A 56,879-nucleotide genomic window follows, 5' to 3' on the forward strand; every position below is an offset into this window, starting at 1 on the left:
GCTCAAATAAATAAATCGCTTCAACAAGGAATATTCCCCACTATGCTAAAAATAGCCAAGGTCTACCCGAAACATAAAAGTGGATCAACGAAGATGACTTAATTGAACTACAGACCGATCTTGAACCTTTTCAAAAATCTACGAGGAAAATTGTCTTAGATAGGCTATTATCCTACCTAGAACAAAACAAAACTAATGACCAACCAGCAACATGGATTCCTAAAGGGACGGTCAACAACTACTGCTCTAATACAGTTAACGGAGTACATCATTGACCAACTCGACAACGGACATGCAGTCACTAGCCTGTTTCTTGACTTCAGTAAGGCATTCGACTGCCTTAACCATGACCATCTCCTTAACAAAATGAATAAGTCCCTAGGGATAAATGGGAAGACGGGAGAATGGTTTCCATAGTTACCTAAGTGACAGAAAGCAAATAGTTGAAATTGAGCATGAAGAACAAAACAAGCGAAAAAAATCTATTCTGACATGACAAGCATTGCCAGAGGAGTACCACAAGGGTCAGTACTGGGGCCGGTACTATTTCTCCTCCTAACAAACGATCTTCCAGACTACCTAAAGGAATACTGTGAAACAACAATGTATGCAGATGACACAGTCCTCCACCATAGCAAATAAATCCATTCAAACCCTGAAAAGAACTACTGACACTGCTTTTAGTTACACAAAACAATATTGCCTAAGAAATGACCTTGCCCTTAATGAGAGAAAAAAACAATACAGCTAATTTTCACCACCACAAAAAACAAAGAATTACCTCTACCAATCCCTGGAAACTGCAGCTCAGGATACAGTCAAATACCTGGGCATTACAATGGATTCAAAGCTCACATAGAAAGCACACATAGAATTACTTTGTAAAAAACTCTCTTCAAGCACATATGTAATAAGAAGGGTAAAACACACAAGCAATCTGGAAACTGCAAAGATAGCCTATTACGCACTATTTGAATCTCATCTCAGGTACGGAATTGTGACCTGGGGCGGAACATCTGCTACCAACCTGCAAAGAATCCTAAAACTTCAAAAAAGGGCAATAAGATGTCTAGCAGGCCTAAACTACCTCGAAAGCTGTCGTGATGCCTTCAAGGAAATCAAGATCCTGACGGCCCCCAGCGCTCTACATGCAAGAGGCAATCATGCATGCTGTTCTCACCAATCAAACCCGACAAAGAGACATACACAACCAAAATACACGCCATGCTTCAGATTTTGCTCTGCGCCGCCTCACCATCTAACACTCTTTACAAGCAAGCCTTCCTATAAGGGAGCCTTGCTCTACAATCAACTACCAGTCCACCTCAGAGAAAAACCAGAACGCCACCTCAAGAAACATCTCACAGTCTGGCTCCAGGAGCAACCTTTCTACTCTATTCAAGAATTTTTAAATCCTGTAACTCTCAACTATTAACATTCTTTAACTATCTCATGTATTGACGCATTGTACTGTTTCTCTATGAATATGTGAAATAAAGAAAATTGTCTATTGTCTATTGTCTATTGATTACAACTCAATATTCCGATCCCATCTTCATGCAAATCCAGCCATGTCTTGCACAGCAGTTTGAGGACAGTAAAAAAAAACAGTAGCAGTCGTGGGGACTGCCGATAGAAGTGAAAACGGAACTATTAAGTTGAGAGTAATTAAAACTAAATGCAAAAATTATATGAAATTTTTTATGTTTTATTATTTATTAGTTACATATGATGGGTTAAACAAATCATAAACAAAATTATAAATACAAATTGGTTGAAAAAATAATTAATATACAATTATCTTAACAATATCTTAATAAAAACAATAAATTAACATATTTCATAAAATCTAAAAATTATTATAACATTTTTTTAATTTTCCAATTTTAAAATCCACGAAAAAATATTATCAAATAACTAGAAATCTATTTTACCACGCTAGTAAGATAAATCTTATACCGTAATAATACTCATTTCATGATGAAGAGGTTAAATATTAATAAACATAGAATACAAGTGAGTAAACACCGAGTGAACAACAGTGAGTTGAACACCATTGTAAATAATGCAGTTATTGCTACGGATAAAGTATATAATTGCAATAACAATTAAACCCACAATATTTTTTAAAACTAATAAATTAGTTAAATTAACTTGGTTCTTTCGTAAAGGTATTTTTTATTGCACAATAAACTAATTTATTGAGTTAATACGGTATCAGTGAGCCAATGCGCCAACTACAGTTCCGGCAGAAACGTTCACTCATCACTTCATAACTTCATACGCTACTACAGGCTAAACTAAACTTCCAATAAAAAAATGATAAATTACAAAAAAAATATTCATCTATTTTCACACAACTTTCTCGCTGACAAATTTTGTCTGACCAAAAAATAAAAAAAATAAAATCCTCGCTTACTACTTTTTTCTTGTCATTGTAAACGCTATGTAAAATGTAAACAATAATCAAAATTATTTTGAAATTTTTTTATATTTAAAAATGTTAATAACCAATAGGGATTGCCAATATTAAGAGCTTAATTTGACGCATCTTACAGAATTGTACGACATTGGCTTCACTTTTAAATCGCGAGAGGAAGCCCGTAAAGGTCACTGATTTTCGCAGTCTGTTTTCATACTCCGCCGGGACAGTTTTAAACACAGCGAGACTGACTTTTTCATGCAGGTTAGTAGTCCGCGGCCAAGTCCACGGTTTAAAAAACACAGCGAGACTGGACTTTTTAATGCACGTTAGTATCATTAGCATGTCGGTGACGCGAACCGAGGATTTTACCCTCTACCAAAACGCTCAACGCGCCTAAAGAAGTTTTCACTTCAAAAATATGATGTAAATTATAGATTAAAGCTAATAACTAAGCAAACACAAATTTCTTTACAGCGGTTTATCTCGTAGGGAAGACACAGTCGAACATGTCTGCTCCCAGTGCTACACACACCACCAAGTCCACTGCAAATCCCACACCCATGACGTAGCGTGGCTTGTCACGTGGCAACTGGGTAGTAGACAGGTGGACCATGCGCCAGAAGTCATCCTTAGCCTCTCCTCCACTGCCATTGTAACATTAACATACACTCAGGTGCTGACATAAAGTAATCAAGCTAGGTAAAAACTGTGATCATGTAAGCACAAAATTTAAACTCTGAGGCATCATATCAGTTGCTTATTTTTGTTTGGTGTTCAATTATTGTACATCAATTTAAATTATATATGTTTAATGCTTAATTTTTTATGATGTCACTAAAGGAAAGGAAAATTCTTTCTTTTATCAATATACAGTGCACATTATTTCCATTCCACAAGTCCAGAAAAATAAAACATTGAACTGACTTAAATACCTTTTAAAAACACTGTTAGGTTAATAATGTTACAATTACAACTAAACACAATGTGAATTGTACACAGCATATACAAAAAATCATATAACATAGCTCGTATGAAAAAAATTAAAAACATTTGTTTTCTTATTTTTATCACCATTTTAATATGATTAAATTTAATCAGAAGTAAAATATGTGGTGTATATACAAATATTTGGGTAAAAATAATATATTGTAAGCATATATAAACTTTTGCCATTTGGAAATACTACTGAAGTGTTGGCTTCAAGAGAAACTAGTCTATTACCAATCAACAGAACAACAAGTAGTATGATGTGATAACACATATCTTCCAACAAACACACAAATTAGCACCCTAATTCGGGACTATCATTGAAGGTGACTTGCCTTTTGTATGTGTATAAGTACTTACAGCATTAGTTATTTATTATCGGTTTATGCAAAATAAATAAAATTTGCATGAAATGCTTATCTGTTAAAATATTTATAACTACACTTTTAACCGACTCACATCTTAAAATATGTAAGTTAAAAATTAAAAGAAATTGTAAGAATACTAGCCAATAAGAAAAAAATCTAAAAAATTAAACTAATTATATTTTGATGTAAAATTAATTATATTACATGCATTATGCACCTTTTAAGCTTCCAGTAAGTTGTTTTAGTGTTAATTTTAACTATAAGGCTATTTCCTAACTCTTTTTTTAATACACCAAGAAGTTATAAATTGCAACAGAATGTTTAAATTTAGATTACAAAACTCAGTTGATATTTAAATTTTGTTCGCCTTTCATAACTGTTTATATTTTTTGGTTTGACAATTTGACATGGGTCGAATAAAGATATGTTATCTTTCTAAATTTTAAATGTAGCCCCAAGCTAGTGGTGCCAGCTGATGCGTCAAATGGAGTTCAAATTATTTGCAGACAATCACTTTGTAAGTGTCATTTGTCGTACGTTGAATATTTTGTGTTTCTAAAATTCAAGTTTTGAAACCTCAAATGATGAAGTTCTAAATAAATTTGGGACGTAGCTATTTTTTTTTATGGGTACAGGTTTAAGTGTAAATGTTGAGGTATAAAATTAAAATGAGTGTTGACATATTTGTTGCTTAAAATAGAATGCATGGACTAATAATAATTAAAATTGTCTTATGAATGGTAGTTTAATAGAAATTGTCCAAATTCTGGGTTATCGACTCAATTAAAAAATTACACTAGGTACTTGATGAATGTAATATAGTCCAGACTTATAAATAGTATATTTGAACTTGAATTAAAAATTATATTCTTTCAAATATAAAGTATATGCAATATTCAAAAAGTCTCCAGGATAAGATTTTAACATTTAATTTAAACTGAAACATTTGTTTTTTTTGTGAAAGATTATTGATATCGAAGATTACTTAACCCCTTTCTTTCTTTAAAGGCATCCTTAATTTAACAATTTGTAATCATACATCCAATTATTCCTCCGCACATTGCCTTGCATGACTTAGCACAAAATACTGATATTGTACAGATATAGTGTCAACAAAGTCAAGTTAAAATGGGACTGGCTTTTTTTCAAAAGAGAAGAGCAATTGCAGTACTTTGTGCTCAACAACATGTAGGTAGAAACAATTATAACCTGCTTTCTCCTTTACTATCAACATTTTCTTTGCAAATGGTTTCGGTACATAGAGATTTTAGTTACATTTTGTAACAATTGTTCTTATGATAGAACTTACCAAACATTTATGTGTACATTCATCAAACACAACCCTTAGAGCCCAAAATCACCCCTGTGTAATAGTTTATAAATAATGTGGCTTGTGGAAACAATAACTGTCCCAAACAAGTTGAAACTTGGTACGAAAATTGGTTTTTTTTAAATATCTTGGCTAAGTTTGTTGGCTATTTCGTTTTTGCAGCCACTTAAACTTTACAAAAATTCACATCTATATTATTTAAGAACAGAGAGAAAAAACTAAAAGTATTCTGGTTAAAACATTTACGAAACATGTAATTAACAATTCTTATAAATATCTTGACTAACTTCATTGGCCGGCTCGGTACATCATGTTGTTACATTATAATAGGATTTAAACTAAAAAAACTCACTACTCTATTAAAAATCTACAGAAAAAAACAGTGTTCTGAGATGCTTATTAATTTTACTAAATATTTTGTAGTTAACATTTTTGTTATTTATTTATGTATTTACTTAAAATTCACATTTATACAGTTGTTTTTGTGGGGTTATTACATTTGTAACATTAAAGTCTTCTGATTCACAGTGTTGAAACATTTGACCACATAATTAAATTCTTGAAATATTTTGGCCGTGCTATGGAAAGCCATTTTCAACCAACAGATGTTAAACCAAAACTCTTTGTAGATTTTGATATATTAGTCCACAGTGGTGTTGACATCTGTCAAGAATTTAATTATGAAAGCAAAGCAATGGAAGATTTAAATTTAAGTTATGGCAAATGTCGCCTAATCCTAAGAACTAAGATTATTCAATTTCATTTTAAATATTTTTCTTTATTGTGTTAAACAAGGTTAGGCCTAAATGATAGTAAATTATGCATAAACTAAACTGCTCACCTTAACCCACCAATGGCAAAACCTCTGACATTCCGTTGCATCTGTTGTTTTGCGCTCTCAACCCGCAGTTGTTTATCCAACACTCCCTGCACGATCGGGAAAAATGTTCTGTGATTCTGGATTCTCGTGGGCTGCCAAACATCTGTCTAGCCACCTTGTTGTTCTGACATTAAACATTTGTTAGTTTTTGGAAATCATTTACTCTCTAAAAGATAAATTACAGATAAAAATCTAAAATCGTACAAATCTAGTCTTTAATCCCACATACAAGTAAGTACAAACAACATAATAAAAATGTATTAACAATATTATATTTAAGTGCTTATTTGTTTAAGTAATAATAATAAAAAAACAAGAGAAATTACGAGTGTTATGCCCAAAATACTAGAGTTTCCTGTCGTTATCTTATGTCTGTGTTAAAATCCATGTCAAAAACCCACAAGAAATACAGAAACCTAAATCACTAGATATTAATCACTTTTGTATCAAAAAACACATACAAATAGGTACAAATTAATAATTTAAAAATAAGTGAATAAAAGTCTATTGAAAAATTTATATTTCCATTAAAGACATTAGTGATAGCTTTGACTGTATTAGCTACAAAACAGATAACCCATTCACTTGCTCTGATGATGGGGTAGGCAAGGTAAAAGTAAGTCCTCGGAATATTTATATTTTCACGTGCTCAGGCTGCTACAAGGTGAACTTATGATCTTTCCTACTCACTCTGACGATGGGGTAGCAAGGTTAAAGTGAGTGCTCTGACTGCTTTCTGTGCTATAACAGGCTCAGCCAGGGAATATTTATATTTTCACGTGCTCAGGCTGCTATGAGGTGAACTTATGATCTTTCCTAATCACTCTGATGATGGTAGCAAGGTTAAAGTGAGTGTTTGGACTGCTTTCTGTGCTATGACAGGCTCAGCTAGCGAATATTTATATTTTCACATGCCCAGGTTGCCGTGAAATGAACTTATTATATCTTCCACTCACTCTGATGATGGTAGCAAGGTTAAAGTGAGTGCTCGGACTGCTTTCTGTGCTATGACAGGCTCAGCTAGCGAATATTTATATTTTCACGTGCCCAGGTTACTATGAAATGAATTTATTATCTCTTCCACTCACTCTGATGATGCACTTGTTTTAATAGGCTACAAAATTTATCACCTCAAACATATACTCTGATTTTTTTAAAGATTTAAAATAATTTATTGTTCTGTAATTAGGACAAATTGAATAAACTATTAGATCTTTACATTTCTCGGTTTAAATTAGATGTAAATACTCTGAAGTATTGAAACCTATTTAATTAGATCATATTCACTAATAGTTTAATTTATCAATAGTTTATTAAAGGCTACTTAGTCTCTCTATTTGTAACACTTATCTCTTAATGCTACTCATGTCTACTATTGAGGCTAATTAACTCAATGATATTTTGCTGCACAACTAGGTATGCTGAACTCAATCTTAAAGCAATTTCAACTCTTTTTAAGCCTACTAATTAGACATATTTTTCTATTTTGTAAACTTCTTGTAATTTTTTATTTTTTATGAATTTTTAAATAATTAGAATTTATTCATTGTTTGTGATAGATATACCGGCCTGCCTTATACAGTGTATATATTATCTTGTTTAGTGTTAATTTTCTTTATTGTGTTTTATTGTATTAACCCTTTCCGGGCCAGGCGGTAATATATTGCCGCCATAGATCGCGTCTAAAAAGTGCCAGGTGGCAATATATTGCCATCGGTGACATACGCGAAAAGCGCCAGGCGGCAATATATAGTTGCCTTGATATTCGTTGTTTTCTTAAATAAATACGACGTCAAATGATTAAAGTTTTATGTTTTTTTATTCCCTGGTATATTTTTAGATAATTAATATGATATCATTTTTATATTGGAGGTCTATGCATTTTTATTTCGTAATTGTCACGTGACATTATCAGCTGACTCGATCTATTGTTGTTAATTCTTTATGCTTTAGTGTAATCATACTATTGTATGCTGGATTCTTCTTCATTATTTTATTTTGTGGTTGTAAATATTAGTAGTGTTAGTAGTTACGTGCTTAGCTATTGTGTGTAGTAGTTACAATAACTGACAATTTGCGATCTCACGGGAGTAAAATTGTAAGTTGCATATTTGTAAATAGAAAAAGTGTAAATAAATTTCAAATAAAATTGTGTAAATATTTCTTGGTAAATAGTGTTTTTAACTGTATTGAAACTGTTTATGGATCCTACAATCATCTGTTTACCGGTAGGTCCATAATGTGAATATTTATTTTAAGTTTCTTGCAGTCTAAGAGTCAGTTGCTTTATCACTTGTTGTGAAGTACAATTATGCATATTTATACAAAATATGTCATAAAAAATTTATTTATGAGAGAAAATAACACAAAATTTTGTATGGTTGTTCCTTTTTAAATGTACAATATAATAAAATAGGTTCCCACATTAAAATTATTTTTCCTTTTTGAGTTATTTACAAAAAAAATAAAAAAATAAAATTTTTTTTATGTAATCTATTAAAACATTATTTTTTTTTAATTACTTAAAACTACATATATATATATATCTATATTTTGTAGATAGTATACATCTATACGAATAATTTGGTGCAACTTTTAGGTCATTCTCTAATTTTTATGAAAAGTTATAAATTTTTATCTAAGAGACTGCAAAATCGCCAATTTAGCCTGGCACCTTTGACTAGTCACAAGCGGATATGATATGTGAAAAAATTTTGCAACATCTCATATTTGGTCCTGGCCCTGAAAGGGTTATAAGCCGTTGAACATGCCTCATGAACTAAAACTGTAATCTTATCATAAGTCGAATGACTCTATCAAAGCATGGCTTACTAAAATTAGCAAAGTTATATCGAAAATTGAAGTATCACCTCACCCACTCTTACTCAAGTTCAATTTTGCACTCTCTAGACCTACAATTCGGAAATCTCTAAGAGGCACAGTGACTTTGAGGCCATGTACGCAAGACTTTTAGGATTGAATAAAACTGCAGACGTGCAGCAGCACTCTCGCAGGATGTGGATTATATTAATGATGTATACATGCAAACCTCGAGCGTTAGCGAAGTTCTCATAGAGCCTATTGCTTAATCTCCTTCTCTACTCATACACGTTCATGAGCTGCCTGTCACATTTAGTTCTAATGTAAAAACTCCCTAAATCAGACTTAAAACACTTACAGATCCCCACAACAATGGATCTAGTTTATTAATTGACAACTCTACTATCCACCGGAGCTCTAGTTCACAATGTAACTAAGTTTCAGTATCTCTTGTCTGCACAAGCCTCTCAGTTAAGACGGTCAAGCCGCTCAGATAAGACGGATCGACAAGCGATAGTGCTCCGGCCTAATCTATACAGCGTTTTAAGTTCGCGTTGAGCTCGTGTGTTTTTCATTATAAATTTGTGCTTCTGTTTTGTGTTTTGTGGGTTTTTATCTTGGCAGTTTGGTCAATCTAAATTTTACTTATTTCAAATTTAAAATACCTTTTCTATATATATTAAAAATGGCCAATTGTGATGTTTGTACAAAGTCTATTACTTCGAAACAACTCAAGCTTGTATGTAATGTTTGTTCCAAAGAGTTTCATGGAACCTGCATGCGGATGAACAAGGCTGATCTCGACTGCATCACCGCCGATGGACTAACTTGGAGGTGTCAGCCGTGTAGTGAAACACGAAGAAAGAGCTTGAGGTTTGACTCCGCAGCTCAGAAAGGGAAACTTTCACTCGAAGATATAATGAAAAAAATCGAGGAAATAGCTGAAGGCCAAAAAACCCAAGAAAAAAATTTTAACAAATCCTATGAATTCTTAACTGAAAAAATTGAAGAAAATACAAAAATTATGAAGCAGCAAAATTTGTCTATGGAAAAATGCTTAAAAATAATTGATGAATTGATGCAAGAAAACAAAAGTTTAAATAAGAAGGTCGCTGATCTTGAACAGAGGATTGATGATATGGAACAATACTCCAGGGCAAATACCATAGAAATACAGGGAATTCCGGTGCAGCCAAACGAAGACGTCGTCAGCGTTGTGAAGGAAGTGGGAAAAAGCTCTGGACTTAACCGTTACGGACTCCATGATTGACGCCTGTCATCGTCTTGGTAGCAAAGTCGGTCACAGCGGCCCCCCGCCTGGCATCATTGTCAAGTTTGTTAGGCGCATGGACAAGGAGGAGTTCATGAGGAAGCGTCGTGTCAAGCGAAACCTATCTACCAGACACATGAACATGCCCATGGACCAAATGGTGTACGTCAATGAGGCCCTGACACCGGCGAGGAGGCGGCTACTGGGGGCGGCGCGGCAGATCAAGAAGGAAAAGAACTTCAAGCACCTCTGGGTGAGGGGCGGCAAAATCTTCTTAAGGAAAGACGATGGAACCAATGTAATTCAGGTGACTTGCCAAGCTGACTTAAGTAAACTGTAATTTTTATTTGCCTAAAAACGAAAGAAGTATACTTATAATTTTTATTTATCTTTGTATATAATTTTTTGTTTATATATATTTTTACATTACTATATGTGGAACAAATATTTATTTTGGCTATATATTTATTCATATGTATTTGCATAACACTTAACAAATATTTTATATAGAAATATGAATTATTTTTATCTTATAATAAAGTATAATGCAATCATATTAAAAGATTGTGTAGATTTTTGTAAATAAATAATAAAATTTTCATTTAACTGCTTAATTGAACAGTATGATAATGTGCAAGGATTTATGACATGTATATTTTGATACAGTTATAGATAAGTGTTTGTGAAATACTTAATTATTACTTTATAGATTTTATGTAGCAATTATACCTATGAGTTTTGTTTTAATTTAATTTTTCTTAAAATGTATAGATAAAAATGTCTTTTTTTATTGTTTTCTTCAGTTAATGAACGATAAAATTTTAGTTGTTCATCAAAATGTTAGAAGTATGAGACAGAATTTTGATATTTTCATTTCTGAATTGCAGGCAAATTGTATCTTTCCTGATATTATCATCTTATCAGAAACATGGATAAGTACAAACGAAGTTGAATTTTATAAAATACCAAATTATAATTTAATAACTCAATGTAATGATAATTATAGAGCTGGAGGTGTGGCGGTTTATATTAACGATTTAATCAACAATGTAAATTGTATCCAATTTGAGTTACAATCGGCAGATGCGTTATTGATATCTTTTGTTTTTTGTAAAGAAACATTTTATTTACTTGCTGTATATAGGTTTGTGTTTAATGCAGCTGATATTTTCATCGATGAGTTGAGGAACCAATTTAATAAGTCAAATTGTAATTTTAAAAATATTGCAAACTTTTTACTTATTGGAGACATTAATATAAATTTATTGGACAATGTCTGTGCGTCTGTAGATAGTTATAAAACTCTGATGGCTGTAAACGGGTTTGAGAGTTTAATACGGGAGCCAACATGAATTACAGAACAGTCTGAAAGTTGCATCGATCATGCTTATATGAGAGTATCCAGTAAGAACAGGATTATTGTAGACGCGTCTGTGATGCACGCGGACATCACAGACCACTCCATGGTCTGTGTGAGCGTGCAGGTGTGCGGTGCGCGGGGAGAGGGTGGCAAGCCTTTGCTGTCCTTGCCCCGCTACCGCACTGATTACACTCGGCTCGATCAGCTGTTGGATAGCGCAGACTGGTCTCTTGTCTATAATCAGGCAAATGCGTCTTTGGCGTTTGATGAGTTTGTGGGAACTTTACAAAGTTTCTTAATACAAAGTAGAGTGGAATTACGACAGATAAATCAATATAAATTAAAGAAACCGTGGATTACTAATTTTATTTGTTCAAAAATTAAGAGAAGGAACCATATTTTTAAACTGGTTAAGAACCACCCAAACAATACCAAATTGAAACTATATTACTTAAAATTTAGAAATAGACTTCATACATACATAAAAGAACAAAAAAATAATTTTTATAAACGAAAGTTTGAAAATTGCAATAGAAATTCCAAGGGCACTTGGAAAGTTTTGAAAGAAGTGACTGGTCAAGCTAAACAAATAAAACAGACTATAACACTAGACATAAATCACACATTGATTTCTGATCCATTTTCTGTTGCAAACTATTTTAATGATTACTTTTTAAATATAGTGAGTAAACTAAACTTAAACGATCCTCAATTAAAAAAATTTTCCTCTACTGCATTATAAAAATTCCTTTACAAAAGTATACCAAGTAAATTCAATTTTTATTGATTCAGTTCTACCACATGAGCTGGTGAGCGTTATTAAATCACTTAAAAATAATACTTCACCGGGTCTGGATGGAATTAGTTCCTTCACGATTAAGAATATCTATCCCAAAATCATGGATGTCTTGTTGTACATAATTAATTTGAGTTTCAACAGTGGAGTCTTTCCAACGCAGTTAAAAAATGCAGTAGTAATACCAATATTTAAAAAAGGTTCTGATTTGAACAGCAGTAATTATTGTCCTATATCTTTGCTTTCATGCTTCTCAAAGATTTTTGAAAAACTAATGAAACAAAAATTGTTAAAATTTTTTGAAATGACTGATTTTTTTAGTAATAATCAATTTGGATTTAGATCTGGTATGAATACAGAGAGTGCACTGTTGCATTTCAAGACAGATGTGAATGAGGGTAAATGTATTAGTGGTCTTTTCCTCGATATAACAAAAGCTTTTGACACTGTGAATCATAAAATTTTATTGGATAAATTACATCAATGTGGAGTGCGTGGAATTGCATACAAATGGTTTCAGAGTTACTTGGAAGATAGGAAGCAATGTGTAAGAGTTAATTCTGTATTAAGTAACTCTGGAATAATAAAGCAAGGTGTACCCCAAGGATCTGTCCTGGGAGCAATATTATTCATTGTCTACATAAATGACTTATGCAATGGTAGTTTACAAGGAAAAATAACTTCTTTTGCTGACGACACAGCTCTCTGCTATTCAGAATCTAGTTGGAACAGTATAAGGTCCAGTATGGAAAATGATTTGGAAGCACTTCAGTGGTGGTTTACTATGAATCACATGCTGCTGAGTGTAGAAAAAACTAAATATATAAATTTCAGCCTCAAAAAAGATATTAACTTCGAAAATCAAGTTTATTACAAATGTGCTAAGTGTCTAGATGTTCAAACTGTATGTATTGGGAATAGTTGTGCTGTAGTTGATAGAGTAACGCATATAAAGTATTTAGGAATTTTTGTTGATAGCGAGGTTAATTGGAAAATTCACATAAATCATTTAAAAAACAAAATTAATAATATTTTAAGGTATTTTTATTTTCTTAGGAAGTTATGTAATGAAAGAGTTATGCGTATGCTATATTTTTCATTGATACAGAGCAGAATTGATTATGGAATTATCTTTTGGGGCAGTACATACGATACTTATCTGAATGCAATATATGTTCAACAAAAACATGCAGTAAGGTTAATATTAAATAAAGGAAAGACAGTCCATTCGCGTCCGCTTTTTTTTGGATTTGAACATTTTACCATTGAAATATATTTTTGTGTTTATAAAGTTCTGAAAATTTTCTTTTGCAAGAGTGGTAATATGCCAAAAAAAAAAAAATAGAATATAAGCAAAAATTAAGATCCGGGAATCAATTTACAGTTCCTAAACCAAATTCTACATTTTTTACAAGAACATTAAATTTTATAGCACCAAGAATTTTTAACAAATTACCAAGCAATATTAAAGAATTATTGAATATTGACACATTTTTGAAAAGACTTAAAGAGTGGCTGCTAACTTTGGAACACATTGACTTTCTGATTCAAATTCAGCAATAACATTTATGTTTGTATACCATAAATATTTTCCATCTTTTTCGCTTAGATGCTCTTTTACATACAGTAAACTAAAAAAAAAAATATATATATATATATTTTCTATTATTTTTGTTTCAATAATTTATCATGCAACAAAGAAAAGAAGCACTGATAGTAAGAAGAAAATTGGCCGAAAAAGTTTAAATAAAATATTCATTCTTTCACAATCTGGACGCTGTAAAACAAGTTTAATGTTTAATATTTGGAACCTCCGAACAGGCCACGTGCCTTGGAGGCCCTAAATTTTCTCTTCTGATATTTATATAATCTAGTATATTTACAAGTTTTTTTTATAACAATATTATATGTAAGGAGACTGAAAAAATTTATGTTAAGTTATTTTTTAAGTTACGTTATGTTTATTTTTTTTTAAATCTAAAACATGTTCATTTAGTACATATAGTCAGTCTTGGCAAGTATAACTATATTGTTTATGATTTTTAATCATGTAAGTTCTTCATATATTTTATGTATGTTTTTGTGGCAGAAAGAGAAAATAAATACATTTATTTATTAGTTTAGTGAAATCTCTAAATCTCACTGCCCCTTACTACTTGATAGTATAACTTATTGTGTGAATGCTATCATAACTCTAGATGCCTCACTACCCTACATCTGAATCACGTACTAGACCACACTAGAGTGTCAGATGGAGCTATTATGCCAATGCACATTTTATTAACTCGTTTTACAAACATACCAAAGGTCTTAAAGCCCTGCAGTGTGATATTACTGTAAACAACACTCTCCTTTCTGCACATCTCTTGCAAAAACTTGATCACAGGTTCATCATAAACCTTGAAAACTCTCGGCCCACACTTACTAAGTGAATGTGATGATGTTCACACTCTCCACTCTTCTCAGGAAATTATACAGTTACTAAACACTGAATGCTCTTGAGTTGAAAATGCTAATTTTCACTCAATACCTCATAAAAACAAAGGTTCCTGTTCTAGGCCCAAACCGCTCTCACCCCACAAGGTCCATTTCTCTCCTAGAGACGTGACAATGCTCACCAATTCCGCCCCTCGGAGCTCTCGCTAGACGGAAATCTCTGGTAGCCCCTCCTGCTTTGTTTGTAAACAACCGGGTCACTGTGTATTCACCTGTTCTGTATTCATTTAACATACACCTCGTGAACGTCACAATACAGTGAAGGCCCATAACTGTTGTGTTTCATGCACAGGTACACGCTTTATATCTGAATATAACTCTAAGGCCTCTTACACCACATGTCAGAGAAGACATCTCACTTTACACCTAATGACCCTCAAGGTCTACGGTCTCCCTTTCAGACATCATGGCGTGCATCTCTCAGAGTAAAGACCCTCCTTATTGTTCTAAAAGTAGTCACCATAACGCTGAACTTGTTACGATCACCACCTCTAACGGAAAAACTCAGGTTTTTCATGTTCTCCTTGACCCTGGCAGCATGTCAAACTTTCAGCGACCACACTGCTCAGCTGTTAGCCATGCGTTGTTTGTAATTACACTTGAATGATGTCGGTCTCTCTCAAAGTTCTGTCCATTTATTATAATTAATTATTATTAATCCCTCCCTTCCATCTGCGCGTTTTGCTCTGTTATTAGTTTATTCTACTCGTTAATCTCTAAAATATTAATTGGCAATGGAGCCGAATTCGTATGCTTTAATTTTCATTTTAATTGTACTCTGTAAATTATACACGGTCCTCCTAGTCAGGATCTATTTGTTTTGAGTTTTAATAATCTGTAACTTAAACAAAAGGGTTTTTATAAATCTTACAACACAAAAAAACTGTTTTAATACATTTATTGCAGTAGGTGCATAGTGTGCGTGCTGTGCAGTTAGATTACAAGATCATTCAGTATAGAGGCCCAGTAAACGTGTTAACTTGTCTTTGTTTCAAAAGTAAGGAAATATAGGTTTGCAGTGATGACATTCAATTTTCAAAAGTATGTTTTCTACTTTTCCCAAACATTTTAAGACATTTTAACTGACAATATTATGGGCAAACTATTTTTTAGACAGTTAGTCATTAGGTTACTTAGATATTAAATTATAATGCAATATTGGATGCAACCACTTAACCCTAGATTGGTAAGGTTCCAAAAACTTCCATTATCGGTACAGCTTTGCCTGGGAGACTACTTTAAGACATAAATATTTGTAACAATTTTTTTTCACAAAAATGAGCTTTATTGTTTACAAAACTTTTAAATGTAATACTGGGCACATTTTTTTATTAACTTACGCTAGATTGTGTATTCCGTGCACAATTGTCCTAAATGCTTTCAACACATAACTCAAGAACAGCAGTGGGTTGTCATCTGGTGTTTTTTTAAGGATGGAAGCTGTATATTTTTCGTCCTTACTGCTGGTCTGGGTTGAATGAGCTGCTAGTTCTACTGAATTCTCGCAATGGTTTACCGAAGAGGTTTGCTCAAGCTGGGCATTTGCAAACGATGTTACATTCAAAGCCGACGACGCTCACAGTTGAGTTCCTTGCAATTTATCTTCTTGTAAGAGGACCTCTCTTTCGGATGCCTTTTTATGCACATAGGTCGTGTGGGAATTAATCAAAACGATATTAATCATTCTATAAAAGTTGCAGAGAATTCAGCACCTTATTTTTCTGTTTGTCCAATTCAACCCTTCTTTTGTAGAGTTGTAACAATAAATTATTTCTGGATTTTTTGCTTTTCTAATTCAGAAATCAGAAATTCTTTATTGTCAGACAGTACAACACTGAAAAATAGCGTCAACAATAATATGTAATAGTTAATTAATTACATTAAGTGATTTTCAGAATAGCCTAATAAAATTAAATATAAAAATGTCAGATTAATTAAAATAGCATTAAAGTTTTTGTCAATGCTAAAATAAAATAAACTAAAGCTTACATAGGTGGCTAGTCTTAACATAAAGCTTAATATAAGCTAGTCTGACCAGAGCACTTGACAAAGTCCCTGACACTGTAATAAGCCCGCTGTACCAAATGCCGCTTGACCTCCCTCTCAAAAGAAGGACTTGTTTTTGTTTTCATAGAGTCTGTGAGTGCATTATATAGTTTAATGCCGCTGATTAATAAATGTCTTTTCAAAAAACTTGTTTTATGGGCAGGCATGGTAATCATATTGGAGTGACGTAGATTGTGACGATGTTGGGAATTTTTAGATTTGAAAAGGTAGAGGTTTTTGTGAACAAATGTCACGCAGTACAAGATATAAATTGATGGGAATGTTAGAACTTTTGCCTCCCTAAAAAGCGACCTACAAGAAGTTCTACACGGTTTCCCAAAAACCGCTCTCAACGCCCTTTTCTGGAGTTTAAAAACGAATTTTGTATGTACACTTTCACATCCCCAAATGACTACAGCATATGTGAGAAAGGGGTAGATAAGCCCATAGTAAGCAGCCAAGGTCACTCTGGTATCAGCAAACTTTGATAGGTTTCTTATGACAAAAATCCCCGAGCTTAGTTTCCTACAGACGAGCTCAATATGATCGAGGAAGCTTAATTTATTGTCAATCTGAACGCCTAGAAACTTTAGCGACTTACCAGATGAAATCTCTTCATCCCCCAAACGGAATGTAATTTGCTCCAAATCCTGAGAACTTCTGATAGAAAAATTGATCATTTGCGTTTTCTCGTTATTTACTACGAGCTCGTTATGCTGAAACCACTGGGATATTTTTTGTGTTTCTTCAGAAGTCAGAGTCATGAGGTCCAAGTGGTTTGGGGCTTTCACTGTGAGGGATGTATCGTCTGCAAAAAGACAAATTTTGGCATTGGGACCAGAAATGCAGTTTGGGAGGTCATTCACAAACAAGAGGAACAGGATTGGTCCCAGTACTGAACCCTGCGGGATTCCTCTTGTTACCTCACATGGTTTTGACGAGGCTGTTCTTTGACAGCTATAGCTGTCCAAAAAAGGAAGCTGAACTGATTGCGTCCTCCCACGTAGGTAAGATGAAATCCAACAGTACGATACACCTCTAATGCCAAGTAGGTGGAGTTTTTTTTAGCAAAATTTTGTGATTAACCATATCAAAGACCTTGGTCAAGTCGAAAAACAATCCCATAGCTGAATTGCCCGAGTCCAGAGCCTGTGCCAAAAATGAAATAACAGAGTCAACTGCGTCAGTGGTTGATTTTCCTTTAATGAAACCAAACTGACTTGCAGAAAGAACTCCATTTCTCACCAGAAAAGACAACAATCTATCCAGAAATATTCTCTCAAATATCTTAGAAAAAGTTGTAACCAGCGAAATAGGTCTGAAGTTACTACAAACGTTCCACGCTCCTCTCTTGTACAGAGGGTGGACTATAGCGTGTTTTTGTGAATTAGGAAATTCACCCACTGAAAAAGATAAATTAATCAAATAAGCGAGTGGGGAAGAAATTAAATCATGGATCTGCCTGAAAAGCTTAGACGATAGTCCATCACTTCCACAAGAAGGCTTAGGTTTTAAAGCAAGAATCACACGCGATACTTCTTGCTCTGTGGTGGGGGACAAGAACAACGACTTGGTTACAGATTGCAGTGTAGTAGTTTGTGTTGACTCGCATGTCGACTGAGGCCATGAGAAATATTTCCACTGGTGTCATGGTATTGACCAATAGTCGAGAAGAAGTTGTTAAACATGTTGGCAACCCTGACATGATCCCTAACTTCATTGTCATCAGAATCAAGCAAAGTGGGGAGAACAGTATTTTTTTTTCTGGAAGGCTTGGTGTCATTAATGAGAGTCCAAATGGTTTTTGTCTTATTTGCTGATTCAGAGATCCTACTCAGGAGTTGATCCGACTTAGACTTCTTTATTGCACTTTTATAGGAACGCCTTAATTTTCTATATGCTAATCTGGAGGGACGTGAAGATTCTAAGTCCTTCGTAAAGGAATACCAAAACTGTAGCTGATCCTTGAGTCTTAGAATTTCGAGACTCTTTGTGACGATCTTTTTAGAAGAATTAAGAGGGTGTATTCTTGTCTTTGTCAGAGGAAAAGTTGCTTCAAAGTAGTAAGAAATTAGATTTGTAAATTCATTAAATCTATCATTGAAGTCCCCTGATTTAAACACACTCCTCCATGTTTCATTTTTTGGAAAATGCCTGAATGTTTGGATATTGCAGGATGTTATCCTTCGCATCATTCTAAACTTAGGCAAAGGTATGGTCTTAGCTGGGAGGACGATTACAGCTTCCTGGTCATGATCATCTGATAACGCAGTTATCACCAAATTGCTATTTATCAAGCTAGGATCAATGTTAGTAAAGATATTGTCGATTGCAGTTTTTGAACCCTTAAACTCCCTGGTGTAAGAGGTTATGGTAAGTCTAAGACCAAATGTTTTCATGATATAAATGAAATGTCTACTGGATGCTTGATTACTCAATAGATCTATGTTGAAGTCTCCAACAACAACAAGTCTATGACTCCGCCGAACAACTCTATCAAGACAGTCACCAAACAAACGGAAGAATTCTTCACAGTTATATCCAGGAATTCTGTAGACAGCAATAATTATAATACTCTCACCGTTCCAAAGCTTAACTTTTGCAGCAGATAATTGACAAGAACTCTCTGAACAAAACTGGGATACATCAACACGTTCACAAACCACATTACTATTTGCCAGGATACTCCACCCTTTTGCCGAGATTGGCAACAAAAGGCCGACACATTGTTATACTCCAAAAGAGAGAAGGACTCGAACTGTATTTCCGATAGATTGTGCTCAGATAAACAAATTATTTCAGGGTGGTCACTCTCTAGGTGTATTTCTAGGAGGTCTTTGTTTGTTCGAATCCCACAGATGTTCTGGTGGAAAATAAGTGAAAGCTCCCTTATTGTAACTGACACCTGTCGCAGAGAGGGGAAGACTAATGTCATTTTCTCTTGCTCCTTAACCTGTCCCGTTAATTGATAATGGATTGATCGTGAAAAGTGAATAAAAGTAATACAAAAAAAGCACTAACACACAACTGAAAACATTTAATTTAAAAAGAACACTATATCGTTTTGTTAACGTAATTAAAACACACAAATTACTGTTTGATCACTAAAATGTACAATGAAACAAGTAAGTATTCGTGAACAGGTCTAAGCAATATATGCATAAAGGTTATGTACCCTGTAAGGGTTTGTCGGAGTGACTACACCACAGAACGTGCTGAAACAATAGCGATAGCACCTATACCCTCCACTCACGCACCGGATCAGGGTCAACCAAGTCATCACTGACAAGAGATTTCAAATAATAAATAACCGTTGCCGCGGTTCACACAAACTGCTGTTTTGTGTTGTCATTAAGATGACACCTTACCAATCCAGGGTTAATACTATTCTCAGTAGTACACAGTAAACTATAACATCCTGAATTTACCTGTAAGTAGCCTCCTCTACTCTAGGTCCTGTTGATGTAGTTTTGATTACATCATCTAGCTGCATTATGATGTCTGCACCGATTGCATTCTGTATTTTAATTGAATGCTCCGGGCTTAGCATTAGTGTTTCTCCATCTGCCACAAAATAAAATCAATTACTTCATCTTCTTTATTTTTAATTGTTTTATATGAGCAAATCTTTTAAGGTTTTAAGAGTAAACTAGTAAAAATTAAAAAATTTGAATTTTATTTTTTACATGAAAAAATTCACTGTTTTCCTCAAAAATATGGTTCATAACATGTAATAGTATACAATTTATTTATTTTATGGTTTAATTTAAATATATGCTTATGTTGTATTTCAGCGCTGAATCAACACTAGGAGGTAATGCGGCTTTTTGACATGTAGTATAGTCATATATAATATATCATATTACCCTATTTCATACCTTCCTTTTTGGTTTCTTACTATAATAAAACAACTCCTTGAATTTATGTTCTTGAGTACAATTCTAATGAGCCTTCTCACAGGCCTTAAAATATACCCGACCTTCATATATGTACAGTAAGTAATATCACAACAAACCCAAGGATTAAGTTTCAACCTTGTGTCTGGTTACCAGCCCCAGAGTTCTTGGACCACATAGCTATCCTGGCATTGTATCTTGTTGTCTTAAAAATCCAAGGGTCGAGATCCAAAATTGTGTATGGTGACCAGTCTCAGTGTTCTGGGACCACATAACTGTTTAGATATTGTATCTTGTTCTGATACAAGTCAAATCAAGTTTTAAACTTGTGCCTGGTGACCAGCCTCTGTTCTTAGATTACATAGCTATCCTGACATTTTATCTTGTGTTAAAAATCCAAGGATCAAGTTTCAAGCCTGTGCTTGTTGACCAGCCCCTGTTCTTAGACTACATAGCTATCCTGACATTGTATCTTGTGTTAAAAATCCAAGGATCAAGTTTCAAGCCTGTGCTTGTTGACCAGCCCCTGTTCTTAGACTACATAGCTATCCTGACATTGTATCTTGTTGTGTTAAAAATGCAAGGATCAAGTTTCAAGCCTGTGCTTGTTGACCGGCCCCTGTTCTTGGACTACATAGCTATCCTGACATTTTATCTTGTGTTTAAAAATCCAAGGATCAAGTTTCAAGCCTGTGCTTGTTGACCAGCCCCTGTTCTTAGACTACATAGCTATCCTGACATTGTATCTTGTTGTGTTAAAAATGCAAGGATCAAGTTTCAAGCCTGTGCTTGTTGACCGGCCCCTGTTCTTAGACTACATAGCTATCCTGACATTGTATCTTGTTGTGTTAAAAATCAAAACGAGCAGAAACACTCCAAGCAATAGTTGTCTCGAGTCAATGTATTTCAAGTCAAAATGCCACCACTAATAAATTAGCACCAAGTGCCCTACAAGTTTTTAAAAAAAGACTGATAAAATTATGGAACATAATTCACTACACAGACAAATTACCTTTGTCAAAAGGAGACTTGAATTTAACACCTTCTTCTGTGATTTCAGCAAGTGTCAAGAGCGAAACCATCTGGAACCCTCCGGAGTCGGTGAGCAAAGCTCGGTCCCAACCCATGAACTTGTGAAGTCCTCCAGCTTTCTTGATCAGTTCTGGACCCTACACAATGTTAATAGTATTGAGGAGTTTATAACAAAATCTCTTTTACATCTTCAAATAATATTTTAGGAAAACAAGTATTGGGGAAAAGTAGTTGTGATCATATTAATAACACATAAAACAATTATAAAAAGTTAAAAATTAAATTACAATAGTCATAATTTTACTAAAAACTTAAGATTTAGCTATAAGAATGTGGATTCAGAATGCCTTCTACTTATAGTTAAGCTAGGTTATTAGATAATTAAAACCATTTTTGAGATATTCAAAGACAGCCACGCCTTTGTCAGATTGAAAATATATCACCCCTGCAGTAATAACTTGCGTGCCTATTTTTAAAACCAGAATGAAATAAAACTACCTTGTTGGGGTTCTTGATTCAATTTAAATTTAAATCAGTCAGTACCGTACCAAAGTCATCAAATTTAATTTGCAAATATTTATTTAATAAATATGACATGGTAGATTACAAAAGCACTATTCTGTTGAAAGATAGTTAATTTTTTAATTTTTTTAAAGAAGTAAATGGTATTAGATCTTATTAAAAGTCTGACAAAATGAAACAGAGGAACAATATTGTTATTATTCAAGTGATTGCTTTGTGGTGCTAGAACTCTGCAAGATATAAAAACATTATTATTGTTATATTAGCAATACATCATCATTGGATAGGTACCTTTTATACAGTGAAAAATTATGTACAGAATGAAGTTCAATGTACCAGAATGTAATAAAAGCCAGTTTCACATCAAGGAAACCAACTATAAAAATTAAATTTTCATTGATGAAGTGCTTTTTTAGAAGTATTGAAAATCTATGATTTTTTCAATGTTGAAATGTTTTTGCTACACCCAAGCTGGTACTCATGGGACAACTATAATAATAAATTAAAAATAAATAATTAAATACTTATTTGTTACTTAAATAATTATTTAAGTAACAGTTTTTCAACAGCTTTGAGATAATCAATAAAAGACTTACATGCCTACGAGACATCTTTTAGATGTTTGCCTTTGGTACTACTAAACTCAGAGCCACTTTCCACTATCTTAAAAAATATTCCAGCCATAATGTAGTACTGAAAATAAATGTAATATGACAAGAATATCTTTCTAAGGTAGTTCTACCAGCGCATTTCCTGTTTTAAATCATAACCTACAACCTTTTACGCATAGTTCTTTATGTATTGTATTTTTTTAATTCAGAAGTAGTAAAAATAACAATAACAGAGACATCTATAAGACTTTCAGTTATAAAATACCTTGCATTCGTTATTTTGAGAGTATGGGAAAAAATGTTAGAAAACTTTATAGAAATATTTTAAAAGCAGAGCTAATTTTTAAATTGATCATTCTTTACCTATTGTTATCTTCACTTAACAATGGTGGTACAAGCTTTTTAGGTTTTGTTCTTTAAAATAAATTATGGAATGAGTAACATATTACTCCTTGAATTATTTCTTATTGAATAATTACTATGCAAGATTTTTGTAGTTTGATTATATATTCTTTAGTATTCTTGTAAGTCTCCCAAATTTGGATTTTTCTGCATGCTTATTTTGTATACATACTACAATACACATTTCCTTCTAAGGTTATTGTTTATGAGTAAGATTTAAAAGGATAACAGGATTTCAGGCATTTATCAACAATGTATATTATAAAAATAGAAAATTATATGTCAAAGTCGTTGTAAAACTTAACAACATATATCTGAAAGTCCAAAGCGCACAGAAGAAACACAAATCATATTCTGCACAATACAACAAGTGCTGCACACACCAGAAAAGGTAGTAGATTGGAGAAACAAATCAATATTTACACTTTCCTTGGCTTGGTGACACGTTATCTAAAAATATAAACAAGATGGTAATGGTTGGGATGAGAAAAGAAGCAGTCTTCAGCCACAAAAAATAAATACAAAAACTTCACAAACCAAAACAGTATTATGCAGATTTTGCTAAAATTTGTGAAAAAATGCCTTTAGTCTAGTCCTAAGCAATATCCTGAACTATTGAATTATGTTGATGATTGATTTTCCAGTCAGACAGCGTTTTTGAGGGGGTTTGTAAATTTATTTTGTTATTTACCAGCTCCCTGAAGACATTTAATGCTTACTCTTTAAGAAGGGTAGCTTTCTTAGAGCTTGTAAACTAAAAGTCAATATCATTGGAAAATAATGATGAGATATTATTGATATTTCCTGAACATTTCATTTCCAGCAACAAAATAAGCATGATCAGGTATTTTGTTAGTCATTATATGGTGGTCTAGTATAACTATTCATCTGTAGATAATCATGTTAACGGATTTTCAGAGATCGGTAACCTAAATACCAATATTTGGTGTTTTGTTATATTTATGACCTAAATTGTCATAGTACCTTTTCTTTTGTTGTTAGATTACTGCCAGGGTAATCATCTAAATAAAAGTTAAGATGATAATTTAAAAACTTTATTTTTATACTATTCTATAATTAGATACTTAATTACAGTACACTTGTATCTATCTTGTATAAAAATCTGGTCTTACTCGGGCCACAAGTTTTAGAGTTATGAATTTTCAAAATTACATTTTTGTTGAAAAGCACCATAAACTAGTATTTTTTTCATTGTTACCCGTATAAAAACTAGAAGTTACTGCTAGTAAACAGTTTTATATGTAAAAACGCAGAAATAAACAAACTAAATTATAATATAACTCCCTATATAATTATTATATAATAATTATATAAACTAACTCCTAGTTAGTTTAAGGTCAACTGTCAAACTCGGACATCCACAGGGGCAGAAATGGGATTACAACCTTTAGAATAACTATATTTTGTTTGTTAACTCCTTAATGTTCAAAAATGATCAAATTTGACACACACATCTTATGCTCCAAGCAGACAAATAAACGATTTGTCATGAAAATCACCCACACAAAGGGGTTGAAATGGGGTTACAACCCCTAGAACTTTATTTTTTATTTTGATAATAATAATAAATGTATTTATTTTCTCATTCAACCACAAAACATACATAAAATATATGAAGAACTTACATAATTAAAAATCATAAATAATATAGTTATACTTGCCAAGACTGACTATATGCACTAAATGAAAACTTAAACATGTACTTAGATTTAAAAAATAACAATATAACTGCTACCACAAAATCGAAAGTAGGTCTCAATGACCAGAAGTAGTCACTTTTTGACCAAAGTAGACATTTTAGACCAACTTCCTTGACTGCCAAATGCTACTATAGCGCCAGAAATACCTAAGACCGGATGAACATTATTTTAAATGTAAGTATTCACTTTTTGACTGAGGAAAACTTTTTAGACCTGTGTATTTATATATTTTCTTTAATGGGACCACAACGCTAATGCAACTATGCCTCACACACACTTCAGATCAGAAGTTAATAACAATGAGCGGAAATAATCGCCTTTTTACCAGAGTTGACTTTTCAGACAAAAGTTAATTATTATTAACTTTATCTGAGCAACAATGGAAACACTACTACAGCACCGGATGTAGATTATAATGAATGGGAATATACCCTTTTTGAATGAATAAGACTTTTCAAACCAACAAATATATTTCCTTGATCTTGATCAGGGCATCAATGCAAACGTTACTAGGGTACCGGGAATAACTTAGACCGGGTGAAGATTACAAGGGTTGGAAGTACACACTTTTTTACTATAATAGTGTAAAGACCATGTAAATATATTTGAAGTGGAAACAAGGAAAACTCTACTACACCATGTATGTGTAAGATCAGTTATACAATTGTAAACACTTATTTTGTTGTAAAAGAACACTGTGTAAATACTTTAGTACACTTACAGGACGAGTACCCAAATGGTAAGTGTTTCCCAAGATGATCTGACAATCTAGTGCTTTCAGCTGTTCAGGTAAAAGTCCTTTCAAAGTACCCTGTTTCAAACAAGCACATTAGACCTAAATATTGACAACTTAGTAACTATTAAAAATACTAAAAAATTAATTTATTAGATCTACATATACATTACAAATTTATTATAAAATATGAAAATCAAAATTAATGAAGAAGCTGAATCCTGTTTCAAAAATACTGTCACAATGAGAGAAATAAAATTAAAATGATGATTGTAAATTAAGAGTAAGGTAAAATTGTGCCAATTCAGACAATTTCAAGCTCAAAGAATAGTTATTATGCCATTTTAATTTAAATATTTATTATGTCAACCATTTTAAAATGAAAAAGAAACATTTTATATTTTTTCATAAATGACAACAAAATATAGTAGAGTATATGAATAGTTCAAAATTTTAGTGTGAAGGGTATTAATAGATAATAAAATAAATTTTTAATATAAAAAATATAGGAATACAGACAGACAAAAACAAAGTTTTTCACAACAACTTAATAGAAAATATTTACTTTATTTTATTATGATTTACTTATTTAAAATTCTTGACGAGGTTTTTTACCAACATTCTGTACATATACAACATGTTTCATTGATATAAAAATTGAGTGTAAATAACTGGGTTGTATAAAATTATATGAAACTTGAGTTTTCCTTATACTAAATAACCACAGTTTTACAACTTATATTCATGTTATGAATATTAAATAAATTTTATCTTTATTAAAATATTTAGCATAGTTTCAAGACCCTAGTTTAAAATTAGGGCCAAATTTTTGCTTTCGATGATTCAAAGTATATAGGGTAAACATATAGTCTTGACTCTCGTTCCAAAACTGTTCTTGCTAAATGTATGGATAGAAGACACATGACCCAAGTTTTTCAGAGGATACATTTTCTTTACCATAATTAATTAGCTTGCTATGATTTAAAAGATTAGAAGCAATCAATACAATTCATATACTATAAAGCCACATTGCTCATAGTTGTGAAAATGAAAGGCACTATGTTATTGCCTTCTTCATTTACTCTAGCAAACATGTATATGAAATATATTTATATGCAATAATTAACAATCATAGTTTACCTGAGTTCCAACTGGCATAAAAACAGGAGTTTCAACTTCATAATGAGGAAGTCCCATTACAGCTGTTCTAGCCATGGACAAGTTACAACACGCTAAAATATTAAATGTTAATGCAGAAGACACAGTTCCACTAGTTGATGGTAAGGCCATGACACAAAAATTAAATAGTGCAGTAAATTCTTTAAGTTTCGTTATATTAGTATTTGTCTTCCTTTCAAAGGCACTTAATGTTTGAGTAATCGGTATACTATTCCTCAAATTAAAGCGATGTCTTACTGGTCTTGTGTTGTCTTCAAGATTGTGATGTTTCCTCTGAGTGTTTAGAACCTGCAAAAATTACCAATTACTAGTTAATATTGTGTAAGTCCATACTATCCAAAGTATTTTGTTCATCTTGGTAAGTTAAAAATACCCTTGTGATGTAAAGGACTGCCATATTATTATAATCCAGACTACATTCAAACGCCAGCTTGATGTACGCAGACTACACACCACTCATAATCAGCAACACAGCAGATGAAATTCTTAAAAATGCCCCAACAGCTTAAAAAGCAGCCTTCAGATATTGCTAAACAATTTATTAGTCGTGAATCCATCCAAGACAGTCCAGATAAATTTTAATAAGAATAAAGAGGAGATTATGAACATACCTAACATCCTTATGAACCCGATGTAATATTTCTAGGTGTGAAACTGTAAAATAAACTATCTTGGAATGAGCACAAAACTAATTATGCAAGAAGGTGAGCACATGAGTATGCCATTGAATGCATAAAATAGAATATGCATTTTAAGGAACATCCAGCATTTATTAATTTTTACAGTACATTGTTACAAAAATTTATTACAGTATTAGCATAAAATATTGTTTTTTCAGCTGCTTTAGCCTCTTCAGAGAAACTTTCTGTTAATGGGCAAGGCACAAATGACAGAAGAAGTAGATTTGTCCCAAATACTGTTAATATGCCATGTTTACAAATCAATATAAAATAAAATCTAGTTCAAACTAGAAATGTATGTGGGCTACTGTTAATTTCAAAATTCTATTAGAAATTGGGTAATATTAACTGATATATCTAATTTGTACATCTTTATAAATTGGAATTGGCTAGTTTCTTTATCTTAATCACTCCACAACTACAAATTGAGAGTATAATCATTGGTTATACGTAGCAATTAAGACAACATGAATCATGGAACTAGTTGATTGGCATTTGACATAGCACACAGAAATTTATTGTAAACTATGGTTATGACAGAATAGTTTTGATTTGTGAATGAAATACTAGCTAAAAATAATTTACTAATTTTAGATCTACAAAGTTTAAATGACTAGATGTCAACTAAATTTAATAGCCATTAAGTACAAGAATGGTAGGAGCAGACTTTAATAAAATAGTACTTTGTAAAATCCAAAGACTTTAGGACAAATTATCGTACATTTTTACTTTAGCCACTTCACAATATTTGTTGTTTTTCAAAAGGAAAATCGTTAAAAAGTAAATTAAAAATACAACTAAAATCAATTAAATTTTGGAATGGCCTACAATTAAAAAAAGTTGTAATAGGAACTAGTAATTGAAAGTTCTGACAGAAATGCCTCCAGCCATCACGCTGGTGGCGTCAAACGAAAATCATTTCTCAACAAGATAGTACCGATGAGTAAAATATAAAACTCTAAAAGGCTGATCACTAATGCTTGGAGAGCGAAAAATATTATAAACTCACCTGACCATATTATTCTACGTAGCAAAGCAATGGCCGACAATAGAAGTGCACAAAGAATTTAAATTCCCATTACAAAGTAAACTAAAACAACATAATGTGTATTCTGTCCATTCTTACACAATAATAAATAGACTATACTTTAAATTAAGAAGTGTAAACCAACTGTAACACTTATTGTTTTTTATTTGTACTATACAATTTCAAATTCAGAGAATTCATCTTCAAGTGCTAGGTTAAGGTAAATAAAATAAACATAAAACACACAGTTGAACTAAATTAGCATGTGTTAAAATTACCTCAGGGGCTAAATTTCATACTTAATTTATATGTAATTAAGTAAGATTGTTTAAATTCTATCAAATGATAAATTTGTTCTTAAAACATCTTTGCCATTTAATAGTATGTATTTTAACAATTAATTTTTGCACTTTTGTCAATTTCAAAATATTCTAGACTTGACATTAGGCAACTTTACTTGCATATGTGTAAAATTTCAAGATTTTTTATATTCGTTTATGTATAAGTATTATTTGATACTTAAAATTTGATGTTTTTTATTGATTTCAAAATCTTTTAAATTGAATATGCAGAAAAACAACATTTACAAGTGAAAGAAATCAGCATAACAAGATAGAAGACGACTATTTTTATAAATTAATACACAAGAAAATCTAAACAAACATTGAGGTGTGCAAACAGGTTGCACAACAGCAAACAACATCAAAATAACAAAAGAAATTAATAATCTTCACCATGGAGGTACAAACTGTGGCAAATATGACAAAAAAATTCTTAAATTACCTTCAAATACAGTTAGTAGATTTTTCTTGCTCAAATGTTTGTGTGAATGTTGACCATATTAAACTCTACCTATTCCTCTTTAATTTGTTATCTTACCCCACCTAGAAATTCTAATTCCTTGGACTCCTCTAGATCAATGAACTAATTGAGATATATCTATAACCTATAATTAAAATACTGACTGCAGGATAATAAGCGGCCACAACTACAATCGAATCAAATATCGATTAGAAATATCAAAACCGTCCAATATAAAAACATTTGACCTATAGATATTTATAATTAATAATTGCCAGCTGTTTTATTTTACAATATAACAATATTGTTTAAATTAAGTTAATTCAAACAAAGCAAAATCATTTGCATAGTAAGTGAAGACATCAGCGGGAGAAGAGGTTGAAAAAGACGGGATATTTCTAATTGATAGTTAATTTGATTTTCGTGGTGGCCACTTATTACACTTCATCAAACTGGCTTTATATCGCCTTAGGTAATGATAAAGTAAACATTGGGCTGAATTACTAGTCGTTCTATTACTATGACTCATCAAATCAACACTCTAATCGATTACTTTTAACACTAAAGAGTAGTTGAAGAAACAACTAGTTGATTACCCCAACACTAATCTCAAGGGAAATGTATATAGATACTTAGGGGCGCCCCGTGGAAGGAGGGGAGGGGAGAACAGCTGTTCACCAAGAGCATTTTTTCAAAATAATCGAATGCCTAATAGTCTTTATTTGAATAAAAATAACATTTATGTTGGAACTTTGAATTCAGTTATAATAATGTATAAATTCAGATTTCTTTATAACTATCTAAATTAATGAAATACGTATAGCACAGCGCATATAATTTAATTTAGTTAAAAACACTAAATATTTCACCACCATGCAGCAACGAAAGTGAGATTAGTTCTTACTAGTTCTTGTGGCTACTACCTGTAACCGTGTGCAAAATGTACTCATACTGATTTAAAATCATATGTTACAGAGTACTCCAAACATTTTTTCAGTAACTGTTACTGCTAAACGAGTCCAAGTACTTTGTACCAGGAATGGTGGTAAACATTTAAAGAAGTGTATTTATTGTAAAAGTAATCTGTACCGGGTTCTTTCGGTTTGCTGTAACTTGTACTCTCAGGATGACGAGTACCCGATACTAAGCTTCTTTTGGAGTAGTCCTGACATGATCAGTTGTCAGTATTTTGCCAAGCTCTGAGCAATTCTGAATTGTGTTAATTTATTGTCATTCAGGTTGTTACTACAAGGCAACACCGCCCTGGGCAGTCTGACAGTTTGCTCGTTAAAATGAGCAGTTGCCAGTTACGGTAAATTAAGAAGCCTGCTCAATTAATTCTGTGTCAAACTTTTAAACATTTTTAATAGTGGTTTACAAAAATTACATGCTCAAGATAATGACCAAGGGCTCCACGACATGACCAATGCCGAATTTTGAGGACCACCCAGTCAAGAATAAAAGTTAATATATGGTATTTTAATAACAACTTTATTTCCATACTATAATAAAATTTTTTTTAAATACATGCTCAGTTACAGTACACTTGCATATATCTTTTAAAAACATTTAATAAATAATCAAATCACAAGTATCCAAGTTATGAATTTTTAATATTGCGAATTGGTTGCAATATTTTTGTTGCTGTCATCGGTATAAAAACTGCAAGTTATTGTTAGTAAACAGTTTTATATGTCGAAAAGCATATAAAACAAGCTAAATTTTAATAAGACTCCTGTTATTGTAGCTCTATTACTTAGTTTGTAGTCAACTTTCATATATCTATACCTACTTTTTTATCTGAGTAGGGTAACTATGGTCTTGATTTCTGATTTAAAAATTATTTAGTTTAATATTTTGTTAATGTTGATTAAAGTTTGTTTTAGTTAAACAAACCACATAAACTGTATTTATTGTGGATTATTTTAATTAACTCAGTATAAGCTTACTGAGGATTGGTGGTAGAGTGGTTTTACTGCAAACTTTAAAAACTCTGTGTTTACATACCACCGACTCAACGGCATTCCGGACACTCCCTAGAGAAGATTTCTGGGTGCGCCACTGTAGATACTGAGTTGTTATTGTATAATACTTTCATGGTATTATTACATCATTTATTGCTCCGCTATCGATTAGATAAATGCTAACAGTAAAAGGCTTAGGTCTTGTTTCCTTTAAGTTACTAAGGTAAGTTTGTAATCATATAAAGGATCAGATCAGCATTTCAATCACTAATTTAGTACAAAATTAAAATACAGATCTGCTAACAACACATAAGTTTACATAATGTTGCAAGAATTACAAAAATTGTGTATGTTACTAAAAAAGTATAAATAATCTGAAGAATAAGTTGTAACAATTACAAAAATTGTGTATGTTACTACAAAATAAGTATAAATAATCTGAAGAATAATGTTTTATAACTGTATAACTTACCTAAATATTATAATCATATTTACCAACAAGAAAATTTGTCATGCCCTTTTACAACTATCAAAATTGAGGTTATATTTGTTTGTGTTTGTGTTTATTAGTGATGGGTCTAATGTTGAGCTAACCGACTAGTCGATCCACCGTGAAGTTAGCGTCACTTTATCGTCCAGACCGTCTAGTGCATCAATGTTGCAGTCATCAATCTGAAGGCGTTAACAAAAATTCAAAAACTGAGATAAATTGTATAATACTAATTATAAAAACGATCTTTCACAAAATCAACACAGTTTTTTCTATTTATTACTTTCCACAAAGGTTTCCCATTAAATGTGTCATGAATAAAAATCCCAAATAATATAATACCTAAGTAAACCGTAGGAATGTATCGTAAAATGGACGTCCTCTAATAAATGCCACTCCTGAGACTTAACCAAACAAGTGCCCGCAATGGAACTTTATACACAGATGCTCTGTAAGCTGAACTTTAATATACCAACGTCAAAAAGGTGGTGTCGGCCGTCAGAGGTCCTATCGTCTAAATTAAATGCACCGTTAGACGGGGCGTTCTCGTATAAAAGTCGCTCCTGAGACTAAACCAAACAAGTGACCGCAATGAAACTTTGTACACAGATGCTCTGTAAGCTGAACTATAATATACCAACGTCAAATAGGTGGTGTCGGCCGTCAGAGGTCCTATCGTCAAAATTAAATGCACGGTTAGACGGGCGTTCTCGTATAAAAGTCACTCCTGAGACTTAACCAAACAAGTGCCCGCAATGAAACTTTGTACACAGATGCTCTGTAAGCTGAACTTTAATATACCAACGTCAAAAAGGTGGTGTCGGCCGTCAGAGGTCCTATCGTCTAAATTAAATGCACCGTTAGACGGGGCGTTCTCGAATAAAAGTCACTCCTGAGACTAAACCAAACAAGTGCCCGCAATGAAACTTTGTACACAGATGCTCTATAAGCTGAACTTTAATATACCGACGTCAAAAAGGTGGTGTCGGCCGTCAGAGGTCCTATCGTCTAAATTAAATGCACCGTTAGACGGGGCGTTCTCGAATAAAAGTCACTCCTGAGACTAAACCAAACAAGTGCCCGCAATGAAACTTTGTACACAGATGCTCTATAAGCTGAACTTTAATATACCAACGTAAAAAAGGTGGTGTCGGCCGTCAGAGGTCCTATCGTCGAAATTAAATGCACCGTTAGACGGGGCGTTCTCGTATAAAAGTCGCTCCTGAGACTAAACCAAACAAGTGCCCGCAATGAAACTTTGTACACAGATGCTCTGTAAGCTGAACTTTAATATACCAACGTCAAATAGGTGGTGTCGGCCGTCAGAGGTCCTATCGTCTAAATTAAATGCACGGTTAGACGGGCGTTCTCGTATAAAAGTCACTCCTGAGACCTAACCAAACAAGTGCCCGCAATGAAACTTTGTACACAGATGCTCTGTAAGCTGAACTTTAATATACCAACGTCAAAAAGGTGGTGTCGGCCGTCAGAGGTCCTATCGTCTAAATTAAATGCACGGTTAGACGGGCGTTCTCGTATAAAAGTCACTCCTGAGACTAAACCAAACAAGTGCCCGCAATGAAACTTTGTACACAGATGCTCTATAAGCTGAACTTTAATATACCGACGTCAAAAAGGTGGTGTCGGCCGTCAGAGGTCCTATCGTCTAAATTAAATGCACCGTTAGACGGGGCGTTCTCGAATAAAAGTCACTCCTGAGACTAAACCAAACAAGTGCCCGCAATGAAACTTTGTACACAGATGCTCTATAAGCTGAACTTTAATATACCAACGTCAAAAAGGTGGTGTCGGCCGTCAGAGGTCCTATCGTCGAAATTAAATGCACCGTTAGACGGGGCGTTCTCGTATAAAAGTCGCTCCTGAGACTAAACCAAACAAGTGCCCGCAATGAAACTTTGTACACAGATGCTCTGTAAGCTGAACTTTAATATACCAACGTCAAAAAGGTGGTGTCGGCCGTCAGAGGTCCTATCGTCTAAATTAAATGCACGGTTAGACGGGGCGTTCTCGAATAAAAGTCACTCCTGAGACTTAACCAAACAAGTGCCCGCAATGAAACTTTGTACACAGATGCTCTGTAAGCTGAACTTTAATATACCAACGTCAAAATATTAACTAATGTTTAGGTTGTGAGTAACAGCTGATCATTTATTCTAGACTGAACATTAACATAAAATGTATTTACCTTTATAAAACTGTAATAATCACCTATAATAGTTGCTCAAAGTGTCCTCCGTTGTTAGCAATGCACGTTTTCGCACGACGAATCCACTCGTTTCTAGCGCGTTTCATAACGTTTGGAGCATTCTTGATAGTTTCTGCCGCCTCTGTAATGCGATTACGTAACTCCTCTATGGTGTTAATCCGTTTTGAATAAACTATTGACTTCATCCAACCCTATAAGAAAATGTCTGCTGGCGTGAGGTCAGGAGAACGTGGTGGCCATTTTACTGGTCCATTTCGACCAATCCATTGTCTACCATATGTATCATTTAAATAGTTTTTTACATCATTAGAAAAATGTGGAGGTGCTCCGTCGTGCATAAACCATGCATTTATTCTGTTTTGAACAGGAATATCTTCCAAGAGGGTAGGCAGGTTTGTTCTTAAAAAATTTAAGTACGCTACTCCATTAAGTCGATTAGGGAGGAAAAATGGACCAATCAAATTATCACCCAGAACACCAAGCCATACATTGACTGAAAATTTATGTTGAAAATGCCTCGTCGCAGTTTCATGTGGGTTGTCGTACGCCCAAGTATGGGTATTACGAAAATTTACAATTCCATTTCTAGTAAAACAGGATTCATCAGTAACGAGAATACGCCGAAGAAAATACTGATGTCGTAAACAATTTCTTCTTAACCAGCGGCAGAACATCTTCCGTTTATTAAGATCTTGCGGTAATAAGTCTTGAACACGTGTTATATGGAATGGGTACAACTGTGCTTCATGAAGTGTCCGCCATACGCTTGACTGGCAAATATTTAACTGACGTGATAATCGTCTGGTGCTTGTGGTTGGTGATAATTCTACAGCATTTATTATTGCTTGTTCATTATTATAGTTCCTTGCGCTACGTTGACGAACAATATCTATTCGCTTCGGTTTAAAGCTACCAGTTTCTCTAAGTCGTCTCTCCACAGCTTCAAATGTTTTGCGATCAGGTGTTCTTCAATGTGGAAAAGTATCACGATATTCCTGAACTGCAGCTAAACCATTCTTGTTAACTTTACCGTAAATCAGTATCATGTCCGTATACTCTTCAAACGAATACATACCATTTACATTATCTGCCATTATTTACTAAGATAATTACATACACTTTTATAAAAATATTTAATAAAATATTTTAAAAATAAATATTTAATAAAATATTTTATACACTTGTATAAAATATTTCCAAATAATCACAGGATCTCACAAAATACAATCTTCACACGCCACAATACAAAAACCTCCATAAAGGTTATTCAAATATTACTTCATGAACTTAATTGTTGATCAGCTGATATTGCCAACCTTTGCAAAGAAAATATGACGATAAAAAGTGTTGAATAAATGATCAGCTGTTACTCACAACCTAAACATTAGTTAATATTCTATGCAGATAAGAATATGCATTTTTGTGCGTCTGTTTTATTTTTAAATAAAGCTAAATTTCAATACCTATTATTAATTTTTTTCCTAAGTAATTCACATGAATCTTTTCAGAATTAAATGTTCTACAAATCTGTTTAAGAAAAAAATGACCTTTATTTAACATTTATGGAAGTAATCTTACGTTAAACACAAAAATGTGTTATTTCTTTGCACCAATTCTTGTGTTTTACGTAAGATATCTCTGAAAGTATTGCATTTACAGCTCTGGGACGAATTTTAATAAATTTGTCAGATATAAAAACATAAAAAACAATCGTATTTGTATCTTTGTAACTACCTTTACCATTTTTATACGGCCTGACTTCACCAAGGGTTCTGAAATCCGGGCGAAATCTTTCGCTAGGCGTAACTCGCTAACGAAGCGTTTCCGGGCATATGGTTATATGAACTTTTTTACTTGTTTTTAGCTATAGAATAAGCTCCCGAGAGATTGCCGTTTAGTTTTGAATCACCCTGTATACTGTGATTTTATAAAAAGAGCGCTATTCAAATAATTAACAAATACATTTTGTACATTAAAATTCAGGATCTATGTACAAAGTTTCATTGCGGGCACTTGTTTGGTTTAGTCTCAGAAGGATCTTTTATTTGGGGGGCAGCTCTTTTACTCTACGAATCGTTATCTCAACGACCCTATTTTTATATTTGCAATATCAGTGTTGGGTCTTTTACACTACTAAACGTTTAGAATCGTATAGAAACTAAAACACGTTTAAATTGGCATTAACATTAAATTTATGAGTAAAAAATAAACTTTTCCTCTACTCTTTGATGCCCCAGTGGGAAACTGCCCTCAGTGTAGTTAAGATATCTGGAGTTGTTATATAATCTCCAGTAAATTACAGTAAGAACGTACGCGTGTTACGTTTTGTATACAGAAACAGATTTGTAGTTTTCCATTCGATTTTTAAGGAGATTCTAAATATACATTCTTATGCCAATAACGTGTATTTTGATATTTCCGCACTAAAATATTAAGTTCAACGATACAGTATGTTATCAAACGTATCTGACGCATATTATAATATAAAGCCAATATTGAGGTCATACTTTGTATTTTAAGCAGCAAACAATTTCCGAGGTTTGTGCGTTAAAACCACATGTTTTAGGTTTGCAATTTATGACTTATTAAACATAGTCAATATGAAATAAATGCTTCAATGGTATTACTATTTCTATGAGTTGATGTAATGGTACCGCCATTTAATTATATTATTAATTCTAAAAATATAGAACTTCTAGAAGGATTTTTTCTCTTAAGTCAATGCATCATTATCATGTTATTCATTCTATTTGTCTATTTTGAAAATTATAATGGTCATTTGTTAGTATTAAATTGATATTAAATTTACCTCTGTTTAATGCATACGAGCTTTAATATTAAAAACTTATAATACGTTTTCTTTCTCCAATAAGCGAGTCCCTGGCGTCATATATGGTATATTGTTACGTAGAATATTTGGCGTGATTAGCCTACTATTCCATGTAATCGATTTGTTAATTTCATGTATAAGTTGTACAAAGATGTTTGTTAGCATTGCATGATTTTTACAGTTCAAATTAATCAACGTTCAAATAATGGAATGGAACAAATATTTTAACTACAACAGAATTAACAGTGAGGTAGTCTCAGGTAAAGGCTCGGGTGAGGTGGTTCCTTCCTCGAAATGGTGTCATTACCAGACAATAGGTTTATGGCAACCGGTCTCGAGTTTGCGTGTCCCTTCTGAATGTGTCTGATGAAATTACGTGTAAGGGTTATAAAACTATTCTCAGAAATTCCGTGAGGGGTATTGGGTAAAGAGATAAGTCTACACAATAGCTTTTCTTCCATATTATAACATCTGCTCATACCTACCAGGTGTCAGCAATAACATAAATTTCTCAAGCCTCAACCACATCTGACTCTGAAAAATTAGAAAAAAATCAGGGAAACCCTAATGTCCTAAATTACACGACATTTAAATACAATACAACCATGCGATATAATAACTCTAAATAAGATTCACATACCCTGAATAAATTCAGTGATTACAAAAAACCCTCAACAATAGTTCAAAACTTTACAATAGTAAAATAATTGGTGACACATTTAAAAATAAATTGTTGCAGATAAAAACAGAAGTAAACAGAATAAAAATAATAAATGAAATATAAAATAAATTGTTTTTTGAAATATATGTGAGGTTAGAAAAAATATATTGTTAATTAGCCTACAAATTTTACTTATTATTTTCATGGATATAAAAGGACAACGTCATTTAAAAAAGTGCGCAAAAGAGAAGCAGTAATATTTATGTTATAACTTCTAAAATACTTCCGCATGCTAGAATTTAAAGCTATCACTTTTTATAATGCTTTTAATTTTTTCATGTTTTAAAAATAATGAAACTTTGGAGTACCAAATTCCATACGACGTTTGAACATTTGCAGTATATATATATATATACTAATCTAGTTTATATAACCTTGATACTTGAAAATCTAATACTTTTATACGAGAACATCTGTCTAACGGTGCATTTAATTTAGACGATAGACCTCTGACGGCCGACACCACCTTTTTGACGTTGGTATATTAAAGTTCAGCTTACAGAGGATCTGTGTACAAAGTTTCATTGCGGGCACTTGTTTGGTTAAGTCTCAGGAGTTACTTTTATACGAGAACGCCCGTCTAACCGTGCATTTAATTTTGACGATAGGACCTCTGACGGCCGACACCACCTATTTGACGTTGGTATATTAAAGTTCAGCTTACAGAGCATCTGTGAACAAAGTTTCATTGCGGGCACTTGTTTGGTTTAGTCTCAGGAGCGACTTTTATACGAGAACGCCCGTCTAACGGTGCATTTAATTTAGACGATAGGACCTCTGACGGCCGACACCACCTTTTTGACGTTGGTATATTAAAGTTCAGCTTACAGAGCATCTGTGTACAAAGTTTCATTGCGGGCACTTGTTTGGTTAAGTCTCAGGAGTGACTTTTATACGAGAACGCCTGTCTAACCGTGCATTTAATTTAGACGATAGGACCTCTGACGGCCGACACCACCTTTTTGACGTTGGTATATTAAAGTTCAGCTTACAGAGCATCTGTGTACAAAGTTTCATTGCGGGCACTTGTTTGGTTAAGTCTCAGGAGTGACTTTTATACGAGAACGCCCCGTCTAACCGTGCATTTAATTTTGACGATAGGACCTCTGACGGCCGACACCACCTATTTGACGTTGGTATATTAAAGTTCAGCTTACAGAGCATCTGTGTACAAAGTTTCATTGCGGGCACTTGTTTGGTTTAGTCTCAGGAGCGACTTTTATACGAGAACGCCCCGTCTAACGGTGCATTTAATTTAGACGATAGGACCTCTGACGGCCGACACCACCTTTTTGACGTTGGTATATTAAAGTTCAACTTACAGAGCATCTGTGTACAAAGTTTCATTGCGGGCACTTGTTTGGTTAAGTCTCAGGAGTGACTTTTATACGAGAACGCCCGTCTAACCGTGCATTTAATTTTGACGATAGGACCTCTGACGGCCGACACCACCTTTTTGACGTCGGTATATTAAAGTTCAGCTTATAGAGCATCTGTGTACAAAGTTTCATTGCGGGCACTTGTTTGGTTTAGTCTCAGGAGCGACTTTTATACGAGAACGCCCCGTCTAACGGTGCATTTAATTTAGACGATAGGACCTCTGACGGCCGACACCACCTTTTTGACGTCGGTATATTAAAGTTCAGCTTATAGAGCATCTGTGTACAAAGTTTCATTGCGGGCACTTGTTTGGTTTAGTCTCAGGAGTGACTTTTATTCGAGAACGCCCCGTCTAACGGTGCATTTAATTTAGACGATAGGACCTCTGACGGCCGACACCACCTTTTTGACGTTGGTATATTAAAGTTCAGCTTATAGAGCATCTGTGTACAAAGTTTCATTGCGGGCACTTGTTTGGTTTAGTCTCAGGAGTGACTTTTATTCGAGAACGCCCCGTCTAACGGTGCATTTAATTTAGACGATAGGACCTCTGACGGCCGACACCACCTTTTTGACGTTGGTATATTAAAGTTCAGCTTACAGAGCATCTGTGTACAAAGTTTCATTGCGGGCACTTGTTTGGTTTAGTCTCAGGAGCGACTTTTATACGAGAACGCCCCGTCTAACGGTGCATTTAATTTAGACGATAGGACCTCTGACGGCCGACACCACCTTTTTGATGTTGGTATATTAAAGTTCAGCTTACAGAGCATCTGTGTACAAAGTTTCATTGCGGGCACTTGTTTGGTTAAGTCTCAGGAGTGACTTTTATACGAGAACGCCCGTCTAACCGTGCATTTAATTTTGACGATAGGACCTCTGACGGCCGACACCACCTTTTTGACGTCGGTATACTAAAGTTCAGCTTACAGAGCATCTGTGTACAAAGTTTCATTGCGGGCACTTGTTTGGTTTAGTCTCAGGAGCGACTTTTATTCGAGAACGCCCCGTCTAACGGTGCATTTAATTTCGACGATAGGACCTCTGACGGCCGACACCACCTTTTTGACGTTGGTGTATTAAAGTTCAGCTTATAGAGCATCTGTGTACAAAGTTTCATTGCGGGCACTTGTTTGGTTTAGTCTCAGGAGTGACTTTTATTCGAGAACGCCCCGTCTAACGGTGCATTTAATTTAGACGATAGGACCTCTGACGGCCGACACCACCTTTTTGACGTTGGTATATTAAAGTTCAGCTTATAGAGCATCTGTGTACAAAGTTTCATTGCGGGCACTTGTTTGGTTTAGTCTCAGGAGCGACTTTTATACGAGAACGCCCCGTCTAACGGTGCATTTAATTTAGACGATAGGACCTCTGACGGCCGACACCACCTTTTTGACGTTGGTATATTAAAGTTCAGCTTATAGAGCATCTGTGTACAAAGTTTCATTGCGGGCACTTGTTTGGTTAAGTCTCAGGAGTTACTTTTATACGAGAACGCCCGTCTAACGGTGCATTTAATTTAGACGATAGGACCTCTGACGGCCGACACCACCTTTTTGACGTTGGTATATTAAAGTTCAGCTTACAGAGCATCTGTGTACAAAGTTTCATTGCGGGCACTTGTTTGGTTAAGTCTCAGGAGTGACTTTTATACGAGAACGCCCGTCTAACCGTGCATTTAATTTTGACGATAGGACCTCTGACGGCCGACACCACCTATTTGACGTTGGTATATTAAAGTTCAGCTTACAGAGCATCTGTGTACAAAGTTTCATTGCGGGCACTTGTTTGGTTTAGTCTCAGGAGCGACTTTTATACGAGAACGCCCCGTCTAACGGTGCATTTAATTTCGACGATAGGACCTCTGACGGCCGACACCACCTTTTTTACGTTGGTATATTAAAGTTCAGCTTATAGAGCATCTGTGTACAAAGTTTCATTGCGGGCACTTGTTTGGTTTAGTCTCAGGAGCGACTTTTATACGAGAACGCCCCGTCTAACGGTGCATTTAATTTCGACGATAGGACCTCTGACGGCCGACACCACCTTTTTGACGTTGGTATATTAATGTTCTGCTTACAGAGCATCTGTGTACAAAGTTTCATTGCGGGCACTTGTTTGGTTAAGTCTCAGGAGTGACTTTTATACGAGAACGCCTGTCTAACCGTGCATTTAATTTAGACGATAGGACCTCTCACGGCCGACACCACCTTTTTGACGTTGGTATATTAAAGTTCAGCTTACAGAGCATCTGTGTACAAAGTTTCATTGCGGGCACTTGTTTGGTTTAGTCTCAGGAGTGACTTTTATACGAGAACGCCCGTCTAACCGTGCATTTAATTTTGACGATAGGACCTCTGACGGCCGACACCACCTTTTTGACGTTGGTATATTAAAGTTCAGCTTACAGAGCATCTGTGTACAAAGTTTCATTGCGGGCACTTGTTTGGTTTAGTCTCAGGAGCGACTTTTATACGAGAACGCCCCGTCTAACGGTGCATTTAATTTAGACGATAGGACCTCTGACGGCCGACACCACCTTTTTTACGTTGGTATATTAAAGTTCAGCTTACAGAGCATCTGTGTACAAAGTTTCATTGCGGGCACTTGTTTGGTTAAGTCTCAGGAGTGACTTTTATACGAGAACGCCCGTCTAACCGTGCATTTAATTTTGACGATAGGACCTCTGACGGCCGACACCACCTATTTGACGTTGGTATATTAAAGTTCAGCTTACAGAGCATCTGTGTACAAAGTTTCATTGCGGGCACTTGTTTGGTTTAGTCTCAGGAGCGACTTTTATACGAGAACGCCCCGTCTAACGGTGCATTTAATTTCGACGATTGGACCTCTGACGGCCGACACCACCTTTTTTACGTTGGTATATTAAAGTTCAGCTTATAGAGCATCTGTGTACAAAGTTTCATTGCGGGCACTTGTTTGGTTTAGTCTCAGGAGCGACTTTTATACGAGAACGCCCCGTCTAACGGTGCATTTAATTTCGACGATAGGACCTCTGACGGCCGACACCACCTTTTTTACGTTGGTATATTATGATCTGCTTACAGAGCATCTGTGTACAAAGTTTCATTGCGGGCACTTGTTTGGTTAAGTCTCAGGAGTGACTTTTATACGAGAACGCCTGTCTAACCGTGCATTTAATTTAGACGATAGGACCTCTCACGGCCGACACCACCTTTTTGACGTTGGTATATTAAAGTTCAGCTTACAGAGCATCTGTGTACAAAGTTTCATTGCGGGCACTTGTTTGGTTAAGTCTCAGGAGTGACTTTTATACGAGAACGCCCGTCTAACCGTGCATTTAATTTTGACGATAGGACCTCTGACGGCCGACACCACCTATTTGACGTTGGTATATTAAGGTTCAGCTTACAGAGCATCTGTGTACAAAGTTTCATTGCGGGCACTTGTTTGGTTTAGTCTCAGGAGCGACTTTTATACGAGAACGCCCCGTCTAACGGTGCATTTAATTTAGACGATAGGACCTCTGACGGCCGACACCACCTTTTTGACGTTGGTATATTAAAGTTCAGCTTACAGAGCATCTGTGTACAAAGTTTCATTGCGGGCACTTGTTTGGTTAAGTCTCAGGAGTTACTTTTATACGAGAACGCCCGTCTAACGGTGCATTTAATTTCGACGATAGGACCTCTGACGGCCGACACCACCTTTTTGACGTTGGTATATTAAAGTTCAGCTTATAGAGCATCTGTGTACAAAGTTTCATTGCGGGCACTTGTTTGGTTTAGTCTCAGGAGTGACTTTTATTCGAGAACGCCCCGTCTAACGGTGCATTTAATTTAGACGATAGGACCTCTGACGGCCGACACCACCTTTTTGACGTTGGTATATTAAAGTTCAGCTTACAGAGCATCTGTGTACAAAGTATCATTGCGGGCACTTGTTTGGTTTAGTCTCAGGAGCGACTTTTATACGAGAACGCCCCGTCTAACGGTGCATTTAATTTAGACGATAGGACCTCTGACGGCCTACACCACCTTTTTGACGTTGGTATATTAAAGTTCAGGTTACAGAGCATCTGTGTACAAAGTTTCATTGCGGGCACTTGTTTGGTTAATTCTCAGGAGTTACTTTTATAGGTGAACGCTCGTCTAACGGTGCATTTAATTTCGACGATAGGACCTCTGACGGCCGACACCACCTTTTTGACGTTGGTATATTAAAGTTCAGCTTATAGAGCATCTGTGTACAAAGTTTCATTGCGGGCACTTGTTTGGTTTAGTCTCAGGAGTGACTTTTATTCGAGAACGCCCCGTCTAACGGTGCATTTAATTTAGACGATAGGACCTCTGACGGCCGACACCACCTTTTTGACGTTGGTATATTAAAGTTCAGCTTACAGAGCATCTGTGTACAAAGTTTCATTGCGGGCCCTTGTTTGGTTAAGTCTCAGGAGTGACTTTTATACGAGAACGCCCGTCTAACCGTGCATTTAATTTTGACGATAGGACCTCTGACGGCCGACACCACCTATTTGACGTTGGTATATTAAAGTTCAGCTTACAGAGCATCTGTGTACAAAGTTTCATTGCGGGCACTTGTTTGGTTTAGTCTCAGGAGCGACTTTTATACGAGAACGCCCCGTCTAACGGTGCATTTAATTTCGACGATAGGACCTCTGACGGCCGACACCACCTTTTTTACGTTGGTATATTAAAGTTCAGCTTATAGAGCATCTGTGTACAAAGTTTCATTGCGGGCACTTGTTTGGTTTAGTCTCAGGAGCGACTTTTATACGAGAACGCCCCGTCTAACGGTGCATTTAATTTCGACGATAGGACCTCTGACGGCCGACACCACCTTTTTGACGTTGGTATATTAAAGTTCAGCTTACAGAGCATCTGTTTACAAAGTTTCATTGCGGGCACTTGTTTGGTTTAGTCTCAGGAGCGACTTTTATACGAGAACGCCCCGTCTAACGGTGCATTTAATTTAGACGATAGGACCTCTGACGGCCGACACCACCTTTTTGACGTTGGTATATTAAAGTTCAGCTTACAGAGCATCTGTGTACAAAGTTTCATTGCGGGCACTTGTTTGGTTAAGTCTCAGGAGTGACTTTTATACGAGAACGCCCGTCTAACCGTGCATTTAATTTTGACGATAGGACCTCTGACGGCCGACACCACCTTTTTGACGTTGGTATATTAAAGTTCAGCTTATAGAGGATCTGTGTACAAAGTTTCATTGCGGGCACTTGTTTGGTTTAGTCTCAGGAGCGACTTTTATACGAGAACGCCCCGTCTAACGGTGCATTTAATTTAGACGATAGGACGTCTGACGGCCGACACCACCTTTTTGACGTCGGTATATTAAAGTTCAGCTTATAGAGCATCTGTGTACAAAGTTTCATTGCGGGCACTTGTTTGGTTAAGTCTCAGGAGTTACTTTTATACGAGAACGCCCGTCTAACGGTGCATTTAATTTAGACGATAGGACCTCTGACGGCCGACACCACCTTTTTGACGTTGGTATATTAAAGTATAATTAAAGTATATTAACGGGAATTCTTTGTGGTAAGTAATAAATACGATTAACTGTGTAGATTTTGTGAAAGATCGTTTTTTAATAATTAGTTTTATACTATTATTTCAGATTTTGAATGTTTGTTAGCGCCTTCAGATTGTTGACTGCAAAATTGTTGCACGGAATACAGACGGACGATAAAGTGACGCTAACTTCACGGTGGTCTAGTCGGCTACCTGTTTGTTTGATTAGCGCCCAAAATAGTCGACTAGTTGATTGATTTGACTAGTCGTAGTTGAACCACTAGTTGTTAGTAAAAAAATTAGTTACTTTGCGCTTTCAATGTACTGACTGTAGCGTTTTGCTTGAACTTGTAACATTACCGACTACTAAATTAGGCGACTGACGACTTGTTATTTATTAAAAAATGTAAAGATATAGTCTTGTTTATTTCCTATTTATGAAAACCTCAGAAATCACATCATTAGATCTAAACTAATGACTAGTTTAATTTAATCGTTAGTTTTTCTACCTACCAAAGATAATAATCCTTATAATTTAAAGTATAAATTAGTTATTTTAAAGAACATGCTCAAATTGTGTAACACATTATAGTAGGCTATATCATTAGTTTGAATAAAATTATATTATTTTTATGTCATGTTAGAATGTAAAAACAATACTTATTAACATGTTTCATAGAAGTCTACTCTTTCTATCAAAGAGAGTCTATAGACAATATGCTTCCTTAACAATATCATCAAGACATGTTAGAGTCAAACACAGTCTTTACAAGTGAATTTTGTTATTAAATGAGAGTTCTATTTAAGATTCATCATTCATTCCATGAGAAGAACTAATCGCGTGTCTAGTATGTGGTCTTTCTCTTTAGAGACACGGTAGGTTTCTCTTTATAGATCCTGGGTTGACCTTCAGATGATCTGGTAGCTTGTTGAACAGATTCATTCTAGCATATAATGCTTTTTTCTCGAACAATGCTGTTCTGCGGACTGGTAAAGTGTGATCCCCTGCTTGTCTAGTGTAGTGGCAGTGTATCATAGTCAGTCTGCTACAACTTGATCGGCAATTGAAAAAAGTATATGAGAAGGGACCGACATTGCTGTCAAACATAAGTACATTTTCACAAGTAATAAATATATGAAATTGCTAGTATATCTGAATTGAAATTTTTTAATGTCCCAAAATAAATGAGATGGTTTTATATATCAGCTAAAGATGGTTCCAAATAGTGCCGAACTTTAAAAGTAGGCAACAGTAAATTTTTATTTTCATGTCAAGACAAGAAAAATTAGTCAACTAGTCCAGTCGGCTAGTCACTAGTCGGTTAAACAAAACAGTCGACGGGTCTTATCCTGATTTTCGTACCTGCTACTTTTACCTCGATTTTTAAATCGCAGTTATCGCTAACTGTTACTGAACGAAAGTAGCAGGTAAGAAATCAAGATCGCAGAACTGTGTTTTATCTGCTCATTCACCATTCCAAGGAAAAGGAATACTTGCACTCGCTGGCGATGTGTGTTAGTCGTGTGACGTTCGGATCATCTGACAAATCGGTTCGGTCACCAGTCGGTCTCTTTCACTCACTCACTACCACGACTCGTTCGTTCAACTGACTCGGTCAGTGCAGATCTTCCCGCTAGAGCATGTCATACCTTTCATCATGCGAACGGCTGAACGGAATGACCAAGTGAACTAAAGGATCCTCATGCAAACAAGTGAATGGATAGAGGAAGAAACTAAATGTCGTACAATGAATTAATGGATAAATAGCAACGAATGTATTTTTTTCGGAATCTATTAAATGTAAATGATGCATACAAACTGATTATTTTAAAAATAACTAAGTTACCAGATATTTTTCTGTCAGGAGGCAGCGTGATCCTTGAAAAAGACTGTAATGTATTGAATTACAATAATAATTATAATAATAATTATTATACATATTATAAATTGTTACTGGCAAGTTAAAGCCACAGCCAAAGACCAACTGTATGATCGTATGATGATGTGACGTCATATGGGGTGATCAGTTTGAATAAATGCCATTGGCTGTTCTCATCACGCCACCAGATCATACCACCACCACCACTTCCAGTGTCCTGCCCTTGTCTCTCTCTCTCAGTTACCCTCCAACCTTAACCGAGCACAGTCGATGATGTAAACTAATTCAGTCTTTTATTCAGATTCCCCGTAACCCGTACACAACAATTGGCGACGAGGTATTAATGCGATCCCGCGAGTGCAATGCAACCTGTTCGATTGTGCGTAAATAATTTCTCCGAAAATTATAGTGGGAGGAAGTGTGTCTGTAGTTTGGCGTCACGTGGACTCAAAATCGGTACATTTTGATGTTGGAAGACAAGGTCGTAAATTGGAACATTTCGTCTTTATTTAGTGAAACAGTAAAAATGGCGGGAATTATTGGCGGAATCGGTGACTTCGACAACAGTGCAGAAACTTGGAATTCGTATGTTGAACGATTTGAATTATTCGTTGACTGTAACAGTATTAGTGACGACAAAAAGGTTAGTACGTTACTAACAGTTGTGGGTGTGAAAACGTACAGTTTGTTACGAGATTTATGTACGCCGGAAAAACCTTCAGTGAAAAAGTTCGATGAATTAGTGAAGTTAATTCAGGACCATTTGTACCCGAAGCCATCATTCATAGCTGAAAGGTACAAGTTCAGCAAAAGGAATCAGCAGGAAGGAGAATCAGTCGCAGAGTACATCGCCAGCCTCAAGAAGTTGTCTGCATACTGCGAGTTTGGCGCATCCCTCAACGACTATCTCAGAGACAGACTGGTGAGCGGCATCAGGAGTGAGTCGACCAAGCAGAGGCTGTTGGGAGAGACCACCCTAACCTTCGACCAGGCTGTGGAAATCGTCTGCTCAGTGGAAGCGGCGGAGAAGAATGCGGCGGCATTGACAGTGAACGGTGGCAGCCGGGTCCAGCGGATGGCAGCGCATCACCACCCACATGTGAGAGTCGGCGGCAACGGTGGCAGCGCGAGCTACAACGCAAGGCACGAAGTCAAGGTGCAGTGTACGTGCTGTGGGCAGTGTGGTCACTATAGGAAGCAGTGCAAATTGTTTGGTGTTGTGTGTCACAAATGTGGTAAAAGAAATCACATATCTAAGGTATGTCGATCTACTGAAATTAGTAAGTTACCAGACAATCAGCTTTCGAAAGTTAAGAAAGGTATATCTTATCAGTCTAATTTTCAAAACAAGAAAATCAAAGATTATAAGAAACATAATTTTGTAAATGATAGTTCAGAACTGTCAGATTCAAATAATTCTAAGAATTATGTTCAGAGTGATGAAAATCTTGAGAGTTATGTCGAGGACATACAGAATTTATTTAAAGTAAATGAAACTCACGGTGAAAGAATTAGAGTTGACCCAATTAAGATTAAAGTCCTATTGCAAGGTCGAGAAACCATATTTGAAGTTGATACTGGAGCTAGTGTCACAGTGTGTAGTGAGGATTTTTATGAAAATAATTTTAGTTCTTGTAAATTGTTAGAAAACGACCTAACTTTGAGTTCGTACACTAATGAACCTATTATACCTGTGGGCAAAGTTAATGTTGATGTTTGCTATGAGAAAATACATAAATGCTTAGATTTGTATGTGATTAGAGGATGTTCACATCCTTTAATGGGTCGTGATTGGCTTAAGGTACTGGGAGTTGACATTTCGTTTAAAAATAACTTGTGTGTTATAAACAGACCTATAGATAACAAGGCTAATTTCGAGACAATGACGTCCGAGCTAACTAATCAATTTCCAGAAGTGTTCACTGAGAAACTAGGTCAGTATACAGGCGAACCAGTTAAACTAAATCTAAAAGAAAATGCTAGACCTAGGTATTTTAAGCCAAGACCGATACCATTCTCATTGAAAAGTAAGGTAGAAAAAGAACTACAACGCTTAGTTGACGAACAAGTGTTAATTCCAGTAAGCACCTCGGAATGGGGAACGCCCATTGTACCAGTATTAAAAAAGAACGGTGAAATTAGGCTATGTGGAGACTTTAAAGTTACTCTAAATCAGTATCTAGAAGTAGACAAGTACCCTATACCTAGAATAGAAGATTTATTTGCAAATTTACAGCATGGAGAACGTTTCTCTAAAATAGATCTTAGTCAAGCCTATATGCAATTAAAGTTAGACAGTAAGTCACAAAAATTATGTACAATTAGCACGCATAAGGGTCTTTTCTCATATTGTAGAATGCCTTATGGAATCTCATCAGCCCCAGGCATATTTCAAAGAGTTATTGAACAATCTTTGCATAATTTAGAAGGCATATCAGTGTTCATGGATGATATTCTTATCACCGCACCTAATAACGAAACTCATGTAAGTAGGTTGCAAGAGGTTTGTAAACGCCTGAGTGAAAAAGGATTTACCGTAATGAAAGATAAATGTACGTTCTTTGTAGACAAAATCGAGTATCTTGGTTTTAGTATCGATAAAGATGGACTGCATACCTCTGAATCTAAAATTAAAGCTATAAATCAAGCACCTGTACCTAAATCTGTCACTCAAGTCAAAGCTTTTATTGGCTTGGTAAATTATTATGGAAAGTTTATCAATAATTTGTCAACAATCTTGAGTCCGTTGTACAACTTGTTAAAAAAAGGACGTGCCATTTGATTTTGATGAAAAATGTCTCAAATCATTTAGCCATGTCAAGGATGTTTTGACTAAAGCACCAGTTTTGGCGCATTATGATTCAAAGTTGCCTGTAAAACTAGCAGTAGACGCAAGCTCGACAGGGCTGGGCTGCGTACTTAGTATCATAACCCCTGAAGGCGTTGAGAAACCTATTGCATACCACTCTCGTACTTTATCACCAGCAGAATGTCAATATTCACAAATAGTTCACAATATCTAGATACCGTTTAATTATGTCATCCTTCAGCCACTCATTGCCCAGCAGCTCAAGGCTAAAACTACTCTGATTTTGAGTTTGAGAAGCATTATCCTGTTTAGAGATGGATTTTTTAATTAAATTTTGTGGCTTATTGGGTTCAATTGAATCATTATTATTTGTAAAAAATGCATTTGACCTTAATACATATTCATCCAATTTCTTCTGAATCAATTTAATCTTGTTTTCTAGTACCAGTTTATCTTTGGTTAGTTGATTTATTTGTGACACATCATTAGATTTTTCACTCTCCAAATGGCAAATCAACTCATCTTTTTGCCTGTGTTCAATTTTACTTTTTTCTTGAAATATTCTCATTTGAGCTACAAATTTTTTTTCAGAGTTCTCATTTATTTGTGATGCATTCAGAACATTCACTTCAAGTTCCATTATTTTATCCTCCAACTCCAATTCTCTTTTACTTTTTTTATTTTGTAAATCATGGAGTTTTTGTTTTAATTTCTCATTTTCTGAGAGTAATATGTTACCACCAGCCTGTACCGTAAATTAGTTAATTAAATTTCATACAATGTAAATTTCGCAACCTAATCAGCCAGTATAATATAATATTATTTTACATCCAATGTTCCGGAACTAAATTATTGGGCGGAGTAACTACCTAATTGGCACGCGTATGAATTTTTTTCTTCTAACCCTTTGTAGCAGCCCAACTACGTAACCCATCAGACCTCGCGCGCTTTGTCCGTAAGTAAAATTTATCTTTTCGTATTATTAAATTAGCCCTTTGATGCCAAACGTATAAAATGAATGTAACGTAAAGTAAAGATGTGATTAGTAAAGTAACTTACCCTTGAAGATCTTTTATTTGCTTGATGGAGATAGATAAAAGGTTGTGGCGTCGTCCTTATGGCGACGAGCACGTTGTTATAAATAGTAATTTGTATCATTAAATGGCTAATACCGTCGCGAATTTGTTTTAGGCGAGTTTACGTAGCTGATGTATCTCACGTGTTGTTTTGAATAGATGGCTACCACTTCCCAACATCTACTCCTCTTCTAGAAGTAACCGTTCTTAGACTACAGCTTCAATGTCTCGTGCCAAGACGCCGATACCCGGGTTGTGAGTCTACCTATTGTGAAGGGAAGTGAAATATTATTGTTTTGTAAAGTAAAACGTCGTACGCATAATTCAATAGAACATTGGATATTTTAGGCCCACCTAGAAGATATACTTTTAGTTATTACATTCTAATTGGCAGCAACGTGGCAATACATATTATTTTTCATTTACCATCTAAAAAAAGTGGTGCTTGTAAGTTTAGTAAATTAAATTGAACTTATAAGTAAACTTTGCATTTCTAGTATTTATTACTACGACCTCAGAAGTCACCACCCCCATGTGTTATCGTCATACGGTACAAGCCTCTGCCGCTAATGTCAAAGATGTTTCCAAGTCTTCATTAGCACTTAGATTGTAAATTTTTTCCTGCAGTTTGTCCATTTCTTCTGCCACAGAGACGCTGTCGTCCTCAGATTGGCAGTGTGAACAGATCCACGTTGATATTTCACCTTTATATAATTTATTATAATCTATATTGGACATCTGTACACATTTTACATGGTACCATGTCTGGCAAGCTCCCTTACAAAGTACAGCCTTGGTTTTAGCACCTATTCCACATTTACCACAGGGGAATTTCGTCATTTTAAATTTATTTTCTTCTCAATAGTTACAGACAAACAGATAATTAATCAAACAGTTATTGTGGGTTCAACATGTATATCTACAAATCGCTCAATTTCCCATACAGAAACAGTTCAGTCTGATATTTTGTCAATATCACAGCAAAAGTCCAATGTAAACAAGCAGCAGACTACTAACTGTGTGACAGCTGAGTAAACAAACAGACTGCAGGTGGTCAGAGTTCAGTACAAGCAAGATGTCAGTCTGCCTGTATCCTAGTGTACTATCTTGTAGTGACTTGCTTGTAACCACAATGTTCAGTACACTGTCCACTTCCTGTTTAAATGGTTTTAATTAGAATGCTTTTCAGTTAAATTAAATATAAAAGCAGTTGAAGTGAGACAAAATAATCGCTATCACTTCTAATTACACCTTCAATTCAGTGATTTTAAGGCTCATAGGAGACAGTTCAGACATGGAAAAAAAATGTGCTCTGGTTTGTAGCAATTGTAAGTATCTTGATTTACATCATATTTCTTGTATATAGCAAAACAAGGCAGAAATTATTAGCTCCTTATGTACTTAATACTTATCCTAAACTCCAGTGCACTACACCATATTAATTAAAACTGGTAAAATGTCAAAACTTGAATTTAAAAAACACTTCAAATTAAACACACTATTAATCGGCCGCCATTTTTATAAACTCATTTTTATAAATAGATAAGGAAGCTTTAGCAGTAGTATATGGAGTAAGGAAATTTCATCAATATTTGTATGGCCGAAAATTCACATTGTGTACTGATCACAAACCTTTAATTAGCATATTTGGACCGAAAAAGGGTTTACCTGTTTTCGCAGCAAGCCGATTACAAAGATACGCATTATTTTTAAGTGGATACAATTTTGATGTACAGTATGTAAGGTCAGAAAAGCATGGTAACGCAGACGCATTATCACGCTTACCATTAAGCACTAAACACGTTGTAAATAATAACAATGAACCAAGGTGGAAAGGTACCTATTTACACTGTATCGCTGAAAGTTCAGTACCTTTAACTTTTGAAGATGTAAAAGCTGAAACCCAAAATGATCCTATTATAAAACAAATACATAACTATGTGATGTACGGATGGCCAAATTTTTTGTCAGGAGAGAATAGGGAATTGTTACCTTATTTCCAAAGGAAGGACGAGCTAACAGTTGAGCATGGCATTGTTATGTGGGGATATAAAATTGTTGTTCCTAACAAGTTGCGTAGCTACGTATTAAATGAGTTACACGCGAGTCACTTGGGAATTGTAAAAATGAAGTCAGTAGCAAGATCCTATATTTGGTGGCCAAATATAGATGAAAACATTGAAAGCCTAGCGAACAATTGCTCTTCCTGTCTTATGGAACGTTCTAGTCCTAGTAAGAGTAATCTACATGTTTGGCACTATCCATCTATGCCATGGGAAAGATTGCATATTGATTACTTGGGTCCTTTCAAAGATAAGACCTACTTGGTAGTAATTGATGCTTACACTAAGTGGTTGGAAGTATTTGAAGTAGGCTCTACTTCAGCTAAGCTAGCTATAGAAAAGTTAAGAGAACTATTTTCTAGATTTGGATTAACTGTCACTATCCATAGTGATAATGGACCACCATTTACCTCAGTTGAATTTAAAAATTTCATGCAACTTAATGGTATAAGACATACATTTTCACCAGCTTATCATCCTCAGTCTAATGGTCAGGCTGAGAACTCAGTTAAGTATGCTAAACGTAAAATAAGATTGGCTTTTCAAGAAAATATTGATACTAAAGTAGCCTTGAATAGGATGTCATTTGATTACAGAAACTCCGTTCATAGTACTACTAACGAGACACCTGCCAAATTAATGTTCAATAGACCATTAAGATGCAGGCTAGATTTACTCAGACCTAATGTAGCCAGAACTGTGCAATTAAAACAGGACAAACAAAAAGAATATTTTGGCGGTAGAAAAACGAGAATTCTATTTCCTAATCAATCTGTATTAGTGAGAGATTATCGCTCTAAAGACAAATGGATAGAGGGCATTGTAATAAAACAGTTAAATAATGTGATGTAATCTGTTATGACAAAAACTGGTTTAATTTGGAGTAGACATATTGATCAGCTGATAGGACTACACAGTAGTATTGTTGACAGTGACAGTCAAATTCCACCATCTCAGGACCGTACAGTTGCGGAGCGTGAGACAGGCGCTCAGTGTCCGCCAACTCCAAGCCCAGTCAGAATTAGTAACACTGACCTCACTAGATCAGCTGGTCTCTCCCCCTCCTCACCGCATCATACCTATCCATGTCACATCACTACCCCTCATTCTAGACCACGTCTTTCTCTACCCTCAGCTGTTCCTTCTCCTGTCACTAGAACAGCTGATCATACAAACAGATACCCAACTCGTATTAGGAAACCTGTAGAGAAATTAAACTTGTAAATAACTTACAGTACTTAAGGATGACATTTACTAATGATATGTGTTATTTATATTTAAATGTGTTTATTATATATTTATTATTATACTTGTATTGTTTAATTTATCTATGACTTGTGTGAATTCAATTTATTTTGAAATTTGGAAGGGAGGAAATGTAATTTATTGAATTACAATAATAATTATAATAATAATTATTATACATATTATAAATTGTTACTGGCAAGTTAAAGCCACAGCCAAAGACCAACTGTATGATCGTATGATGCTGTGACGTCATATGGGGTGATCAGTTTGAATAAATGCCATTGGCTGTTCTCATCACGCCACCAGATCATACCACCACTACCACTTCCAGTGTCCTGCCCTTGTCTCTCTCTCAGTTACCCTCCAACCTTAACCGAGCACAGTCGATGATGTAAACTAATTCAGTCTTTTATTCAGATTCCCCGTAACCCGTACACAACAAAGACCTTCACCGAAGAACTGGGAAAAATCAATAAGAAACTGGATGACCTGGAGAAAAGCCACCAGAATATATGTGTGCGCTGTGACGGGCTAGAGCGTGACAGGGACGGGATGCGGGAAGAGCTGCGGGACCTACAGCAGAAAATGAACGACAGCGAGCAACACGCTCGGTGCGCGAATGTGAAGATTCTGGGCATCCCTTTGACTCCAGGGGAAGATATTTACATGTGTTTGGAGCATATGTCAAAAGTTATCAGTGTCCCCTTCTCCAAGAAAGACATTTCTTTAGATTATAATCGAGGAAGCATATTCATCCACCAATTGTAGTCCAGTTCGTCTCTCGCATGGTGCGGAAGTTGGTTGGCAACGGTGAGGCACAAGAAAGAGAACAACACCACGGAGATCTCACCTTCGCTCACACCTGGCAATGTCTACATTAATGAGCAGCTCACTCCACACAATAAGGCGTTGCTGGGCGGGCCAGGAGGCTGCTCAGGGCAAAGAAGATCCATTTCGCCAGTTTGTTCAATGGGAAAATAGTAATAAAGCCTACTGAGAACACCGACAGCATCCGCGTCCTGCACGTGAAGGACTTGGACCAGTATGATTGGTGATTCACCACAAACTAGACCAGTATGGTAAAATATAACTATTTTTATTTGTTTTATTTTATAAATTATCCAAACGGAATTGTTTCTTTTCCTAATTATACTGTAAATTAAAAATAGATAGAGATTTTATATCGCAAACATAAAGTGCTATGATGTATTTAACGTTTCTTCTTAAAATTTAGTTTCTTTATATTTTCAAATTCCTTATTTAGTTTTTTCATATATTTGCCGAATCGCGCCGTACAATCATTTTTAGTTCTTATCCTTTTAAAATAAGGTGCTTATATATTATAAAAAGATAATCTATAAACAATTTCAGATGACCGATTAAGTTTACATTCAAAAGTCATTTTTTTCTTATTATTATTCAAATCTCTTTTGTTATTGTGAATTGAATTATGCGAATATTAACTGTGAATATTTAACGCCAGATTTCTGCAAACCTGTTTTCTGTTTACCTTCAATTCCATTCATATTGTTATTTATTTACATTTTATATCTTATTGGAAGATTCTTTACAGTGCCATATATTATTAGGTAAAAAGGGAACACAAGACAGTTGCATTGACATTAATTGTATTAAATAAATGTAGTTATTCTTGTACTGTAATTAAAAATTATGCACAGTAGTTTTTTGGGACTCTGAAAAATAAGCAAGGTGCAGACAAGCTAACAAGTGTGTACATTTAACAATATTTTTTCTCGTTATTAATACTTTTTTACTGTCATCCTATGTCTAACCACTATTTCTGTCTGTCTGTGCATAAGTATGGCTATATAACTATGATATGTCATTACTAATTTAATTATACAATATAATGACGTTTGTTTACATTCCAAAAAAATAAAACTCTTTTCCTTATAATATGTTCCTCATTATTCAAATATTTTCAAACATATATTTATTTCAAAATTAATGCGTTCAGGTTTGTTTTAGTGTTTTTTCCCTTAAAGAATGCAAGTAAAAAACTACTTTTATGTTTATATTTATTCAGTAAAATAATATTGGAAAAGTAAATGCTATGATTTAAATTAGTGATTCATATTTATCAAATATTTAATTTCCTTTACATAATGTTGTGTGTGATTATACCTAGTTTGTTTTTTTTATTAATGGGTTTTAAAATTTCTTCTTAGATAGCAAGTTTTATTTCCAAAATCACGTAAATGGCATATCATTTAGTTAAAGAATGCTTAGTATACTGTACAATATAATATGTCAACGTGCATTTTATTGAGTAAATGTAAGAGTAAAATAGTTGTTTTAATAAGTCATTAACTTAGATGTAATATAGTATTAAATTGAACAATATACTCAACATTATTAAAGTAAATGTAATAGTATTCGCCAATTAATGTTATTTTAGTGACACATCACATTATCTACTACCATCTGACCTACGGCTTGTTACTATGGGGCCATTCATCTGCGTGCTCTGAGGTATTCAAGCTCCAGAAGAGTGAAGTCCGTGCTATCGCGAGAAGCGGAAGATTGGACCACTGCCGGCCATTGTTTCAGCGCCTTGGGATTATGACACTTTATAGTCAATATATCCTAAACAGTGTCGTATATGTGAAATGTGACCTATCGCGTTTTGTGACCAGGGGCAAACATAACCTCCACAGGACCAGACAACGTGAAAAATCAACATTCCCTTCACTCGACTGAGTCTGGTAAGAGACAGTTTCCCTAACCTGGCCATCAAACTTTTTAATAGGCTACTGGCCAACGTCAAAGTCATGGATGCGACAAAATCCGAGTCGGTGATGAAAGACTGGTTAAAGGCGTGACCCTTGTACTCCATCAATGAGTTCTCTGAGGAAGATTTAACAACCTTGACCATGTCTACCGCCATTTAGCAATTTGTAGAAAATTTTGACAATTCATAGCTGTGGAAATTATCTGAATGATTTATGTACATGCAAAAGCATAGATAAAACAATAGCTTACAAATATCTTGGGGAGAGATAGTAAAACAACTCTAAACAGCCTTGTTTTATGCCAGAAACAGTTGCTAAAACTTGCCTTTCACAAAAAACGACGTTACTCTATTGACACTCTATTTAAAGAATTATCAATCCTTACAGTTATTCAGTTATTTATAAAATCTCTCTTAGTTTACATCTTCTCACTCTTTGACACTATTTTTTTGTTTTTTTTTCAGAAATTTCCCATTTATATAACACCCGTTATGCCCGTGAAACAGGAATAGCCACTTTACA

General features: G+C 34.7%; 1 protein-coding gene across 1 annotated transcript; it reads right to left on the bottom strand.

Moving 5' to 3' along the window:
* Positions 1-2,903: 2,903 nt before the first annotated feature.
* On the bottom strand, positions 2,904-31,910 carry LOC124372221 (queuine tRNA-ribosyltransferase catalytic subunit-like). Its single transcript, XM_046830594.1, is given in 8 exon segments — positions 2,904-3,069; positions 5,952-6,052; positions 6,054-6,114; positions 20,207-20,342; positions 21,687-21,843; positions 25,684-25,773; positions 26,836-27,162; positions 31,819-31,910. Coding segments are annotated over 7 exon segments (861 nt in total). The 5' UTR covers positions 26,986-27,162; positions 31,819-31,910.
* Positions 31,911-56,879: the final 24,969 nt, after the last annotated feature.

This window comes from Homalodisca vitripennis, unplaced genomic scaffold, assembly GCF_021130785.1.
Source record: "Homalodisca vitripennis isolate AUS2020 unplaced genomic scaffold, UT_GWSS_2.1 ScUCBcl_2767;HRSCAF=7842, whole genome shotgun sequence".
Taxonomy (NCBI): domain Eukaryota; kingdom Metazoa; phylum Arthropoda; class Insecta; order Hemiptera; family Cicadellidae; genus Homalodisca; species Homalodisca vitripennis.